The following is a 72,089-nucleotide window of genomic DNA, read 5'->3' on the forward strand; positions in this document are numbered from 1 at the left end:
AATCCGAAATTTAAGTTTAAATTATTAATGTTTAATGTTAGAAATGATTATCTAAATCTACCCAAATCTAATTTGATAAGGAAAAGAAATAAATATTTTGAAAACTATGTGATTGAAACTACATTAGTACATTAGCCACGTGTATTTGAAAAAGAAAAAAAAATGAAGTCCGTCACAGTAAAACTAAAAAAAAAAGTACATCAACAACATCGAAGATTCCAATATAGCATCTCAAAGGCTAATAGTAGATTACAGAATTATTGAAAAGTAGAGGAGTAAAATCCAAAATGAGAGAGAAGAGTTTATATACGTAATTAGCAAACAAAATGAACATATTGAACAAGAGGTCGGAGCTAAACAAATAAACGAAGCAAAACAAAACTTATATTCCTAATATAGTTCTTATCTGATCAGGCGGATGCCTTGCCAACGCCCTGGGGTCCGGGTAACCATTTTTGGGATCCATGATAGCCTTATAAATAAGCTCGTAAGCTTCGGCCAACGACCTGGCCACGCCAATAGAAGCTTCAGAACGCAACCTTGGAACCTGCATCTGCTCAAATTCCGGCAGGGAACTTTCACTTCCCAAAACAAGGCCAAACAGAGCTTTCAAACACTCCGAAAGAACGGCTGGACTAGTGTCCTCCCTCTCAGCCAATGGGGTACCCACTTCATTCTCCCCTTCCTTGTGGATTGAATTCCGCAAGTGCGGCATCTTTTCTGATAAATTACATCTTCTTAAGATTGCTTCGGCTTCTTTTTCCACAAGAACACGTAAGTGATTATCTATCATTGCTCCGAGTCTATTTACGTAATCAGCGACAGGCTCGTATCCAGATAGAGGTTGTTGAATGGCACACAAGCAGTTAATGAGAAAGATCTTTGAAGGGGTTTCACTAGTCTGTCAACACATGGCACACGCGTTAAGGCAAAAGTCGCACAGAACCAAAAGATATTCTATTGCATAAAACTTCCACAAGGAATTTAATTTTTTTTATAAAGATTGGATACATTACATATATGTTAAAGTTCTCCCATATTCCTTTCACTTACCTGGAATAATGGGAGTATGAAACTATATTTGTTGGTCCACAAGATTATACATTTACAACATGACATGGAATTTCTCTTAGAAAATTTCCAGTAAAATTACAGATTACTTCAATTTCAGGCTCTAGATTCCAAATAAAGTTTTCATTTAATTGCTGGTGGGACTGATTTTAAAAGGATGTATAGATAGACTCATGCACCAACATGGCAAATGAATAGCACATGCAGACACAAACAACTGCAGATCATTAAGATTTTTATATTGTCTTACTAAAGAAGAGTATACTAAGGACACTGATAAAGAAATATAAATATATTAAGTGTTTCTATTTACTTTCAAAAGTATTACATGACATCTGCATTTTCAATACGAAACTTTCTTTCTTTTCCATTGAATACTTTCCACTTTTGTTTTCTTAATTAGTGCCCAATAGCATTGTCTCTCTCTCTCTCTCTCATTATATATATATATATATATATATATATATATATATATATATATATATATTATAAAATGGGAATAAAAAATTATTAAAATGCAGAGGAATAAAGTTATAGCAAAACCAGAAGTTTGTTAAAGGAAAAAAAACACTGAAATCCTACAAGCAGCAAATATCTGCAAAACTCAAAAGAGAAGGGAAAATTTAGTTAAATGTAAAAAAAAGAGGAGCAAGGACGGACCAGTGAGGATGAAGCAGAGCTACTATTTGACAAGATTGCGTCCACTGATGATTTAGTATGTTGATTAGAATCAGAACTCGTCCTACTCCTCCTTGATGAGTGACCAACTCCTTTTGACTTGTGTGCCTCCGCTGCTTGTTCACACATCTGCAACAAATAGGAAGCTAAAGCTCTGATCTCCAATGATTCATTAAAATAACAGCCAATGGAAAATGAATAACCATAATCTAGATCTCTGTTGAAATTGGAATGTTTTACTATGGGGAACAAAGGGAAAACAAGTACTCCTATGATACAATATCAAATACTCTTCAAATAAAAAGTTGATTATTATCACTCTAAAGCCAAATAGTTCAAGGGTCTACAGCAAGGGCCGATTGATAGACAGTTGCTAAATATAAAAATGCCAACTTGCCTCAACTTTCAAAGACAATTGCTTATTTTTGCCAACTTTGTACGATAATTTTTTTAAAAATAGGCGTGACCCTTTCTCCCAAAATTAAGCTTTATCTGACACTGATACACTTACATTTAAAATATGTACTGTAGAGTATCAGTCAGTAACTAAAAATAGAAGAGTGCTTAATATACGTTGAAAGAATGCTTGTAAGTTAGAACTGTTGCTTTTTGGTACAACTAATAGTCCTGTATTATGAATTCTCATAGTCCTTTGGTTAAACCTTAATCAAATAAAAGACTTAATCAGCGAGGGTCTGCCACTTATTTATTACCCATGTGAAATAAGACAACACGCACCAAAGATCCCATAACCCAACCCCTTTCTCCTAAAATAGCCTCATATATAACATTCCACTAGTATATATAACTATCATGGTTTTCATTTGTATATACTTCCAGACATTAAAGATACATAAAATATATAATCTTTGTGATTTATTCCATGAAATCATTTTCAGGAATTGATATTTGAGTACCATGGCACTTAATTAAAAAAACAAGTATTGTGATAACAAATGTTGATAGAAGCATCTCTTACTCTCACCATTTGTTCGTAGTAAACTATAATTGGTATGTACATTTGAGTTTCATAAGTTTGACTTGGATAACATTTAATAATGATTTTCAATTTTAATATGATTTCTTAAAAAGAAATACAATAACATCAATTTTATTTTGTGAATTTTATATACGAATAAGTACATACTTTTTAATATGAGACGAATCGACATGTCTACATGCAGTAGTCAATACACGTATCGTATTCGGGCATCAAAGGTGTCATATAAAGCTAAAATCTCAAGCACAACTATTATCAAATGATTATCTAAGTGACCATATTATATTACCAAGATCAAATTTTATAATAATATTTACAAATTCACATCATTTTCTTTCATGACTACACAGAATGATTATGCTATCAATTATCAAATGCAGGTAACAGATTGAGAAGCATACCTGAATTATTGGATCCAGTATAGCAGATACAACTGGACCAAAAGCAGGTTTCTGACCAGAAGCAGGAACCATTGCACTGTTGTAGGTGTCAATTATTTCAAGAAGTACAGATACCCCTTCCCTCACAGCTGGTGGCGGGGAAAGATCAACAGCAACAAGTGGGGGATACCGCAAAAGCTTTTCCCCTCGAACTTTCAAAATATCAAAACATGTTTTCTGAGCAGCATCTTTCAGTGCCCATAGTGTATTACAAAGTGCAGTTTCTCGCCCAAGTAAATCTGAGATCTATAAGATCATCAGAAGTCACAAAAATAAATAAACATATGGGATAACTAAAATCAAGAAAAAAGGACGAAGATGAGAACACTCACAGTGTAGCAGTAAAATTCAAGTGTATTACTGAGTTTGTAGGATACTATAAGACTTGGTTGAGACTGCAAAACTTGTTCAACTCTCAATTTAAACGGTCTACATACTCCTTCAAAAATTCTATCAAGAACAAACATCAAGTCAGATTCTGTCTTCCCAGAGCCATTCTCAGTGTTGTTGGTGAATTGCTTTGGTCCAGAATCAACAATAGCATCTGGATCAAGCAACACAGCTACAAGTTCACGTTCAGATGCTAAGGCCTGCATACATACAAAAAAAACATATGATGAACAAACAAGACATGGCAGAATAATAACATTCAGAAGAGGCTCCAAGCATTCATCCACAAGCTTTTCATGTCATACCTGATGTAACCAGCCTAGCATGTCACCGACATAACGCAGTGGGTCATGAGCATGAACTTCAATTGGTCGAGGCAATCCACCAGGTCCTCCACGTGTAAGAGCACTTATAAATCTTCTAAATAGTGCATTGTGTCTCATATTGGCAACCTGCAAAATTAGTAAATCAGTAATTTCTGATGCACAAGCTAAGGAATCCAAGTTTCCATAATTTGAGAATAAGAATATTCTTTATATGTTATTATGATGTGAAGTCCACTAGCAATTTTTTATAATCGACACTAATAGATGATGCAACATAACATGCTTCATAATACAAAATCTCTCCATACTAACATGGAAGATGGCAAATTTGAAATCCCAATAAAAACAAGAATTATCAATTTTAGAGCCAGTTCATTAAATCCATGACAGAATTACCTCTTCTGCACAATACTTGAAAAGGACAGATCTTTCCCTGAGGTAACGCACAGCTGTTTTCAGAAGCTCGCTAACTTCCGGATTGTCAGTGTCCCCCAATTTTCTACATTCAGCCTGAACCCACCTAGAAATGAAAATTATAAGTAGTTATATATATGATAAATCTAGTTGATCTTAGTACAAAGAAACAAATATCTATTCTTGACATCTATATCAACAATACAGAAATTAAAATTCACACTTCATACTTGTAGTAACTCACAGATAAAATACAATTCATGTTCTAGCCATATGAGCTGAACTAGATGAATCTTCACCTGCATAGACGTTCATAAGCTCCTTCTTGATAAACAGCCATCATATCCATCAACTCTAAACCAGCACGCTGCAATGAAATTCCTTAATTTAATAAAATTGTAATTTTATTTTGAACGAATAAAGTAGCAGCTAAGTTTGGGGCAAACCTGCCTGAAAAAAATAATATAGAGTGCAAATTGTCACAGAAAAGTAAACAGCGCGCAACAAAACAATTATTAACATGAAGAAATAGAAAGACTTAGTTGCTTTGGTCATTTATAGCTCATATAAAAATATAAAGGATTTAAGTGAATAATATTTATCTAATTCTATTTAATTATAGAACATCTTACTATGCATTTTGAGTTGTCAATAATATTTTTCACATTCATCTTTGTAACGCTATTACCAACTTTGCAGCATAGTGAGCTAGCATAACTATAATCATTTAGTCAACGAGAGAAAATATTGCCTCGGAGAATGACTAGTATTCCAAATTAAACCCGTAATTATATACGCAATTTGGATTCAGAATTCAGATTGCTAACAGCAGGTTTAGTATTGCACAACACATAAAATAGGGCGATAAAGATGACAAGAAGATTACCTGATGATGTGTCCTTAGCAATACTTTGCAATTGGCATGAATCTCTTGGACATGAGATAATGCCTTGAAAAAGTTTTCATTCAGCTCCTCTTCCCTAAGTGCGTTTATCTACAGATAATCAACAACTAATTGTAAGAAGATTACAATACATCTATTTCACTTAATTCACAAAGCCATAGTTAAAGTCAAGTCATAAAACAATGGTTTAAACCTCTTCAGGGGAGAGCTGATAATCCCGTAAGAAACATGCTACAATCTCTTGTCTTTGTGTGGTAGTTTCAAGCTCCTGTTTGAGCCTCTCGGTGGTACTGATAATGTCAGTAGTGCTAGCACTACAACTATTCAAAGCCTTTGCTATCCTGTAAAAGTATAAAACCTCAAATTTTATCAGTACCAGAATAAAGAATTTATTCTCTTCGAAAGAACAATGAGACAGTTTCAATTTTCAAAGGTAAAATTAACAAGCTATGAGGAAAACTTTAAAATCCTAACCCCAACAGAGTGCTGTAGTACCAAACAGACGTGACTCACAAACTGGTTATTATGGAGCTGTGCTGCTAAACCAAAATTGAGAATCACAAGCTAAATTCCGTAACAAATATAAAAATTAAATCTTTTGATCACAAATCATACGCAGCTCTAATATGCTTGCTAGCGTGGAACTGCCTTCCTTGTACAATAATTTAGCAAATTTTTCACCCAAACCATCCACTTATCCCAAGAACTTCGTATCAAGTGATAGGAAACATTCTAAACCAAACCAGAACTCCAGACACACGAAGTACAGCATTGAGCAACCTAATTATAGCTTTTTTATTATTATTATTTTCTGCATGTGAAGCATAAAATGCATCCGAGTTATAAAACTATAGAAACAAGTGATTAATAATAAGTGTTCTAAATAAAACGTTGAATATCAGGACACAACGAAACTATCTCCTCCTAACTGCATTATTCTCACTTACAATATACAAGCCTAAGATCATTTTTTAGTGAATATGCTTATCATGTAGGGATGACAAATAAACTCACACAAACACGTCTTTATTATGACGGAGAATCCCCACATTAACCAACCACGGGTACAGGTTTAGATCAGGTAAGGAGCGGAGATAAGTATGTACAATCTGCCCTGTCCTGTTCCCATTTCAAATTACTAAAACACTCTTAGTTTATTAGGTAACCTAAAAAACTTATTTTCATTATTCTATTTGCTCATTTGTTTTGGTTCATTTGAAGAATCATTCTTTAGCTATACAATTTTCTATTCTCTCACAATAATTCAACTCATTTTATATCCACCAAGTTCACTTGAATCCCAAACACTTCAAGTCATTTTATATCCACCAAGTTCACCTGAACCCTCGAGATACTTTTCCCTCTCAACATTTGCAAAAGTAACCTTGTAATGAAAATTCAATTATGTGTAATTGTTTACTATTTTATATAACTATTTGACATTTATACAATTGTTATTTGCTACTCTATTTTAATATCTATGCAATTATAATTTCTTCTTTGAAATTTGACATTAAAGAAAAAAAAATGTATATCACTTTTGACATTGAAGAAAATAAAGTGCATATCCTTTTGACATTGAAGAAAATAAAGTATATGTCCTTTTTACATTAAATCCTTTATAATATCATTTTTCCTTAAGAAATAAGGATTGGAATGGGACACAAATTTCAAAACCAACGGGAATAGGTATAGAGATAAGGATAGGGATAGAGATGGGTATGAACTTAATTTCGGAAACTAGTATAGTCAAATCCGCACCCGTTGCCTTGCCATACTATTACCATGCTTCTACTGCATATATTCTTTATCAAGATGGAAAATGATCAACGACTAATTAGTCCAGTTTTCCAAAATTGTCTCATTTCGACTTTTGGATACTTATTTCAGCAGTAATATATATTTGAGCCTACTAAGAACTTCCAGCGCAATGTGACAGTTTCATATCTCACAGTCAATTACCAGGACACAAAGCGATAGAAGCGAATGAACTCGATAGCATTCTACTAAGCAACGAAATCCGGCATCAAGCACACTAGCGTCAACTTAATGATAAACACGCAAACAACGAATTGCAACTAAGGAAGCCTTCGAAACAGAAATCTAAACCTGTCGCAGCATTCGGCGAGCGCATCGACCTCGCTCTCCACGCTATCCAAGGCCTAACAAAGAAAATGCAGAAAGAAATGAACCGGATCAGAACAGCGGAAGCAAGCGATGAAACCGCGAGAGAAGATTTGCAAGATCGACGGTGGAATAGTAATTACCAGTTGCGCGGCGTGGGAAGCATCGAGGAATTCTCCGTTAATGGAGAGAGAACGCTTCTCGATGGTGGATCGTAGGTTGCGACGCGCCTGAGGAGTGTTTTCGTCGTAGAAGGAAGAAAGTGTGTTGAGCGAAGACAAGAGATCAGGCGTGTCGATCCTCGATACTAGAACCTTCTTCAGCTTCCGAGAAAGACCCGGCGCTAGACCCGCCACCGTCGTTCCCATTGTCTTTTTCTTCTTATTCATCTTCCTCCTCCTCTCCGATCTCGGTTCAGATCTTTGTTCTAACTAGCTTCTTCGTTTCAAGCAATTTTGTTCGTTAAACCCGGTTCAGGACTCTCACCGGTCGTGTCTCGTGGATTCAAAGTTTGACGGGCTTATTTGGATATAGGCCCGAATTTTATGGGGAATGACTGTTTCTTCCTGCACCCATATCTTCTCCTGTCACCCCATATAAAATATGAAAATATATTTTTATCCTTCTTGTGTTACCTTTCTGATTAGATAATTCAGAAATTAATCTTGAATTTAGAAATAACTTATATACTTTTAAAAAATAGTATTTCGGATTATATAATCTAGAAATTTGAATTTAAGAGTAACTTTTGGATTATATCATCGGACACGTATTTGAAAAAAGGCTTCCAGATTACATAATTTAAAAGTTAATCTCATATTAGAAAAGACTTCTAGATTATGTAATCCAAAAACTAATCATGTATTTAAAAAATAGCTTTCAAATTATGTAATTCAGAAACTAATTACGAATTTAGAAAAAACTTTTGAATTACGTAATCTAAAATATTACATAATTAAAAATATGAGAGTGCAGGAAGAAACTGTCTTTGGGAATTAGTTCCTGCACCCCTCCCCCATTTTTAAGGTCCAAATTGAGGGGCAGGAACCAACACCCACTCTCTTAACTCATAGCGCATGCTAAACAAATTATCTTCTCACTCTCACTCTTCACAGATCCTTCCTTTAAAACACGATTGAGAATTAAATGTGAAAAAATCTTCAGTTAAGATTGGAGTCTCTGCTCATCACACTGTGAGACACTAACATTTTGGTCTCTCACTCTCTTTTAGTCATTTTCTCTTTTTCCTCCACTCACTATCTTCTTCCTCATGAGACAATTTTTTCTTTTGACATTGTTCTTCTCTCCATTGCTCCTTTTCGTTTTCTTTCACTTCTTCCTATTCAATGAAAACAAATTTTTGTTTCATATTAAAAAATAGCAAAACATGAGTTGAGTTTTTTTTTTCTTTAAATTACAAAACAGAAACTTGATTCCGAAGAGTACTTTTATCAAAGAGAAACGGGGGAAAATGAAGGGAGTAAGGAGAATAAGATGGGCCTTAATCCAATGTCCCAGGCCCAATAGGCCCGAAGTTGAGTTCACGTGTTTGCCTTTTAGTACCGTCAGAGGACTGTTTCTTCCTGCACCTCCATACCTTCTTCTCTCACCTTCATAAATTTTTAAATTTTCAAAAATGTCCTTTTATAATATTCCGGATTACATAATCTGAACATTTTTCAAATTTGTAATTAGCTTACAGATTACATAATCCAAAAGTCTTTTTCAGATGCATGATTACTTTCTGAATTACGTAATCCAGAAGTCGTATTTAGCTTTCGGATTATGTAATCCGGAAGTTTTTTTTCAAATGAGTTCCCGGATTACATAATCTAAAAACTATTCTATGGGGGTGACACAAGAAGGATAAAACAGTATTTTCATATTGTGTATGGAGGTGACAGAAGAAGATATGGAGGTGCAGGAAGAAACAGTCCCGTCAGAGTTGTCTAGCCATATTTTATTGAAGGCAATTACTCACCCAATCAATTGCTTCCTGCACCAACGAACTTTTTAAAATCCCATTATGTCTTTGCGTTGCGGATATCATTATCTGGAATTGGATTTTGTATTCTGGATGTACATATTCGAAATTGGGTTTTGAATTCTGGATGTACATATCTGGAATAGTTAACTGTGTTCTGGATGTGGGCATGCAAAAGTATATTTTTTGACTTATGGATTTCTATATCCGGAAACTAAGTGGTATTTTTTTGTTCCAACCTTATCAATGGATACAACTGTCTCAAAAGAGAAATGTGAACGGAAGAATGACAAGACGACGCTGCCCGTTGCGTTCAGTGCGAAAACAAAGGTGGCGGTGGCGGCTGCTGCGCGAAAACGAAGGGGTGTTGTGATTGGGTGCAGATCTCTTCCTTAACCTAATTTCAATTTCATTAAGAACATTTTGATATTTTTCAAACATAATTAGGTGCCAATTCAAATTGATTGGATGCAGGGAGAATAAGTCTTTATTGAATCCAACATTATATAATGAACATTGCATTCTGCACCCGTATGTTCTTAAACCTGCACCCATAAGGGGTGAAATGATAAACTTGTTCCTGAAAAATACATCTCAAATTATACAATTTAGTAATATATTTCAAAATGCATATTTCATTATGTATTTATAATAAAAAAATGTATTAATATATTTCTGAATATGTATCGAAGAAATACATTGTGAATGCGTAATTAGAATACAATATTTAGAAAGATAAATTAGAAATTCAATTTTTATGGGATAGAGAATGGAAGGGCATTACATTAAACGTGGGGCATAGACATTGTCACAGTTAGCTGTAAAGTTAAACAGACCAAGTACTATATTATTTAGATCAATGGTGTAATGTTGTACTCGAACAAATTCTGTCTTTCTTCTTTCTTTTCCTTTTTCCTTATCTTTCTCCCCATACACACATATACATTAGTACTCAACACGTGATAAACCTTTAATTTTTGAGTTGGATTGAACTAGTTTTGTTGATTACTGTGATGGTAAGTATAGACAGTTTTGCATGATTTTGTTGAAGATGGATATAGATAACTTGACTTTGAAGTCTAGAATGGATGAGAATAATGAAGATGAATAGTTTTATGGTGAGAGTGAGGAAAGAAAGAAAAGTGTGCAATGGAGAGTAGTGGTAGGGTGATAAATAATAATTATTCCCTGGCCTACCAAACAAGGGAGCAAGAATTAGTGCTTCTCTAGCTAGTTTGCACAAAATATGGTATCACGTCCTTTAGTTCAAGTTTTTCTACTTTTATATAATATTTTATCATACAAACTTGGTACCGTAAATCATTCTTTAAGCTACCACTTTCTCTCTGTTAATTATTTAATTAGTATTCACAATATTTGATTATTTAGATCATGATATGCATATACTGAAATCAAATTAAAGAGAAAGAATTTTCAGAATGTGAGTTATATGAGTAGGTTTAGCATTGACCTGGTCTAAAGGGAATCCAAAGATAGTGCTTCCATTATTTCACACTCATAATTACATTTAAAAGGGACCTATATATATCAATTCATCTTTTTCTAACTGTATACCATTTTTTTTTGTTTTCAGTACTTCATATCAACACCAAAAAATCCATTTACGACTCAAATATAATACAACTAATCATACTCAAATCAATATTTCATATTCACTTTTACATCAAAATCATATTATAATGTATAAACCTATAAATATATTGATGATAGTGAAAAGTATAGTAAACAAAAAAAAAATCACTTTAAAAAAAGTTAGTATCTGAAGGACGAAAAAACTTTATATAAAATAGCTAGTTTCTTATAAGATTGCAAATACACACACTTTAGTCGTTTCAATCATTTGTGATAACATTTCTAGTCACTGATTTAGATCACTCATGATTTTGTCATGAACTAAATACACAATTCATTATGAGGGACTGATATACATAAAAAGAAGAAAGAAATTACTGAAGAATTTTGCATTTATAATTTTTAAAGGATTACTATTTTTCTTTAGTGGCTAAATTGATTTTGAATAATTTTTTGTTTCGGTGTTTACTCTTAGAATTAGAGTCTTGCATTTGGTAATTTCAAAGCTTAAGATTATTATATATAGGTGAGGTTTGAAAGACATTGGTTAAAGAATAAACAGGCTGAGAAATGTTATTGAGATTACATAATAATCACATAAGAGTGCACTTCAATAAAATATTTTCTATCCTTACACATTTTTTTATCATTTTCTTTATATTTATATAATTTGCATTTTCACTTACAAAAACACGTTACTCCAAATGATAAAAATGTTTATCTCTTCAAATCTTAAACAAGTGTAAAAAAAAATGTTTTATATATGTATTAAGAAAAGCAAAAGCTACTGACAAAAAAATGAATTATTCATGCCAAAAGGTTTGGCATGTACGGGAGAATTTTTCTTTCAGAAAGGATATTTGAAAGAAAAGGAAAGCTGACATGTAAGAGAGTGAAAATAAAATTATCTCTCAAAATCTCTATTGACTGAAAAGTTGATTTATTTTTTTCTGTGCTAAATTTGGATAAGTAATTTCCATTTAAGTTGGATTGTGAAGTTAAAAGATTTGAAGTTTGAAGTGAAATGCATTATGGTAGGTGAAATGCTTACGTGAGAATGAGTGAATGAACAGAGATAGAGAGATAGAGAAGGTGTATTATTTAGGAGATGAGAAATATGTGGAAGTGCAACACTGGGAAAAATATTGCGCATGCTTTTGTAGCGTATCAAGTAGCATTTGCGAAGAGGCTGCAATGGATTTGTCTATATGCATATTCAATACACACAATCATTCCAATTATCATGTGCTTCTCCACTTTGAACAAATCTAACATCTACATTCAATTTTAACTTTTTCATCTCTTTTGACTCACCTCAATATCCATACACTCATCATCACCAAGTTGATCACCATGCCCCGTCTATATCTCTAGATCCCTCAATATATTATTCATCATTTCAGCAATTATGGGTGTGCTCTCAATGCGAAAAAAGAGAAACTAATAATAATAATAATAATAATGGAAGGAACAAGGGAGACACGCGCGTGTTTTATTTGGGTTTTGCTGTCTCAAAATCTTGCAGTGGCACCTGAGATTTGCCGGTTACCCTTTCTGTCATTACCTTATTCCACATCATCCCCACTTCCACCCCTTGTGGGGCTCCATTTCTCACTAGTGCCATACCCATGGACCAATGCTTCATTTGTTTCACATCTCTACTACAATCACACAACTAATCTTATTAATTAACAATCATCAATGGATTATTAGCAAACTTCTTACCAATTCACCAAATATCATCAAGTACAACTCATAACTAAACACCCATCATAACAACCAAAATGCATCTTTTTCAGTAATGCTGCCTCATTAACTTTTCCCCCCTCTTCTAATATGACATGCAAATTAATCACACTCAACTACTCAATTAGTGATCCTCCAAAGTGCTCACAAAGTTCTTAGTCTGATTATCATCATTGTTTAATAATAATTCCATCATCTTTTTGACAACATAGGAATGCAGTTGGGATAAAAGATAATATAATTAATGTGAGTTACAAAGAGAATAGAAAGTGCAGTGCAAGTGCCGCAATCAGTTTCAACCCATTATTAAAGAAAGTGGCCATATATAATACCTTCAACACTCACTCACTCACTCACTTAATCTACCTAATAATTCTTCCCAAATATCAATTTTGTAATCACACATCCTTCTCATATATACCGTTATAGCTAAATCATTTTCTCAATTAAGAAAAAAGATTTAATCAGAGAATAGAGTTTGGGAGAAAATTATCTAGGTACATGTATATATTGTGACTCGGATCTCCACGATATGGATGTAACCCCATAAAAAGATTTTTGTTACATTTTTACCTGTTCTTCATGCGTTAACTTTTAGAGAAACATGGACAATGGGACATGCGTCTCAAATCTAACCGTGGCCTAAAAAGAAACATGCAACTTGCTCTTGTTTTTCGCCAATGTGAGAGCTACTCATCATTGTTATGCTGCATATTGCTTTGAATTATGAGATACACCAATTTAAAAGTTTCCTCAATTTTAACATGAATAAAACAATTCATGGAATGTCCCAGACACAACGGTGCCCAAAATGCATCAATTCACTCAACTATTTATTATATGAACTATTTATATCTTGTTTTGAAGTATACTTTCTGATATTATAAGTTATAGTTCAGTCTAGTTTAAACAAATTTATCTAAGAGAATTTTTTTTTAAAAAAAAACAAATCAACAGAATGAATCGGTCCAATTTCTACTTTGAACAATTCTATTTTTTTATACAATTTAGTATGAATTTGATTCAATTGGAATATTTTTGACAACCCTACTCAGGCTAAAATGATACTTTTTGAATTATCCCTTTCACCAGAAAATTATTCCCTTCCAATTAAACTAATTTATCATCTGCTATAAGTGTCAACTATAATATAATCATATGTGCATGATTTTGATTGAGAAGATACTGGGATCGATTACTTGTAACTATGTCAAATTTTATTTCTTTTCTAATGAGTTGTAAAGTATCACTAATACAAGGAATTTATCCCATGCATAACTCTATTGGTAGAATAAGCAAAGAAAGAACCGAAAGAGCGTGTAAATTAAAAGATAATGGCACTAGGGTTACACCTTTTTTAATTTTTTTTTTCTGTTGAAATGACTTGATATCATTAGGAAGCATCATCATAAAGGTTAAAAATATGCCCTTTAAAAGAAAATTATTCTTTTATATTTGTATATTATTATTTTTTTCATAAAAGTTTACATATGCTGCAGGTATTGTAAGAAAAAAATAAATAAAAAAAATAACATTCACGTCATGAAAATGATATTAAAATAAAAACATCTTGATTCCTATATTGAAAATATCATAAGAAGAGAAATTTTAAGTGAAAATTCATCTTATAAAACTAACTTATAATTTGCACCTACTTATATATTATAAATATAAAAATAATTATTTATAATTGATGTGGTATCTCTTCAACAATTTTTATTATAAATAAAATTTATAAACTAATTTTTAAATTTTTATTTATTTTTTTCTATTAACCTATTATTATCTAACCATGGACAAATTTTTATTATTTTTATTATTATAATTACCAACTTTAATATTTAAAATTTAAAGTAATTAGTAGCTAAATGAAATTTACCGTTATTTTTTTCGTAGTTAGTTACCAACTTTAATTTTAGTATTTAAAATTTAGAATTTAAAGTAATTGGTAGCTAAATAAAATTTACCGTTATTTTCATTGAAATATTATGCTATTTGATAATAGATAAATTTGAATAGTTTCGAATTGAATTTATTTATATATTTTGAATTTATTTATATTAATCCATTCAATTCAACTTTTTGGTTGGGGTGTTTCCAAAATCAATGTGATCAAAATGGAGCTAATAATATTATTAATTGTCCAATATAATATATTGATTTGCAATTCATATGGTTATTGTCTTTTAAATTTCCCCCAAAAGAGAAGAATACTATTTAATGCAATCTACAAAAATTTGAGATGAATACTAGTTTGAAATTTTATAAAGGCTTAAAGATAATGAATAAATGTGTAATTTGTCTGAATTTTCTTATAGATCCCATATGTAGTTAAGTATTGAGGGAAGAAAATTCTGTGGTTTTCTCTTTTTCGTTCTCTCGTTTGTTTACTCCATATTTGAAGTTTAATTTTTTATTTTTTAAATTTACCTAAACTAAACTAAATTTTGGAAATTTTTTACAAAAATATAAAATCAACTTTTAATAAATATCTCAACTTTATATTTTACAAACTCGTCACTTAGTTATTTTTCAAGGTTTAGATTTGTAGTGAACTAGACTGAGAGATTCAAAGGCCAAAAAACCGTTAGCGTATTAAAAGATAAATAAAGTTAAAATGATATAGATAAATAATAAAATAAGATAATATTGTATCAAGGTGTGAAAGTAAAAACTCAATCAAGTTAAAATCCAACAATGAGCACTATAAATAAGTGATCTGTTTAACAAGTAAGTAGAATGTTTTTTTCTTATAAATTAAGCAAACTAATTCTTACTTTAACATCGGAGCACTTTGCAAGTACACACACCCAACCGAGAGTGAATCTGGATCCAGTAGTCGAGAGTTGACCCAGATCCAACAACTGAGAGATAATCCAAATCCAATAACTGAAAACAAGCCCAAGTCCACATAACAAAGAGTCTAAATCAATTAATCCAGTACCAAAAACCAAGTCATTAGTCAAAGATCGCCTTATGGAGGAGAAGAAAAATTAATTGTAGATTGATTCTAATTATATGTATTGTTTAATATTTGAAGTGAGAGATATCCTTCTCTGCAACTAGCTTTCTTATGATTGCCTAGAAATACTTTGAGTATATATATAAACTATTATTACTCCTAATCTAAAAAAAATGTCTTCTTCTTAATAAGCATTAATAATATAAAAGTTACTTTTTTTATACAAATAACTAGATTATTTTATATAAACTATACGATCATTTTTCAAATTAAAAAAAATATCTACACGTAAAAGTAAAATATAATTTTTCAATAATAAATGTTTGTTTATTTTAAAAAAAGTTACATAAATAAAAATTTCAAATATTAATAAAGAAATGGAAATAAATAATTTAAATTAATACATCATTACTATTGCTATGGTGTGCTAAATTATCTTGAAATACAACTTAGTTTGACATTAAAATAAAATATTAAATTATATTTAAACAATAATAATTTTTAAAAGGAATACTTGAAATTAAAAATTAAATTACATCATATTAATAAATAAGATAATAATTTGTGTAACCATGTTCCTTTTAAATAATTTGTAACTAAAAAATAGTTATTTAAAATTTGTTGTTTTTATTTAAGGCTTCAGGTGTTTGACACGACCTTTAATTTATAAAGTCATCATGTTTATATGTGGTTGACTTTTTTTAGTATTTAATTTTTAAAAGTTGAAACTGTGTTTATGTTAATGTAGGCATTGTGATTGTTATTTTTATGTGAAGGGTCCCAAAGCTTTGATTGATAGAGGAAAAAAAAAAACATTAGAGTGTCCTCCTTGTTAAGTAATCATAAACAAAACTTATTTGATTACTTCCAAAATACTTCAAATTTTCATTCCAAACAACACAACACACCAATTGATCATACCTCACACTCCAAAAGAATTCCGAATAACATAATCCATTTTCATCTTCATACCTTAAGGTTTAAGAAGAAAACTTAACGACAATACTATCTAATTCAAAAATCAAATTTAACTCGCAAAAGCATTTTAAATATTCAAATTAACTATCTAAGTAATCTCATGGCTAATGCAATCTTTTTTTTTTTTTGCTGCGAATGAAAATTGGAACCATAAACCAACATTAGAGTGTGAGATTAAGGTGAAAACAAAAAAAAAAGAGAGGGGAAGAAACAAAATTTGAGTCTAACTTACTATGACTCCATCAACTCCACCTCTATCTGTAATAACTTTTGCAAAGGATTTTTTTTTAAAAAAAATTAGATACTTAGTTTACAATACAAAGTTACCTTCACCTAAAAAAACAAAAATTGAAAATGTAGAAGCTTTCAACAATAATAATACAAGAATGATATTTTTTAACAAATCATCAATTTAAATAGTTAAATAAGATTTTAAATATATTTAAATTTTTTATAATTAACTTTTAATTATAATATAAGTAACTATCTCAACCTCAAATCTATTCAGATAATATCGTCAAGATTAATCACGATATATGAAATATTGTTTACATTAGAGTTAAAATATTTATCGTAATTTTTGTCTTTAAGAGATGTTTCTTAAATATAAGGATGAATGTGTATTTAAATTATTATAAGCAATATGAGACTATTAAATATATCGAAACAAGTCTCAAAGTCGAAGTCTAAAGAAAACAAGAATTTATCTTTAGAATCAATTCCCTTTAGTCAAGAAATTAAAAAAATGATGATTTGTCTTTGAAACTGTTTTTTCATTTTTATAAATAAAATTCTAAATTAATTTTAAAACATAATCATTCGAATATGATGATGGATCATAACGATATTATCTTAACTAAAGTAACCTCACACTATAAATATTAAAATTCCAAAATAATGTTTAAATTCTTCCAACTTTATATTATATTTATAAAGTGATTATATATAACTGTAAAACCTAATTTTTAATTTCTCTTTTTCACTCATAAAAATATGGGTCAAAATCAAAACATTTAAAATAATTTGAATATGAAGATATATATATTCAAATCTTACTCCATATATTGTATTCTAAGGAATTTAAACTAAAGGCTAAAGAAACGATTAGTCACTCGTGCACCAACAACTTTAGCATCTCTCTTTCTCTTTTCTTTTGATTTATTGATTTGATTGACAAACATTATATATTGAGAACAATTTAAATTTGATTTCACAGCACAAATATAATGGTTTTAAAAAAAAAATCTGAGTGTTTAAGATACTGGTATATAATTAAGCTACAAAATTAGTTCACAATCACTTGTTGTGTCACATCAGACGGTGATGTAGTATGGCAAAGGATATCGTATAATATACAAACAAGTGAATACAAAGCACTTCATCAAAGAGATGACTACATAACAAAGATGCGTGGGGTATAAAAAAATAATGAAAGATCATCATCCACTTGTTTTGCTTACACTTTCAATTTTCTATACATCAATTTTGTCCTTTGCAATTTTAATTAAAAGCTTATATAAGATATCACCATTATCGTCATTTTTTAAACCCAATGAAAACCATACGTTGATTTTCAAAAAGTTTTTTGTATATGTCCTATGGGTTGAAAGGGGTCAACACTAAAAGCAGCAATTATTGTAATTAAAGATATGTAAAGCTCTTAAACTTAACCACAAAGAAAATGACAACCATTTTATTTATAATGCTAAAAGAAAATGACATGACTTCGTAAGTGATCTCCATTTCTTTATTTTTCTTGTCAAATTACATTTCATTTGTGAAGTTTTTTATACTGTTTGTACAAAAATTAGTTACAAATAAAGATGTTTTTTTAGGTATGTGATTAAGATGTTTTTTTCTTTTTAATGCTTAAAAATAAGAATGCGCACTTTGTTAATGAAGTAAATGACGCTTTTCTCTTGTGAAACAGATTTAAATTACACCAACTTTTGCTTCAGATTTTAGAACTTTATCATCACAAATAGATGAATATATGAAAAATTGTTTTTTATTTTATTTTAAGTGAAATAAATATCTCAATAGTAAAGAACAATTTTTATGGTGATAGTGATCGACACATCGAAATTTTCTAATGTTATTAGATAACTTTTTATGTCACGATTTCTTTTATATAGTTTTAAATGCTTAATTGTTGGTTTTATACTTAAAAATCGAACTAAATTTTAAAATTCATACAATTAGTTTTAAAAAAAATATATTTTTATTATCACAAAATTGGTAATAGAAATCTATAACTAACTTTAGACAAACCGAAATAATAAAATGAAATGAATTTGACTGATACTTATTCCTTTAAATATGATATTAAGTACATTTTATATTTAAGTCTAATATGAAAAAGTAACACCTATCACATATATATTAGATGTTAATTAGACAAGTGACCTTATTTTGTTAGGAAACATTATTTTTATCGCATAAGTTTAATTTTAAACATAATAAATTTTATGTATAAATTATACTCTTGATTCTCTGAGTCATGTACCTCAAAACATGGTTTTTAGGATCTGTATTTTAAAAAAGTTACCGCTCAAACAATTTTCTCCTTCCTAATAAAGAACAATAAGCTATTATTCAGTGAACGTACATTTAGGGTTGAAGTTACGGAAAATGATAAATTCACTAGGGAAACTATTCTTTCTTCACTTTCAAACAATTACATTGAACATTTATTACTTGTGGTATAAGAAAAAATACCATTTTTCTTTAAATTTCTACAAAGATTTTAAAAACTCATCATAATTCAAATCGAATCAATTGAACATCCAACTTAGATCTATACTCCGACTTCGATCTATACTCGAATCTCCATATTAATAAAACCAATTCCAATACTCTAACTTTGTCATATAAATCTAGTTTGATCAATAGATTTTTCAGTAAAATCTTGATAAGTAACAACTTTTATTTTTATCATAATTACTTATAGATGTTATTTTTTTTTACAACAATACTAAATCTATATATATACTAAGTAACTTTAGATTTTAAAGATAATAAAAATTTATGAGATGAATAGTACAAATATATCATAATCACACTATACATACACATAATTTTCTTTTATATTAACTTTTTTTTTCCTTTATGTAATAATAAATACTTCTTATCTCAAATTTTTGATAAAAGGGATAGTTTTTATATTTTATTATAATAAAGTATGTGTGATAAATAAAGTCATGTGAATGTAACATGATTTTAGTTTAAAATGATCACACATAAATCATGTTACAATTTCTCTAATTTTATAGAGTAATTTCATTTTAGTAATAAGAGACAAAATTGTCCCAATTTTATAAAAAATCTCCTTATCTATCAGACACATAAATAAATAAATAATATTATAAATTTTTTATAATATAGCTAAGTTTTAGGAACGTTATAACGAGGATCGAAATTAAAACAAGGTTATAAAATGATATGCGATAATTTCCAATTTAATTAGATCTTATTTCATAATTCCATACAATAAAACCAACAAAATATAAAATTTTCTAATTGAATTCAGTTTTTTTTTAATATGACCCAATAGCAGCTATAACTCCAGCTTGTGCTACATTAAATTATTTTGCATAGCCTGTTTTGTTATTTTTATATTTGAAAATGCTACTCTTGAAAAACATGTTAAAGTGTAGATAAACATTAATTCATCATTCATGGTACACAAATCTCACTAAACATGTAAGATTAATTAATCTTAAAAAAAAGCATAGGCATATTTGAAAAACGTCAGGAAAGTGCGTGGAAAATATTTAATTTGAATTACATAAGATATGACTTAGCAATGACCAAAAAGAAGTTAAAAAATCCAACAGTTTTGTTCTTCTTTTTTGTTTATTACTAAATCCTACCGTTTCCTATGTCGTCTTTCTGTGCTCATATATAGTCATAGCTTTTTTCTGCAGTCATAGGTTTTGTCTGCTAAGAATCCACTTCTAACTTTTTTATTTCACTTGCAAACGATATAAGATTCGAGTATCACAGTGATTACATCTTCAATCTACTTAACAATATTATCACTCACTAAAATGGATTAATTAACTAATAATAAGGTCGAAAAAAAAAGATAATTATGAAAATGAGTGGAGGGGCAGGAGTGGATCCCACGCGCCACCAAATGATTTGTGGGGGAAGATGCGCGTGAGAGTGTCGAGACCTAATCAGCATTAGCGAGAAAACGACAAGAAGCTTTGATCCACTATAAAGTGGGAGTGGGTGCCACGTGTCAGCTTCCTAACTCCATTTTTCTAACTTCCTAAACGACACCTTCTCCTTCGCAGATGCACCCATTACCCGGCCCCTACTCGTCGTTTCGTTCTCCAGCTTCCATCACACAATAATTATTTATTTATTTTTGTTGATAACGTAGCAAAATAAAATACCAATTTTTTTTTTTTAATATACTTAGTTTGCAAAAGGTTTTGTTTCTTTAAAGAGATGAAAAGGGGCAAGCCCTTATTGCTGAAAGATACGTGTGTCCAAAGATGGAAAATAATGCAGCACAAGTGACCACTATATAAAAGTGGCAAATTATGGTCTATAGTCTACACAAAATAGCAGCACAACACACTTCTATTCAGCTTTTCAATTTCAACAGTACCATTTTAAACTTATTTTTCCCATCTAAATAACCATGACACTGACAACATTTTGCCCCTTCATTATCATAATTACTATGTCATTTCCTTTTTAAATATATATGTGTGCATATTAAATATTTTAAAACACAAACTTTGTTATCTATAGAAAATCCCAACTCAATTTAAATAAAATTAGTATATATATATTAAATAAAAATAAAAAGTCTTTAAATGTTTTAGATTTATACTTTTCTATTATTTATGTTTCTTTCACTTTTAGGTTATTTTCTTTATATTGTCTAAAAACTAAACTTCAAAAGTTGTTTTATCAATATTTTTTTAAAAAAAAAATACAGACAATCAAATGAGAGAAGTTTCTTTAACACCATCTACAATAAATAATATACACTTAACAAATACTTATAATAATATTTTTAATTAAAAAAAATAAAAAAAATATTAATTTATTGAAGTGTTTGTTAAGTAAAAATGTATGTTTTTACTGTTTATCGACTCAACATATCATAATCTAATCAAATTCACCCTAAATCACCTTGTTTAATTGTTGGAAATAAATATATTTTTTTTTAAATCATGTTATCTTTAATGTATGAAGCCAACAACAACTTTATTCGGGTTTCAAAACCACATATATATATATATATATATTAATTACAAATTTTAATGTGTATTTCTTATTTTATATTTCTTTTATTTGTAATAAAAAATAATAAATAGAACCTGGATGTTCTAACCCCTTTATAATTCAATATATCATCTAAAAATTCATAATTGTAATAACAATTATTATGTATAAATACATCCTACCAGTTAATTATTGTTGAAGATCCCACATCAATTAGAGATTAGGAGATTTCATAGTATACAATTGGGTGCAAACCTCACCTCATAAATTGGTTTTATGAGTTTGAGTTAACCTTAAAGTCCACTTCTTAATATGGTATCAGAGTCATTTTGAGCATATTCTGACGAGTGTTTGTTGGCCTTATCAGGTCACCTGCTATCGAGCCGTTACCGGATCACCCATAATATGTTATCTCACATCCGCTATCGAGCCGTTATCGGATCACCCATAATATATTATCTCACACACAAACTGTCACTCTCAGTATGAGAAGGGTGTGTTAGAGATCTCACTTAATGATAAGGGAGTACAAACCTCACCTCACTCCGATTTTATGAGATTCACTCAAGCTTAAAGTACACTTCTTAATAATTATATGGAAAAAAGTTGTATTTACTATAACAAATTTGCATCCAAACGAGCAGATAGTATCACCCTTCCAACCCATCTTCATATATAACACCTTTAAAAAACACACAAACCATTACAATCACAAAAACATCAACCCACCCACCACCTATATTACTCCCTAATTATCTTTGTATCCGTACCAAAATTCACAAATGATATGTTTTTCTTTGTATCAAAAGTTGCACATTCTATTATTAATGCAACATAACCCGTGAAAGAACAAGTATCCTCCATCTCCACCTATGTCTATACATAGAAGATTTAAACTTGATATGTGCAGGTAAATTAACTCAATGATGGAGAACTTAATAATATATAAATCTGAATTAAGAGATCCTAACTAGTGAAGATGCAATGAATAAGGGTTGATAATAAGAAGAGGTGGAACATATTATGCCATCCTAAAGACAATGATGAAGGGTAAGAACGACGTATCTAAATCTTTTCACTTAGCTTTTCATTTTAGAAGGATTTTTCAAGGATATGATGCTTAATTTTCCTCCTTTTCTCTAGGAAGATATGTTGCATGCAAAATAGGAATGGTATCATTTGGATATTTAGTACGATACAATATTAAAAAGTTTAAAGTATGGATGCATTAACATTATTTTTTAATATATACAATTAGAATCTTATATAATTAATGTAACATGATAAAATCTTAATAGTGATGCAAAAAGACCCATTAATGTTACAATTTCAAACTTTAAATTCGGACTTTGATATTCTCTCCTTGGGTAACAACATGAAAAGTTTAAAATATATATTGCTCTCTGATTATATACCTAGACTTTATGCATGTAATTCAATATTTTTCTAATAAAAAATAATAATATTCTGTTTGAAGATATATACGGTTCTTTGATTATATTCAAAGCGGATTATAATAAACTTTAACTTGATGTTGACGTGTTAGATACATTGCATTGGTCATATGGAATCGAAGATCTAAAATTAACACATGATGGTAAAATTTAAGAAAATATGAAAGTTTATTTAATTTAGTTAGTCTATGTTAGATCATATTTGTATCGTAAGGTAAAAGAAATAAAGGTGAAAACATTTAAAAATGGACAAGTTGATAAGTTGGTAGACAATGGTTGACTTTTACAAATTGGTGTATTAGTTAATTTTGTATTTTTTTATCAACTTTTTTTTTAGTTTTTTTTCCTAAATAATTTAATAGTAAGTTGTAGAGAAAATTGTACTAGAACGTTAATTACATAAGTGTGGTTGTGTTTATATTTAAAAAATTGTATATGAGATCTGATCACGTAAATATGTTTGCGTCCACGTACTTATAGAAAATTGTATTAGATATTTGCCCACATAGTGTAAGGACACACTCCTTTTAAGAAGAAGAAAAATAAAAAGGACATTGCATTGTGATGAAAGGATGAAAAAAAAATTTATACCTTAAAAGTTTCACAGAAAACATTATAATTGTTCATCTAGCAAACTAGTAGAGAGCTCTTAAACCTTGTAGTCATTATGCAATCCCTCTCTACTAGGAAAAACCAAATGATTTGTTAATCATATCTCAAATAATGTTTTATGTTAGCCAAAAGTGAAACTCAAGATGTTATGCATGGGTAGATACGATCTAAAATAAATTTAAGGAATTAATTAAGAGTGATTACGATGGTCTCTTTTATTGGTTTTACTTTATATGTTTTTATTTGATTATGATGATTTAAGAAAGAGAATAACTGATAAAGCTAATTTTGAAAAAAAAAAAAAAATTGGTTAGAAGTTTCAAGTTGCATATTGAATTTGAAAACAAACCATTAACAAATTATTAGCTATATAAAACAATACCTTAATAACAATAAGTTATTTATAAAAATCTTAAAAACACAAGTCAACCTTCTTTTCTTATTTTTATTTTCTGTTTTTCAAACTTTTAAAATTGATGTTATCATAATTATTATTAATACTAGAAACAAACTGTAATGGACGGTCAAGTCACTTGAGTCACCAAAGAAGCTTTAACAAAAGCACCAAACAAGTTTTTTTGTCATAATATGATTTTTATTATACTTATTATTATCATTATTATTAATATTATAAATATTAATAATAATATAATATTAATAATATTAATAATAATATAATATTAATAATAATATAATATTAATAATAATATAATATTAATAATAATATAATATTAATAATAATATTATCGTTAATATCAATACTATTATTATTACAATTTTTAAAAATATTTTGTATGTAATACTTTATATACGGATATAATTCATATGTAATTATTTCCAATTCATGGTGCCAAAATTACATACTGATTAAATTCGTATGTAATTACTTTTGTTTTACATATGAGAAAATCTATATGTAACATCTATTTACATACTGAATTAAATCCGTATGTAACGTCTATTTACATACTGAATTAAATCTGTATGTAAATATCCGTATGTAATCCACTTTTGGCTTAAATACGGAAAAATCCGTATGTAATCACTTTTATTCTGATATACAAAAAATTCGTATGTAATCACTTTTATTCTTACATACGGAAAAATCTGTATGTAATGTCTATTTACATACTGAATTAAATTTGTATGTAAATATCCATATGTAATGCTCACTTTACATATGGATTCGGATCCGTATGTAATAATCGATATGTAAATGGACAATTTCTTGTAGTGTAAGCTATTAAATAAATGGATAAAATTAAGAACTGATTTTTTATATAATAATTGAAAAATAGAGTAATATAAAAAAATATTAGTTTTGTCACGCTTTGGTTTTCACCCTTCGTTTCTCGGTTGAATTAGTACTATTCTCCATTCAGCTATGCTTTCTATCATAATAAATGGCAGTTTGGTAGATTTTTTTCCTTGTAGTAGAGGTGTTAGATAAGGTGATTCTTTGTCTCCTCTACTTTTCTGTCTTGCATAGGAAATTCTTAGTAGAGGTCTCTCAAAACTTGTGAATGATAAGAAGATACTACATATGGCTAGTCCGCAAGGTTTTCTCACCCTCTCTCATATTTTATATGCATATGACATTTTTGTTTTCTGTAGGATAGATAATAAGTCTCTTAGAAATTTGAGTATTTTTCTTAAAACATATGGTGATTTCTTGGGTCAATATGTTAATAATTCTAAGAGTAGTTTTTTTACCATGAATAATTTTGCAAGATTTGTCACCAAAATTTAGCGTATTCTTTCTTGTTGTCATGGTTGTTTGTCTTTCACTTATTTAGGAGTGTTTAACTTTGTTGGTGCTCTAAGGGGTCGTTTTCTTCAACCTTTGGCTGATAAAGTCAAATTGAAGTTTGCTTCTTGGAAAGGTAAATCTCTTAGCATGATGGGTTAGGTTCAGTTGGTCAATACGGTGATTATGGGTCTTCTAGCTTATAGTTTTAATTTGTATAAATGGCATGTTTCTCTTCTTAAGCAAGTTGAGCAGTGATTATTTGGACTGGTGATATTCTAAAAAAATGTATAACTACTATTAATTGGGTTACGATTTGTTCTCCCCTTGAGAATGGAGGTTTGAAGATTATTAACCTTCACTATGAAAATAATGCATATCTTCTTAAGCTTACTTGGAACTTTGCTTATAGCAACAAGCCTTGGTCTTTGCTATTGAAAGTCAGGTTTCTTAAATCAAAATACGAGTTTTGTATGGTTTATAGATCCTCATTTCTTTGGCCTGGAATTAAGCAGTTTTATTCTACTATAATTTATTATACTTCTTGGACTGTTGATACAAGTTTTTTATTAAATTCTAGAATGATAAATAGTATGGTACTACTTCTTTAGCGAATATTGTAGGATTATCTGATGGTGCTAGCATTTCGGATATAGTCTCTCAGTTTTGGACAGGTGGTGATTGGAATATTCCTTTGTCTTTACAACAGATGCCTCATCTTTTTAGTCATATCATGGTTAGGGCGGGACAAGATATTCCTAATTGGATTCTAGATGAGTTTGGTCGTTTCACTCTTAAAACGGTTAAGACTTTTTTCTTGGATCCAGGAGTTTCCTGTGGTTGGGGTAAATTTATTTGGTCTTCATATCTTTCGCCTTCCAGAACTCTTGTCCTTTGGAAGTTTTTCATGGGCGGCTTCCTACATATCAACATATTCAAAATAAAGGTTTGCATATTTGTTATATGTGTACGCTTTGTGAAAAGCACGAGGAATCTATTCAACATTTATTTTTTTAATGTTCTAATGCTTTGCTTATTTGGAGTTGGGTTCAACAGATTTTTCCTACTTCTCATTTATCTAATAGGGATAATCTTCTCTCTTTTATTAAGAGGGATGGTAGTCCTTTGGTTAAATTGATTAAGTTTGTTGTGATAACTTTTTCTATTTGGATAATATGGCGTATGAGGAATTATGCTCGTTTTCAGAATAAGATTGAGGTTTCTAGGACTATTTCGTTTATTAAAGATTTAACTCGTCTAGTGAGAAATTCGTCTAAAGCTTCAATGAAGAATGATATGTTGGATTTCAATGTAATCAAGTTTTTTGGTATTAATACTCGTACTGGTAAAGTTCTTCGTTATCTTCCTGTTAGATGGGAGTTTCCTTCACCAGACTGACTTGAAATTAACACTGATGGGGCTGCTAGGGGATATCCTGGTCTTGCTACTTGTGGAGGTATTTTTCGTAAGAATATGTGGGAATTTATTGGAGCTTTCTCTGCGTTTCTTAAAGTTAAGAATGCTCTGGTTGCTGAGTTTTATGGGATTATACATGCTATGGAGGAAGCTCAAAAGATGGGGCTTACTAATGTCTGGCTGGAATGTGATTCTGCTTTGGTTTGTGTCGCGTTTACTACTATGACTAATGTTCTTTGGATGCTTCGTAATCGATGAAATACTTATCTTAATTACGGTGGAAAAATCAGGTTTAGGGTTACTCATATATTTCGTGAAGGAAATGCGTGTGCTAATAAGTTGGCTAATTTAGGATTTATTCATAGATAATCTTTTCATTGGTATAATAGGTTACCATCTAGTCTGTTCTTAGAATTCTTTATGAATAGATATAGTTTGTATTGTTTTTGTTAATATGGATTTTTGTCTAATCCTCCTATATTTTTGTTTTTTCTTTCTTTTTTCTCTTTTTTAATAATTTTTTTTCATGTAATGTCAAATGATTGTTGTTACTTGAGGTGTCACCGTGAGATGTCAAGTTGCATAGTGATATCTAACATGAAAAATTTTATTTTTAAAAAAAAATCAATTTCTTAAAATTTAATGTTAATATAATAAAATAAATATCATAAATAGTATAATAGTTAAAATGAATATAATTGGAAAATAATCTTATTAAAAAACAAAAAAAAAGGTAAACAAAATATTTACTTTTAACTACACAGTCATTATAATCAGGGTAATGATGTTTTTTTGGCTTGTTTGGTAAGTAATTAAAAAATTACGCCGAGAGCTCAAAGATAAAACTATTAATTTCATCCTCGAAGATTTAAAATATGCTCTTATGGAAAACTAAATATTTAAAACAACTAAATATAAGTACTATTTTACTAAATTATAAACTTGAACCTAAAAGTAATACAGGACTCAATAATAGTGGCTCTTTGAAAGTAAGCTTGAGCTTGAATAAGAAAATAGAATCAATCTATCAATAAATTGAACTTCTGATAAGGCTAACTTAACTTGTTGTAAAAAAAAAAAAAGAGCTTAATATGATATTTCTAACAAGTGAATTTATACTTTAATCTTTATCAAAAATATTTCTTTTTTTAAACATTAAAAATTAATATTTTTAGTTATCGTAAAATAAACTAATTTTGGTAATGGTTTTTATAAAATATTTTTCCAGTCCTCACTTAAATTTTTTAAATTATTCTATTTTATCTTTAACGTTCACAACGCGAAATAGTCGCTAGATATATTTGTTAAAGACTTAAGCAACTAATAAATATCACACAAAAGTAGGAAAGTAAATCCATATCCTCAAAGCTTACATATTTATGAAAAATAAAAAATATGTTTAACTCAATAAATTATAATATTAAAAAGTAAAATGAGTACATTTAGCAGGAAAGGAAATGAATTTTTTTTAAAATTTTATATCGACTTCATATTACAATATTTAATAATATATAAATAGTTATAAATTTTATTTTATAAATCGATTTTATAAAATTGAGGTAAATTTACATTTCATTTAGATTTATCATTTTATCTTAAAATATTTTAATGCATTTTGTTAAGACATTTTATAAGCAGTTTAGTAATCATATTGGTATATTAGTGTATGTGGGTATGGTTATTATTCATTGAACTTAAACTCTGAGAACTTTTCATATCCTATGTGATTAATCATACGTCAACGGCATTCATTGCATTATGGAGCATTGAGTTAGTGAGAATGATTATTGTGTTGATGCATACATTTCTGTGATCTTCAGAATAGCCATTCATGATGAAAAACAACATAACACAAACATTAATTATAAAGTTACACATTATGCAAACAATTTCAACTCTTTCCCTGTCTATCATGGAATCTTCCCCGACACTGAAATGTGAGGCATGCTACACGATTAATTCACTGTGCATTATGCATTTTGTTTACATGTTAAAACAGATAATCGTGTGGCCAAATATGTGTTAAATTTGATATCTGTTCCCCATAAAAATCTGTGGGAAATATGTACACGAGAGTAGTGTTCCATGGATATGATTCCCCAGCGGAAGTCTCAATCAAAGTTATGGAATAAGCATAGTCAAATGGCACAGTAGTGAACCAATTTATTATCTGTTATGAAACAAGATAATGGAATATGTATTTTTTTACATGAGAATAGAATGGACTTTACATAAATAATGAAACGCAATCCTGTTTCACCTTCCAGACAAAGGTACTAACACAAGACACTTATCTTATGAATCTTATCATAATAATATAATCCCTTAGTCCCTTGATGTAAAAGGAGGACATTCCAAATGGAAATTCATAAATATTCCAAGTTATGTATGGTTCTTGAAATTGGGGTTCAAGAAGGTTCAAATTGATGGGTTGTGTGGTTTATGCTAAGGGGAGATATACCAGAAAAAAATAAACAAGGGAATCCATGCAGTGGAGAGGGCTAAGTGTAAGAAGTTATAATTATGCAGAAGATATGTGAATATGAAAGGAGAATATGTGAAAAAGGAAGGGGTCCAAGTGGAAAAAAAATGGGGTTAATTAATTATGCATATCTATAGACATAAATTAATACACAAGTTGACGACAGAAAACACATATATATGCGCACTTAGTGTGAAGAAGCCAATGCTCTAAGTGTTCCACACTGAAAAGGTACCCTCCCACCGGACCCATTATAGATACCATTTATCTGAGTGCTCTACCAAAAGAAAAAATAAATTAATTTTATGGACAGAAATTGGAATCTGATTGATGGGTTCAACCTTTAATCATTCCTCTCATTCAGATTAAATAGAAAGTATTAGATTAAAAGGGTAAACACCTTGCTTAGCATCTCACTTCACTTCCTTTGCCTTTTAACTCAACACCACTGATATGAATGATAACACAGAATGATATAATAAAAACAGTCATATCGAATTTCGGTGATACGAATGTTGAAAATAACAGTGATATATAATCAATACCATGTTGCTAGAGGGAATATATATTCATATAGGAATCACTTAGCTTTGCAAACCATTAATTTCACCTTTACATTTACTTACTATCATCCAAAATAAAGTAGTATACTATACAAACATAGCTAGACAAGTTTAATGATCTTGGTAAAATCTTCACGTACCCTTTTCCTGTTCTTCATTCTTTTGAATTTATTCTTGCTTCTTCTGCTTCCAGGAATGTAAAGTTTTCACTGTGAGGCATCCAACTTTATTATCAACTGCTATTGCATCAGACACATCACAACTGTTCAACCAAAACTTGCAAGGCAAAGATAGTTGTCATGGGAATGAGGAATTATAAAGTTTTGAAAAAAATTGTATGATTTTCTTCTCTCTCTCTATATCTTTTTTTTTCCGATGGATGGCTATCACATGCAGAGTAAAGAGGCAAGAGAATATAACGCACTTTTGGTTTCATTTTGGAGGGTTCTTTTACTCACTGCTTGACCATAACTAACACCAAGCACATGGGGGAGACAAAATCATGTCGTTGTCCTCCAAACGTACCAAATGATAATAACAATAATAATACCAATGTAAACGAAAAAATTTAAAATGAAAACAACCAAATTTCTCATCCATTCATCTTTTAAAAAGATGTTAAATTCCATGATTATTTGTAAGCGGTTGAGAAAAATGACAGACCAACCACAGATGTCAGGATCCTTAAAAAGATATTTCTTCTCTTTCCCACGTCAATTGGTGATAATGTACCATCTCTTGTGCTTGCTTATGAGCTCTTCCTCAGATACAAATCTTTTAGAGGGTAACAAATAACTGAATAAGAAATAAAAATCCATGCAGACAGAGAGATGTCATTAACTGTAATGTAGTTATAGTTTTTTGTCTTCATATATGTGAGATAGATATGAAGGCTATCAATTGAAATTTCTGATCAATAGTATAGTGGCCTTTGTTCTGGTTTTCACGTTCAGTAATCGGATTCCAGAAAGATATAGCATATTTCAGGTACGAAGAGGCTTAACCAAAACACTTTTTACTTTAGAGAAATTAGATATTGGGTTTGGATCTTACTTCAAAAACTTGTTCAGCCTCATAACAATGTTAAGTTTGCCAATTAGTTTTTTGAGAAGGGGATATGACAGTATCCAGTATTTCCTAAGAAAAAGGAAGGGAAATTGGCAAAAAGATTAGAACTAAGAATGTTAAAAAGACTGCCACGAATGTACAAAGGACTATTCACCATGGTTTACTGCTTGTTCAACTGAATTTGTTTGTCCCTTGTTGAAATGGTGGAAGAGCCATCGTGGTCACACTCTATTGTAGCAGTGTTCAGTGCTTTCTGTTTTCACATGTTCAGAACCTAGTATGCACAGTACAATCCTCTTGAAAAGGAAAAGAATGGTAGCGTAAAATGAACAAAGCATATCCAACAGATTGATAAAAATCTCGAGGGTAATATCACAAAGCATTAAAGAGACCCACTTGCTTAAAAAATTATTAGCAAGTACATAGTTATGAAACAAAAAATACTATCCTTGTCATAACAGGTGTCTGTGGCTTGAATTTTGACCGGCATCACTTCATGGCCTAGTGAAAAATATTGATGTAAAAGTAAAACCCAAAGAGGAAAAAATATTGAACTTATGATGGAAGTGGAAGCCGGTTTTCCATTTTGAGTTATTATTTTTTTTTTGTATGCATGTATTGTTCCTTGGATCAACTAGCTACTGTTGTATAAATGTTGTTTCTACCCGTGTGAGCCAATTCCAATCAGGACGTTTATAATTAGAAAACAGTGAAACTAATAAAGGTAAATCGTGAAAAAAAATGTTTTAGAAATTGAAAAGGCAAGAAAGATCTTAAGCAACGGTTCAGAATTTCTAAGTTTTTTGGTGAGCTTGGTCGTGATAGAATAATTTGAGATAAAAAGGTGGGATTCCACCATCCAAGGGTGGCCTATATACGGGCTTGGCACACAGTGCACATCCTAGTCCTTGCTATATATTTATGCGTTGCTCTTAGCTACACATTGGAACATCAAGTTAAAAGCAACATATTAACTTCTCAGTTCTCAATCCTCACCACTATTTTCACCAAAACACTGAGAATCCCTTACTTCTTTAGCCATGCCACAGAACTGCATAGCACCAAAACCAGAATACTGTAATAGTCATCACTCTGTAGAAGGTCCCCAAGAGATGACTGAGCCCCATAACTCAACTGTCCTTTCTCATCCCATGCAAACCAATGAACAACAACAACCTTTTCCAAAACTCATTATGTACCCAATAACTCTGAAGGTAGTTTACCAGTCCCATAACAAGAGCGCCTATACTACTCATATCCCACACTTGCATTGATTCTATGCATACATTGATGAAAAATACGAAGTTGCTAATCTCTTGTGTGTTGGTTTGCAGTTTGAGGAACTGGTGTACAAAGTTAAACTAGAGCAGAAAGGAGGATGCTGGGGCAGTACATGGACTTGCAAGGAGAAGACCATACTGAATGGAATCACTGGTGTGGTGTGTCCAGGAGAAATACTAGCCATGTTGGGGCCATCAGGCAGTGGCAAAACCACACTTCTCACAGCACTTGGAGGCCGGCTCAGCGGCAAACTATCTGGTAAGATCACGTACAACGGCCAACCTTTCTCTGGTGCCATGAAGAGAAGAACAGGTTTTGTGGCTCAGGATGATGTGCTATACCCTCACCTAACTGTCACTGAAACTCTAGTGTTCACTGCACTTCTAAGGCTTCCCAACAGCTTGACCAGAGATGAAAAAGTTCAACATGTAGAGAGAGTGATCACTGAGCTAGGACTGACTCGTTGCAGGAGCAGCATGATAGGTGGCCCACTTTTTAGGGGAATATCAGGTGGAGAAAAAAAGAGAGTGAGCATAGGCCAAGAAATGCTCATCAACCCAAGCCTTCTGTTGCTGGATGAGCCTACTTCAGGCTTGGATTCCACCACAGCACAAAGAATCCTCAACACAATCAAGCGCCTAGCTAGTGGGGGTAGAACTGTTGTCACCACTATTCACCAGCCCTCTAGTAGGCTCTACTATATGTTTGATAAGGTGGTCTTGCTCTCTGAAGGCTGCCCCATCTATTATGGTGCTGCTTCAACTGCCTTGGACTACTTCTCTTCTGTTGGTTTTTCCACATGTGTGACTGTCAATCCAGCTGATCTCTTGCTTGATCTTGCCAACGGTAATGGACAATAGTCATTTGTTTCACACTTTCAGTTCCTTTTTTTTTTTCCAATGAGAGTTAATAACTATAAAACCAATGGACCTCAAAAGTGGAAACTGGGCAGACACCTTTTTCGTTTTATAATTGCTTAACTGGCTTTAGTATTTTTTTTCTTGTCAACTGGAGGTAGAGCTCCAAATTTTTCTTTACTTAAAATGAGTTATAGTGAGCGAGTAGAACAAATTTGTTATGGTTTTGGTAATTTGGAGAGAGCCATGTATCATAAGTAAATATTTGATATATGCATAGCCAAGGTCTCGGATTCGGTATTATTTTGAAAAAACAACACTAACAATGTTAGGATGCATTGCAGGGATTGCCCCAGACTCCAAGCAAGCAGCTGAACAAAATGAAGGACTGGAACAAGAGAGGAAACAGGTGAGGGAATCTCTCATCTCTGCTTATGAGAAGAATATAGCTACGAGTCTGAAAGCTGAGGTTTGTAGCCTGGAAGTGAACAACCACAATATCACAAAAGATGCTTGTGCAAGTAGGTCTTCTTTTCTATCTTTAAGGGAAAAACAATCATAGCTCTATTATTAGTCCCAGTGGCCTGAAATGTCTCTATTGATGCAGGAAATTCGATAAAGCCAGAACAATGGAGCACGAGCTGGTGGCATCAGTTCAAAGTACTATTACAAAGGGGAGTGAAGGAGCGAAGGTATGAAGCCTTCAACAGGCTGAGAATATTCCAAGTTGTAAGTGTCGCTTTTCTTGGTGGACTATTGTGGTGGCATACTCCGGAGTCACACATTGAAGATCGGGTAAGTAGGAATTGCTTCAATTTATCTTTTCCAGTTGATGATATTGACAGCCAATTAATAACAACTAAAAAAGTTATGGTAACATATATGATTAGGCCTTTAATCTGATCGAGTTCCTTTTCATATTCATGTCAACATCACACCATTTTCAAGTTCAAGTTCTGTGTTTCCCGAACTCCAAGAAGTCAAACTATGATTAATATTGATTGGCTACATTTTTTGTTTTGTAAACTATACCCCTTAAGAGGGACTAATATGGGGTTGTACTGATGTGTAATGCAGGTTGCCTTGCTCTTTTTCTTTTCTGTTTTCTGGGGATTCTACCCTCTCTACAATGCTGTTTTCACATTCCCTCAAGAGAGGAGGATGCTGATCAAGGAACGGTCGTCAGGAATGTACCGCCTTTCTTCCTACTTCCTTGCCAGAACAATAGGAGACTTGCCACTGGAGCTTGCACTTCCAACTGCATTTGTTTTCATAATCTATTGGATGGGAGGGCTTAAACCTGATCCTGTGACTTTTATCCTTTCTCTTCTTGTGGTTCTCTACAGTGTTGTTGTCTCTCAAAGCCTTGGCTTAGCATTTGGTGCTATTTTGATGGAGATTAAACAGGCAACTACTCTAGCTTCTGTGACAACCCTTGTGTTTCTCATTGCTGGAGGGTACTACATACAACAGATTCCTCCATTCATTGTGTGGCTCAAGTACTTGAGCTACAGCTACTACTGTTACAAGCTGCTTTTAGGTGTCCAGTACAATGAAAATGACTACTATGAATGTTCAAAGGGGGAGCTGTGCAAAGTGGCAGATTTTCCTCCTATCAAATCAATGGGCTTGAATCATTTGTGGGTTGATGTGTTCATTATGGCCCTGATGTTGGTGGGTTATCGACTCGTTGCTTATTTTGCACTGCATAGAGTTAGGTAGATCAAAATTATGACTGAGCTCCCATACAAACAGCACGAGAACATGAAGAGTTTTTGTACAAGTCAACTGAGGAATAATGCTAAAATACTAGACTTTCGATGGAACTCATGTAATGAAACTTCATCAACTCTCCCTGACTGAGTTGGATGTACAAGACTTATTTTTAATAGATTAGAGAATACTAACTCTATGTTTCTTCTTCAACATAAATTCAACTACATTAACGCAAGGGATATGTGTTTATGTATGCCACATGATAAGAAGCAAGAGAAATAACACTATGCATTCTAATCAGAATAAAGGTGAAAGATAACGTCCGCACGTTTAAGGCTGAATGCACAGAACCTTTTTCTATCTCTGAAACACCATTTTGGATCATTGTCCGGCATTTGAAACAACAACTTTGTTGTTTCCTTTGTCAACGAAGAATTTGGTCTAATTTATACATACCGTCAGAGTAAACCAAATTTACATTGTCAATCAATAAAAACTCTTAGTATGATTCCAAAGATAGTCACTGTAAAGATCAACAAACTTATCATACATGTCAGTCTGTGAATGAATGACTGTGTAAAAGCTCTTTACACTCAGTGCACACACTATTTATTCACTCTTTTTTTCTACTTTAGTGGAAATTATCAGAGTTTTTGTTGAATTTTTCACTCGTGATTAAGGAGTATGGTGGATTAGAATGCTTAGAAGAATTAGCATACCATTAAAATTGATCCAACCAACCAACTAACCAAGTGTTATTCATCATCCAATGATGAATAAATGATGGCATAATTGAAAAGCAAATGATATATAATCAAGATTAAGCCTACTTAATGGACATCAAAATCAGCTTGATAAAATAATTGAAAGTGGATGGATGGCAGTGTTAAGACTAGTGAGTACCAAGAAGACCATTGAAATCAGGTTGATATACTTCATCTATATAAAAAGGTATACCTAAGATCCGTGAGTCTACTTCTGCATAGTGCATCATCCACTCTAATCACTTTGAGGTTGGACATAGAAAACAACTGTTTATAATTTTGCTTACAAACAGTAACATCTAAAACAAGTAGAATGTTTTAAAACCAATAGACATCAAATGATATTGCCTAACAAATATGTAAGTCGCACTTTAAGAATAGAGGCAAACAATGTGAATTAGCAGATAAATTTGGAGAAGGTTATCCTAGAGTTAATCTGAGTGTGAGATAGGGAGAAGCAGAAGTGGATCATTATTAGACAAAAGTAAGTTAAGATCGAGTCCATAAAACTTGAACATAATTATTTTATCACACTTGACGTTGCTCATTTCCACCAAGTGTTAGGTATTTAGTCATAAACAACAAAAAGGTACTGCACGCATAGCTATAACCTAAGTTATCAAAGTCAGGCTTTCCATGATGGTTTAATAAATCAACAAAGTTAAGAAAGTGAATATTTTGAGGCATAGAAAATGTTATCCCTGTGCTTACGTCCAGAAGCAAAAAAGGATTCATTATTATATGCCATCCACAACCCAAAAAGATATATATATTAATACAAGTCTAGCAATAGAAATAGCAAAAAACATCTGTGAAGTCTTATAATTTTGTGGTCCAATTTGGTCTCCACCTAACTCAATCAATAGAAGTGAAAGGTTCCAATCATACCTACGCATATTCTGATCACCAACCAAGCCCCTTAATGCAGGCATTATGTGTAATTGTCAAGCACCTGTTCTTGAACAGATGCAAGAAATCTCCCTTCTCCAACACTAACTCCAAAAAGAAAGCGCATGAGTATATAATGGAAGCTATATACCTAGGTAAATCACACTCATTTTCCTGTTAGTTAGATGTTACGCCAAATTTACCTTTTCTTTTCCATTATTGTGTTGATATGTATAGATACTTCCAAGACTCACTCATTACATGCCTTTCGTACTTTGTGTAAAAGCATGCCCATATGCAGCATGTGTATCAAAGGAAAATCAGTATACTTAAAGTTTCAGGGTACAACATGTGTTTTAAAACATATCATTATTTTGAACATAGTCCACTGTTTAATTATTATCCAAACAACGGAAGAGTTTTACAGTTCTTGGAAGATGAGATGATGAGTGAAGAATATGCTATTTGTTTTCCTACATTGTAACTAAATTACCTACAAAGAATAAACAAAATTGAGGAATGAAACTTATTCACGGAAGAATCATGATATCGTCAAGAGATGACATTTAACTTGCATTCAGTAAACCATGATACTGAACAAGAATTGGTCAAAAATGAAATAAGATTCGAAGTTTGGCTTAGGTACCAGGTACCATCAAAGTTCTGCAATCTTTCCAATTTGCTGAAGTCCAATTAGAACATGTCCAATTCAACAATTTTACGTGTGAGTGGGACCTCAGAAAGGCTTCAAGCTGAGATAGAGAAGTCAATGTGAGTGATGCTATGCTTAAAGCCTTACAGGACATTGCACATATCCAAAGTGTTGGTAACCATAACCGAAAGTTTCAAGAAGTTATAGCTACAAGGAATAAACAAAATTTGAGGAATGTAACTTTTATCCATAGAAGAATCATGATATCATCAAGAGATGTTAAGTAGCAATCTAGCATTCAGTTAATCGTGAGACTGAGCAAGAAATTGGTCAAAAAAGTAAGAACAAAGATTCGATAGTTAGCTTAGGAACCAGATGCCACCAGAGTCTGCAATCTTTACAAATTGCAGCAATTCAATGAGAAACAATTTAATGCATTTCAAACATTTACATGTGAGTGGGACCTCAAAAGGGCTGCATTTTGAGGAGTCAATTGAGTGATTCCATTTATGTTTACAGCAAATTGCAGATATTCAAAAACAAAACCGAAAGTTAAGGAAATTGACATCTGAGCAGAGATGTGTTTGGGTATAATATGAGATAAACCATAAATTTATATGCATGCACTTATGACATATAAAGTAAAAGGTCTATATGCATTGAATTCGAATCTTATCTGTAGAAAAATTACAATGAAATTACACTGAAGGCAAACTGAACAGAGACGTAGGACAATTAGGCTCCACAAAAGTGCTACCTTAACTAAGAATAAAATGACGAATAACAGATTACATGTTTCTATTTGTTTTCCTCTAAATGGATAGCATAAATCCAGCAAGGTTTCAACTTTCAAATGTCACTCCCCTAAGACATTATTCTTCATCCTCGACAAAAATCAATTATATGCAGACAAATCCAAGTGCTCTTTTGGTTGGCTAATTAATTGTCATGTCAGTTACACAATATAATAAAACTAGTTATGAATTAGTTTAGTATTCACTGTAAATAATCTCTTTACCCAGTTCTCAAATAATCTACAACAAATGTTTTCCTTCATCTTTTACCATCTCATCTTACAGTAAATACATATTTTGAAGAACACTCAAAACTTTAATGACTAAATTAATATCAAACATATTAATGACCATATGGATTTTCTAAACTTAAACATCATCCACCTAGTTATCTCTTTGTTTTCATCAATGCCTCATCTCATTTTCTAAGTAATAATTGAATGAATACAAAGCGTAGGAAAATGAAAATTAGCATGATTAAAAGTAATGAAAACAGTAGCATTTTTTTACAGCATACTAGCATATTTCTTAAGAAATAACACTGGATCAGTAAACTAATCAGCCCAAGTCCACTATTGCTCTTTCTTTCAGCACCCCCTATACTGCCAAAGCTGTGGAAAAAGTCCGAACTAGATCGGAAATATTTTAGATTATACAATAAAAAATACATTCTACATTACGTAATTTGGAAATACATTTTAGAATAAACTTAGAATTCAAAATTAAATGTATTTAAGATCCCAAAATATATTTTAAATTGTAAAATTCATAGTTTTCCAATTATATAATTCGAAAATACATGGATTAAACAATGCATTTACCACGAATGCATTATGGACTGTGTAATTTTTAAGTCTAGAAGCATTTGAGAATCTGAAAATATATCATTGAATTATACAATCTTAAATATATTTTCGAATCCATAAAAATATGTATTATAGATTTTACAATTAATACATTTTCGAATCTAGAAATATTTTGGATTTTGTAATTCAAATTGTAAAATCTTAAAATATGACCCATGGACAATTTAAAATTTTCCATGGAGATGCATGAGAAAATTATTAGGTATATTTGATACTGTAAAATCCAAACTATATTTTTTAAATTGTACAATAAAAAAATCTTATTCATTAACAATTTAGACATTTCAAACATCCATAAAGATGCAAAACAAAACTAGGCTTCTTCTTCTTGCACTCCCACTTTTTTCTTCCTGCACCTCCAAAATTTTGAACATCTCAAAACTGGCCTTAACCTTTTATTTGGAAAAGGGCACCGTGGTGGAGTGTGCTATAGATTCATCAATTCAAAAGTAAATCATGTTATTTTCTGGATGAGGAGGTGTTCTGGAAGCAAATTGTTAATAAATTGTTGATTTCCAAATTGTTGAATCTGGAAGCCTAATTTCTATTATGAATTGATGGATCTGGAAGATTTATGGATTTTCCAATCTGGAAGATTTACAGATTCCCCAATCCAGAAGATTTATGGATTTCCAAATCTGGAATGTGAAAATACAAATGTGGATCCTAATACCGTAAAATTACCAAACTGCATTGTCTGGAATACTAAATATAAATTGCAAAAATGATAATTCGAGACACTACCGACTACCACCAAAAGAAACACCTTCTTGTACTAAGAGATGGAGCAACACCGCTAAGAGAGAAATGGAATTCTTGTGTGCAGCAGTCTGTGGGCAAAGGAAGAAGCAAGAGTAGTGTGGGTGCATTTTGGGGTTTCTAAAAAATAACAGGGTTATTTTTGTCTTTGTATAATATTGTGGGGGTGCAGAAAGAAAAACCTAGGGATGCAGAAAGAAACAGCCACAAAACTATGGGTGAATATAAAGTGTCCTTCCATTTGTATACCGGCCCATTGGACCCAAACCCAATTGCCACCTTGCGTGTCCATTAATTTATAGGGACTGTTTCTTTCTTCATCTTCATATCTTCTTCTGTCATCCCATACAAAACGTGAAAATATCTTTTTATCTTTATTGTGCCACCCTCATAAAGTAGCTTCGGTATTATGTAATATGGATACGCATTTAAAAAAAGACTTTCGAATTACATAATCCAAAAGTTAAAAAAAACTTCCAGATTATGTAATCCAAAAACTAATTATGTATATGAAAAAAAGGTTTCCAGATTATGTAGTTCAGAAAGTAATTACGAATTTGAAATAAAACTTCTCGATTATATAATCCAAAATATTACCGGAGATATTTTTAAAAAAGTAAAAAATTTATGAAGGTAAAATAAGAACATGTGGAGGTGCAGGAATAAACGGTCATTTACAGAATATTACATTCTACACCCACAGTACTTTCAAGCTGCAGTAAATTTTGAAATTCCAAATCTATTATTCTAAAAATAAATTATCGGACTATACTCCAAAACATTAATAATATTTTTGTAATTAAGATTGTAAATCCTGAAGGACAAAGTACACTACAAAATACAATAAATTATACATTTTTATATTTCAGAATATACATAATTCAAACTACAAAATTTATATTCTATATATATAATTCAAAATATATTTTTTATTTTATATTTTGAAGATACATTTTGAAATATAAAATTTATATTCTATAACATACATTCCCATAATACAAAAATTATATTTATATTCCCTAATACAAAACAAAAAATACTGAATTACATATTTTAAAAGATATTTATGAATTCAAAAAATATTGTTCAAGTTAAACAGATCGATAAAATATATTTTAAAGTGTATAATTTTAAAAACAAATTAATGACAACTTTATCATTTCACCCTGATGAAGGTGCAGGTTGAAATTTATGGTGTGGAAAATGCAAAACCTAATTTATACCAGGGTATGCAAAAAACAGTAAAAGCCGAACTGCAGAGGATTATTATTTATTATACTTAATTTCTCTCTTATATAATATAAAATAGTTCAAATTAGATAATATTTTAAAAAATATATTTAGTTATTTATTTGTAAGAAGTATGCTTAAAATATGTACGTATAAATAATAAATAAATTTCAATATTATTATTTTTAAATGTTTTAATTACAATATATAATTTTTAGGAGTAATTTTCCTACCTAGTTATGCATTTAAAAAAAAAAAAGTAAAAGTCAAGGTTCTTAAATCAAAATACGAGTTTTCAATGGTTTATAGATCATCATTTTTTTGGCATGGAATTAAACAGTTTTATTGTACTATACTTGATTATACTTCTTAGACTTTTGGTACAAGGTCTTTAATTAATTTATGGAATGATAAATGGTGTGGTACTACTTCTTTAGCGAATATTGTAGGATTATCTGATGGTGTTAGCATTTTGGATATACTCTCTCAAGTTTTGGACAAGTGGTGATTGAAATATTCCATTGTTTTTAGAGCAGATTGATGGAAAAAAACGCACGCAGAAGCAACACACACAATCACGAATCAACTGTAGAAAAATAAACGACACAAGATTTAATGTGGTTCGGTCGCCAACTGCAACCTACATCCACACGGGCAACTATGAGGTCTGTTGTGTACAAAATTACAAACACAATGATCTCTTTAAATAGAGATAATAAAATGGACACAATGATTAAGCTCACTCACTAAACATGGTGTCTAGTCAGCCCAACCCAATTAGTTATGGCTTCATACCCAACAATCTCCCACTTGAAGCCACGAAACAATGTTCACCTATGCTTCAACTGTGTACATGTACTTCTGTAATCTATCAACGGAACTCAATGTTCCACCATTAGTTCCCACCAGCCTTCTTAATCATTTTGAAGACTTCGTTAAAACTCCCATGAGTTCACAGACCCGTTCTCTGTTCCTACCGGCTCCCACTTACAAGAACTGCTGGATCCTGGAATAGCCTGAGAACAAACATACTCCATAGTCAACAAAAAATTTTCTAGAGATGTTTCAACAGCTGGAATACTGGTTCTCCTAACCCACTATCGTCTAGGAACCTCAGCTGAAGCACGACCCGTGCTCCCACTGCCATAAGTACCTCTGACTAGTCTACCTGATCCTTTCCATGCTTGTTCGTCATGAATCTGACCTGTGGCTCTAGGTTTCTCTCGTAAAGACAACCCTCTTTTGCCCACAAGATTCTGTGAACCGACTTTGTTTATCTTCTAAACTGGGATGGTCACTCCCTCAGACGGTAATCTGACCATATATAACGAATCTCTCTTTCTTCCACAGGATATGATATGTAGCACAAACACTGACACAGACACTGATACAACATGAATACGGATACGGAGATACGTAAAATCTCTAAAATGTAGGACACGGGGACACAAATCTATATATTATATAATTATGAATTATATAAATTGACAATAAAGATTTATGTGCACAAGTATGTTCCAAATTATTTTTTGGAGCAGAAAGATGTTTTTCATGACTGGTTCACAATGATTTCTTTCTTATTTTTATAATCATAATAACAATTTATACAATAAAGTTTGAATTTTGAGAAAATTAATGTAATTTTCCCTTTTAAAATTGTGTTAGAACCGTACTAGAATTGTTAGAAATCTAACAAATACTTTTTGAATTGGACACTTCACGAATACGTGTCCTACAGGTGTCATACGAGTATCAGACACCGACACACCATTTAAGAGGAGTGTCTGAGCTTCATATTCCACTGTTGATTTCCGAAATTCACTTCATGTTCCTGTTCGTCCAACTACCTAACAGAAATCAAACTTTCCGTCAAGCTTTAAACAACTTTGACATCTCTCAAAGTCCAGAAACCAACTAGTGTCTTCAACACTATGTCGCCCATGCCCGTAACTTCAAGAGTTATGTCGTCCGCTAGTCTTACCTTTCAAAAGTCTTCAATAACTAGATTATGCAGTGCTTCACTGCTATGGGTAGCATGAAATGAAGCACCAGAATCCATGACCCAGGAATCCACACTGCTATCCACGCAACAGACTAAAAGGTCCTTGTCCACGAAGTCTTCTGCAATATTGACTTGTTTATCATTTGAGCATTGATTCCTGAAACGCCCCACCTCTTTACAGTTCCAACATGTTACACTTGAGCAATCCTGAGTCTTTGATTGACTCCTTCTTATGATCTTGCTACCATTACCTCTGATATTTCTCTTACCTCTGATGACATTTAGCGATTCACTAGATAATTCCTCAAAACTCCTTCTTCTAACGTCCTTGTCAAGAACGAGATCACGAATCTTCTCAAAAGTGAATCCATCGGGTCCCGCTAAACTGGTAACTGTTGTAACCGTTCCAAACCAACTGTCAGGTAATGACGATATCAGTAGTAAAGCTTGAACTTCATCATCGAACTTAATGCCCATGACGTAAGTCTGGCTAAGATCGAATTCATTTTATTGATGTGCTCAGTAACTGAACTAGCAAATCCTCAATTTGCATTTTCCACCCATGCCCGTAACATCAACAGTTCTGTCGTCCGCTAATCTTAACTTTCCAAAGTCTCTAATAACTAGATTTATGCAATGCTTCACTGCTCTGGGTAGCATGAAATGAAGCACCAGAATCCATGACCAATGAATCCCCACTGCTATCCACGCAACACACTAAAAGGTCCTCGTTCGTGAAGTCTTCTGCAATGTTGACTTGTTTATCATTTCGGCATTGATTCCTGAAATGCCCCACCTCTTTACAGTTCCAACATGTTACTCTTGAGCAATCCTGAGTCTTTGACTAACTCCTTCTTATGATCTTGCTCCTACTACCTCTGATATTTCTCTTACCTCTGATGACATTTAGCGATTCACTAGATAATTCCCTAGAACACCTTCTTCTGACGTCCTCGCCAAGAACGAGATCACAAATCTTCTCAAAAGTGAATCCATCGGGTCCCGCTAAACTGGTAACTGTTGTAACCGTTTCAGACCAACTGTCAGGTAATGACGATATCAGTAGTAAAGTTTGAACTTCATCATCGAACTTAATGCCCATGACGTAAGTCTGGCTAAGATCGAATTCATTTTATTGATGTGCTCAGTAACTGAACTAGCAAATCCTCAATTTGCATTTTCCACCCATGCCCGTAACATCAACAGTTTTGTCGTCCGCTAATCTTAACTTTCCAAAGTATCTAATAACTAGATTTATGCAATGCTTCACTGCTCTGGGTAGCATGAAATGAAGCACCAGAATCCATGACCAATGAATCCCCACTGCTATCCACGCAACACACTAAAAGGTCCTCGTTCGTGAAGTCTTCTGCAATGTTGACTTGTTTATCATTTCGGCATTGATTCATGAAATGCCCCACCTCTTTACAGTTCCAACATGTTACTCTTGAGCAATCCTGAGTCTTTGACTAACTCCTTCTTATGATCTTGCTCTCACTACCTCTGATATTTCTCTTACCTCTGATGACATTTAGCGATTCACTAGATAATTCCTCAGAACTCCTTCTTCTGACGTCCTCGCCAAGAACGAGATCACAAATCTTCTCAAAAGTGAATCCATCAGGTCCCGCTAAACTGGTACCTGTTGCCGTTCCAGACCAACTGTCAGGTAATGACGATATCAATAGTAAAGCTTGAACTTCATCATTGTGTTTAATGCCCAATGACGTAAGTCTGGCTAAGATCGAATTCATTTTATTGATGTGCTCAATAACTGAACTAGCAAGTCCTCAATTTGCATTTTCCACCTATTCCCGTAACATCAAGTTTTCTGTCGTCCGCTAGTCTTACCTTTCCAAAGTCTCTAATAACTGAAATCTGTACCATCAAATTTTTCAATTCGGAACTTCCCGTCGTTTGTTATCTCAAACGACTAGTCGAGATACTCGATACAATTATTTCCAGATCTTGGCAATCTTTTTTTTTTTTTTTTTTAAATCAAGAACACAAAAATTGCACCTCCCAAAATCACTCACCAACAACTGCTAGGACACCGTTGTTCGCACTTCGCACCGCACTAGCGCGCTTCGCACCACCATCGTCGTTGGTCACCACCGTCGCACTGCACTTTGTGTCGTCTCAAACCAGCAGACCTGTAGAACACACATGCAACCCTAGCTTTGGGATTTTGTTGTCGCCCCTGCAAAACCCTAGCATTTGGACACCATTGTCGCCCTTGCGAAACCCTAGCTTTGGGACATTGTTGTCGCCCCTGCGAAACCTTAGCTTTGGGATGTCGTTGCCACCCCTGCGAAACCTTAACTTTGGGATGTCGTTGTCACCCCTACGAAACCCTAACTTTGGGACGTTGTTGTCGCCTCTGCGAAACCCTAGATATGGGACGCTGTTGCAGCCGCTATTTTCACGTCTCAAGTCGATTAATTTCTATTGATCGGATCTCTAGTGTGTAAACGAACCAAGCTCTTATGCCACTTGATGGAAAAAAACGCACGCGGAAGCAGCTTACACAATCACGAATCAACTGTAGAAAAATAAATGACACAAGATTTAACGTGTTTCGATGCCAACTGCAACCTACATCCACACGGGCAACTAATATGTTTTCATTTTTTCTGTTGCGTACAAAATTACAAGCACAATGATCTCTTTAAATAGAGATAATAAAGGGGACACAATGATTAAGCTCACTCATTAAACATGGTGTCTAGTCAGCCCAACCCAATTGGTCCCGACTTCATATCCAACACAAATGCGTCATCTTTTTAGTCATATCATGATTAGGGCGAAACAGGATACTCCTAATTGGATTCTAGATGAGTCTGGTTGTTTCACTCTTATATCGGCTAGGACTATTTTCTTGGATCTAGGAGTTTCCTGTGGTTGAGGGTAAATTTATTTGGTCTTCGTATCTTTCGCCTTCCAAAACTCTTGTCCTTTGTAAAGTTTTTCATGGGCGGCTTCCTAGAGATCAACATATTCAAAATAAAGGTCTGCATATTTGGTCTCTGTGTACGCTTTGTGAAAAACACGAGGAATCTATTCAGCATTTATTTTTTGAATGTTCTAATGTTTTGCGTATTTGGAGTTGGGTTCGACAGATTTTTCCTACTTTTCATGTCTCTAATAAGGATGTTATTCTCTCTTTTATTAAGAGTGATGATAGTTTTTTGGTTAAATTGATTAAACTTGTTGTGATAACTTTTTCTATTTGGATGATATGACGTATGAGGAATTATGCTCGTTTTCAGTATAAGATTGAAGTTTCTAGGACTATTTCGGTTATTAAAGATTTAACTTGTCTAGTGGAAAAATCGCCTAAAGCTTCAATGAAGAATGATATGTTAGATTTCAACGTGATCAAGTTTTTTTGTATTAATATTCATAATGGTAAAGTTCTTTCACCAGGCTGGGTTAAAATTAGCATTGATGGGGTTGCTAGGGGATATACTGATTTTGTAATATGTGGAGGTATTTTCCGTGAGAGTATGGGATAATTTATTTTTGCGTTTGTTGAAGTTCAAACGGCTCTAGTTGCTGAATTTTATGTGGTTATACATGCTATAGAGGAAGCTAAAACGATGGGGCTTACTAATGTTTTGTATGGCTAGAATGTGATTCTACTTTGGTTTGTGTTGTGTTTACTGTTAGGACTAATGTTCATTGGATGTTTCGTAATCAATGAAATATTTGTCTTAATTACTAAGGGAAAAACAGGTTTATGCTCTGGCTAATTTATAATCTATTCATAGAGAATCTTTTCTTTTAGTATAACAGGCTAGATCATCTAGTAGTCTATTTTTAGAATTCTTTATTAATAAATATAATTTACTTATGTATCGTCTTTTATAACACAGTTTTGGTCTAGTTCCATATTTTTGTGTTTTTTTAATAATTTTTTTTATGTGAAAAAAATACATCACAAAAGTGTTATTTTATTTAATAAAAAATTCAGTATAAAACTAATTAAAATATTAATATTTTTTTTTATATCAAATACTCATATTTTTCAATAATGTAAAATGAAGTTATATTGAACTATTTACTTGAAAAACAGTTTAATATCTAATTCATTGACCCTTCTGGATTTAAAAAATTGACGAGAGGTTTTACAGTATTTTTTATTCATCATTCTGTTCTGTTGTTGAAGAAGTGTGAAACATAAACAGTGCTCAAGAGACAGAGGGTGAAGAAGAATCAAGAGTCGATGCGATGGAGGGGGAAGAAGGAGGAGGCATAAGGTTGAGCAAGCGAATCGCGAACGGAGAAGTTGACTACAAGACCAAATCCGGCACTGCCTGGAGCCACTCCTATCTCAACCAGAAGCCATGGCATCCTCTCTCTTATCCCAACCAACGCCGCAAGTGGATCGCCGAACAAACCCACGCCAATCGCCAACGCCGCACCGAAGAGGTTTCTCGCGAGGTAAGTTTTCTTCGATTCATGCCATTCCATAGCAATTCATCTTCCAATTAATTCCTCTCTCTTTCCGGTTCCAGTTCGCGCAGGAGCAGGAGTTCTTTCGCCAAACTAATCTTATCTCCAAGAAGGAGAAGGAAAAGGTTCGCATCGCATTCTCTCTCTTCGTGTTCCATGATTTCATTTTCTTCGTGACTCGTTATTTGAAATTAGGGTTTTGTGTAGGTGGAGCTCATGCAAGCTGTTAGTTTCATGTACGTTCGTCCTCCGGGTTACAACGCCGAAAGCGCCAAAGCTGCGGAAATGAATGATGAGAAGAAACAAGAGGACATGAACAAGGGACCTCAACACGATGATGCTCGTGATGGACCTTCCTCTTCCATGTACCTCCTCCGTCGCTTACTTTTTGTTCAATAGTGATGGAATTATTCTGCCACTGGGTTTTAGCTATTGTATGATTGAATATACTCGTGTTTATTGCTTCCTAGACCACAGAGTACGGATTTGAATGAAGCGAAGAAAAAACCGAGGCCCAAGGATGTTTTTGGGCGGCCTCTTCCGACAGAAGAAGAATTTGAAGTTCTTAAAAATGCACCAAGGTATGTCAATTGCTGTTATTTTGTGTTTGTATTATTGCCTGGCCTGCGTATGCAGTGCTCTTCCTAGGATTGAAACCTCTTGTTTTGAGATGAATGTGTTTTATAATGTTCAAACACTATACGGTGATGTGCTTATTTTAATTTGGTTGGGTTGCTTCGTTTGTTGTGAATCAGAAGTATAATTGAGTCTTAGACTAGGAAATTAGATTTTTTGCTGCTTGTGGAGATCAGGTTATTTTGTTGTTGTCTCAGTTATGGGTTAAAATAAATAGGTCAAACAGTTCTCAGAGTGGAACTTCAATTATTTATCATTGGAATCACTTGGATAACTTGAGTATGACTCAAAACATTTTAACGTTGAAATAAGGATAATTATGAAGTAAATACCAATTTAGACTCTAAAAGATGGATTCTATATTCTGTCCAATGTCGAAACTTGAAAGGATAGAGTAGCCGTATTGGTCTTTCCAAAGGTTTTTATTTTTTATTTTTTTCAGTACAAGCTGATGAAATTAAGGTTTAAAAATTTGCTCATTGCTATACGCCATTCTTTAGTGAACCTAACATTTAGGTTTGAAGTTTAAACTTATCGGAAGTGACAGATTCACTAGAGGAAACTATTCTTTCTTCCTCATTTTGAGAAGTTTGGATGTTAACACCTCAGTTTAAAACAAGTACACTTGAGCATTTCTTACTTGTGGGGGTATAGGGAAAAAATCATCTGTAGTTGTTACATCATGGATGTGTGGTACATGTTAAATCACCATATATGTGTTGAAAGTGTCCGAAATATGTAGTATATCAAGTGCATCCTAGATCAGTTTGTTGGTATTGACAGATTGATAAAACTCTTCACATTTAATTGGTGCTGTTAGACCCCATAAACTTTTGTAAACCTATTTAATTGTGCTTTTAGTAACTGAATGGTTTTTAGACTGGAAACAGGAGTTCCTGCCAGGGTGAAACCTTTTGCAGTTGAAGTACGCAATGTAAAATGTTTAAGATGTGGGAACTACGGTCACCAAAGTGGCGATCGTGAATGTCCCTTGAAGGATATTATAATGCCTAGTGAGGAAAGCAGATTGAAAAGAGACGATCCCTTGAATGCCATCCTTGCTCACACAGATCCTACTGAGGTCAGTTGCTAATTTAAGTGAACCATTGTTTTGAAGATTTTATAATTCAGTCTCTAACTTTGTGAATGGTTTACACTTGTGTCAGTAGAGTTTAGTCTCGTTAAATTTTTCTAATAATTTTTTGTTGACAAATTTATTAATTTCAATTTTGAAAGTAGATGTTCTTTGTGTATTCTTTTATTTCCTCACTCTTTTATTAAAGAAATAATACGTTTGTCTTTTCAATTCAATTTCACTGTTTGAAGCTACTGAATTGCAATGTATCTTATAAAATTAATACAACTTGTGCCATGGTAAAATTAATCACAAACTGGTCGCATATGCTGAAAATTACATGTGCAAAATTGTCATTTCTGCTTATCTTACTTTATTTCAATGCCAATCTCTAATTAGGTTAAGATCATCGGGAACATAAATTCACTTGCAACCAATCGTTGACTATCTGCAATCTCTGATGAGTCTATTTGGGTTAGCTAGTTTTACTTTTATCAAAGATGAAAGTGAAAATGTTCTAGTGAGAGATTATGTGAAATAATCAAAACCAAACATGCATATCTGTATGAAAAAGCTAATTTAGAACATGGAAATGAGAAAAACTCCCTCTTATAGATGAAGGGCAGAAAAATATGATTTCAGGAAGAATTTGAAAACTCAAGATTAGCTGGACAATTTTAGATTTTCTGCAGTCTTTTTAGCATGCCTCCCACCATCCTTTATTGCACTCAATTTGCTTTTGGGAAATGCATTTTTATGTGTTGTGCAAATTGTAACTTGAAGATTGAAGATGTGTACTACTTTTTATCTCCCAAAAGATTATATAACGTTGACATATATTTTATTATGTTTGGCAACTGATGCAGCCCCTAAAATGGGAGCTCAAGCAGAGGCCGGGAATCAGTCCTCCTCGTGGAGGTTTCAAACCAGATGATCCCAACCAGCAGATAGTTGCCGAGGACATATTTGATGAGTATGGAGGTATCTGCTAGCAGCTTACTTTTGAACTTATTTGGTGGATGCCTTTAAGTCTTGGATTTTCGTCTAAAGCAATCATAATTATTACCTATTTTTCAGGTTTTCTTGGTATGGATAGTATACCTGAGTTATTAACCAACTTTTCTAAGAAACCAAAGAAGTCCAAAAGGAGCAAGCACAAAAGGCAGCAACAAATAAATTCAGATAGTGAAGCATCATCTGAGGATGGAGAGAGGAGGCGTAAGAAAAAAAAGGTTAAGGTAAACAAAAAGATGCAAGGTCATGCAAGGTCTAGTTCATCCGAAACTTCAGTCTCTGAAGGTCACAGAAGGAGCAGATACAAGAGTCTGCATTCGTCCGAAGATTCTGACAGTTACAGGAATTGTCAAAGTAAGTCTAAACATGAGCGTTCCTTTTTGTCTAAAGGTTCTGACCGTCCTAGACACAGTAGGAGTAAACATGGCAGAAGAAAGCATCCTTATTCATCTGAAGATTCCGACAATCAGAGGGATGATCAAAGTAGAAAGAATGTACAAAAGCATGAGAGGAAAGATACCAAAAAAAGTAAAGATGACAGAAGAAGGCATCCTTATTCATCTGAAGATTCTGACAGTCAGAGGGCTGATCGAAGTAGAAAGAATGTACCAAAGCATGAGAGGAAAGATACCAAAAGAAGACGTTCATATTCGGATGAGGATTCTGGTCCTGCATGTGATCATGCTGATAACATGAGCAGGGATGTGATTTCTTATTCATCTGATTCTAATCAACAAAGACAATCCAAGTTTAAAAGGAGCAGCCATAAGCACTCATCAACCACCTATTCTGATTCGCAAAAACATCACAATTTTTTTGGTTTTGATCGCTACCAAGGAAATCAGAACAGCGGAGCTGTACATTCTTATTCACCTGAAGATTCTAATGTGGACAGAGACGATCAAAATAGAAGAATCAAACAAAGGTATACTCCTAAGTGTTCTAAACATCCCGAGAATGATATGGATAAACAGAATGGAAAAAAGCAGTATTCTTTGAAGGATTCTAGTGCCGATGGATATCATAGAAGTAAAACAGGTAGATATGAGCGTTCTTATTCATCCGATTATGCTGATCATCGTGAGAAACATCACGAGTCAAGAAGGAGGAACTCCAAGCGATGAATAGCTACCTCATTGCAACTGTCACAAATGATTAGATCAGGCATAGCAGGTCTTCGTAATGGATGCCAAAATAGTCACACCGGTGTCATCGTCTTGTTCACTGCGCCCATATGTCTATTAAAGTTTTTTATGTATTAAAGAGGCAGTGAGTCTTGTACTGTGTGTTTCCTATATTACTTTCGATTAACAGTTGGCCTTCCCTTTATTGATTTCCTTCTTTAAAAAAAGAAGTCTTTTATTTTGCTCATTCAATTTTTTGGATTCCTCTTCTGAAGTAAAAAACACTTAATTTAGAGGATAAAGAAAACAATTCAATTTTGTTGTGAGGGCATCAAGTATATAAATGTGTAACGAGTTTAATATAATGAATTATCAGTGTGAAGTGAATTTATGGCATTTTGTGTTAGTATGATTTTTTAAGATAACTATTGTATGAGTTAAAAGCATTTTGTATATAATTATTTGAGATTAAGGAATAGTAATTGTAATTTTTTTTTTCATTGCCTTTCATTACTTTAAAACAAAATCCATGTTTCCCGGCTCAAACCCCTGATAACGTTGGGACTTTTCATAAGTGAAATTATAATTTCGTCTTTTTGAGTTTCAATTTTCTGTTACTAATTTAATTTTATCCAATCTCATTGTATTAAATTATGACTTATAGTATACAACAGTATAAACCTTTCACAAACTTTTCTCCTTCATAAACAATTAACAATTTTGTATTAAAAAATTATCAAAAACCAAGTTACAAAAAGGGCGTTGAGCCGTTAATTCGCAGGCTTGATAAAATGTGCAAAATGAATAAAATAGCCAAATACAACAAAGAAATAGAATTTGACATTCGGTACCTTTTCCTTTAATAATTTATGTTTTCAATGTCTGATAAACAAATGTCGAAAGTAAAAAACAAAAATTGAATCACTGTAATTTATATGGGTAACATGAATCCACAGTTAATTCGTGAATATCAGTCACCTTGGATTCATGTGATGCAAATTGTTGGCCAGTCCAATGATGTGCTTGTTTGGTTGTGAACATACGTCATCATCTTTGAAGCAAAAAAGTACTTGCTTAGTCATTTTTAAAAATTTTAGGTTTTGGTTTGTTGGAAAACTCAGATCCTTAATTCAAATGCAACCTCGTTATATATAACAAATCATGTGATGTCGATAGCGAATAACTGAATGTAAGATTCTAAAATAACAATGCTGATAACATGTGACTAGGAAAGATCATGCACATATACTAAAACACTATCAATGTGAAAGCAGTCAGTAGACAAAATAACACCACTTTCAAAACCCCCCTAGTCCGATACCACAAATTTCCATGTTTCTTACCGGTTGGTCACAAACCGTGTAATTCCAAACCGAAATAACCTATTTAATATACTGGAAAAAGTTCCCATCACTAAGTGTACCTTCAAAGATGATTATCAGCCTGATTTCACAAAATGATTAGACAGCAATGAAGCAATCTCTGTGAACCCAACCTTATCCTTCCCACCAAAAATGGTCTTCAGCTTTGCATCACAAAAGACCTCCTTCTTATTTGAAGGATTCTGCATAAGAGAAGCTCCGTCGTCATGCATAGTAAAGACAGACAACACTGAAAGGACACAAAATAAATTATCCTACTTCTATGCGTGTGTTTGGATTTCAGCTGCTGGAGTTAACAACAAAACAACTCACTGTAACTTTTAATTCAACTAGAGTTCAAGAATAATCTTGCTTTTAACTGTATGTGAAGAAAATTATCATACATGTTTGTACAATTGTCAACGGAAGATGAAAGTTAGTTTGGGATTCCCAACTGAAATCCAAACACACCCTATAAACAATACCCTGAAAACTTCCAGTTATTTAATAACAGAAAGAAGAAGAAAAATACAAAAAATGAAGGAAAACATACAGCAGAAAGATGCCAGCATAAACGAAGGAAAAAAGCCAACAAGATTAGGATTGCCATTAGTAACTCACAATTGAACTAAAAAAGTATTATCTCAAAAGATAAGGATCAGACAGAAACTCCAGAAACCAGCTGATATATAATCATAAACTATACCCCTTCCAAAACAAATTATCACTAAATAATAACAAACCATCTTAATACAAACAATTAAGGCCCTATTTTGGTCCCTGCCATTATAAGCGTCTTACTTTAGTCCTTCCTTGAATTCACACAATTTTCACTCTAGTTCATCACTGTACAAATCGCCTTCCCTTTGCAAATCCTTTTTGATGCAATACGGGCTGTAAAAATCAAGCTAAAAAGGACTAAAATGAAAGACTTTTTCAAAGTCAGCAACTAAAGCGAAGGCTTTATGAAACCCGAGACCAAAATGACTATTCCATTCAGTTCCAATAACTAGAACAACGGTTTACGCAATACAAAGCACATCAGAGCCACGACACTAAACCCTAAAAGACAAAAAGGCAACACATTTCTAGCCTCACTGGCCGATCAAAAAAATATTCTAGCCTCACTGATGCAACAATGCTAGTAATCTCACTTAACAAGCAAAACACAGTCAAGAGTTATTATACCAAACGAAATAAACAACACTCACTATAACACGTGATAAGCACTAAATTAATCTCTACATCCCAAAAATCTCTACAGTGAAAATAGTCTCTACTGAGAATTTAAAAATGAGCTGAAAAACTAAGATCGCGGAAAGAAATAGCAGCATTGATCGAGAACGGAAACAAGACCTGAAGATTCTGCTGCTTGATGTACTCCCACACTTTCTTAACCGCGACAGTTCGCGACACTTCAGAAGCGCCGACGAAGTTTCCCAGCTCGGAAGAGACCGGAACCGCCTTCTGAATGCCGGTGTTGGCTCTGACCATAGTCGTTTTCTTCACCGCGGATTTTGTGCCAGCTCCGTCGGATGGAGGAGCTTTTACCTTGGCCGCGCTCTTCGCCGCCGCCGCCATGAAGGCCCTGCCGGCGGTCGCACCGAAAACCCTAGTTAGTCCCATATTCGCTCTGCAAAAACCCTTGCTCTGGAATTACGAAACCCTAGAGAGTGAGTTAGAGGGTTTAGGCTTTTGGGTTCCCTCCTCCTCGATGATCCCACGGAACTTTTCGATTGTTACGAGTGCGTGCATTTAGGAGTGACGTGGCGGGTTTTTATTGGGTTATAATCTAAGAGAGCTCGTAGATGATGACGTGTTCCATTATGTATGGAAGCCAATGCGTACCGTTGTGTATTAAACTGAAATATTACAATGCTTTAGTTACTTTCATTTTTGAGTTCTCTCTCCCTTGTTTCCCGCTTACGAGTTTTTTTCTTCTCTCCCAAATATTGCTTTTAAGTTTTCTTTTTATCTGTTTCATTTATGATAAAAAGAAAATTGTAATGTGGGAATATATATAAATATATATATATATATATAAATAGGTCTTAAGCTCTTTTACTTGCTTTAACACGAGGTACTAAAAGGATCCCAATAAAAAAATTTCAATACTCTTCATAAAGCTAATTCGAAAACATTTGCTAAACAAAATGTTAATTAATTGTTTTTCTAAAAAATGTATGTTTTTAAGAATATTTATTGTATATAAAAATTATATTTAATTTTTCTATCTATTTCTCTCTCACGTCTACTTTGTCTGTATAAAAAGTATACGTCATTTCAAAATTACAGTAAAAGATTTTTTCTATTATGTTGAGTTTGTTTGCCTTAAATTATTTTAGCTTTACCACTATGAAATTTGAAAATGAAAAAAACTATACTCTTAACTTTTTTATGTTTCATGTATTTATTTTATTTATCTATGAAAACTGATGTTAATTAAAATTATGATAACATGTTAAAAAAAATATTATATTGACATGCGTTCTATGAAATTTGAAAGCTAAAAAAATTCTTTGTGTTGAACAATATGGATATTTATTTTTTTATATAAGAATCGACGTCAATTAAAATTACAATAATATTTTTTTATTCTTTAACACTCTTTCCAATTAAGATCATTTTAGTCTTGTTACTATGAAATTTGAAAATTAAAAAAAAATATCACTTTTCTATATTATGACATTTATGTGTTTGATAATATAAGTATACCTTTCTATCTTCTTTATTTCTGCTCAACACCAAACTATACATAAATTTAAGCAATTTGAGAATAAAATTTATTAAAACAATAATTTGTAGTTTGGTTTGTTGGCCACAAAATATTTTTTTTCGTTTTTTTATAATTATTAGATTGTAAAAAAAAAATTAAATAATTAATCATGATGAAATTAGATTAAATATTTAGAGTAGTTTTGAAGCAAACTAGTATTACAAAAAATATATACATTTATAGTATTTGTTTTCACATAATAAATAATTATTCACTTTATAAAACCATTTTTTTAAGAATACAATATTTGAAAATGTTAAACTAACATGTATTGTATTAAAATAATTTGATTATAATTTTTCAAAGAAGTATTTCTTACACTAAAAATGTTTATTTGATTACTTCCAAGGTAAGCGGATTATGTTATAACTGTCTAAAAACATCCCAACATGTTTTCACAATTATATTAATTATTTATATTGCATTTATAATCAACTTTTAATTTCTCTGGATAGTTTTATCAATTTTACAATTGTATATAACTATATATTGATTTATTAATTATTTAATTATTAATTTGATATCAACCAATATTAAAAAACATAGGATAGTTAGGATTTTTAAAGTAGATGTATTAAGTAAATCTATGTCTTAATATTCCAAACTAGTTTATTATAGTAGAATATAAACAAATTAAACAAATAACTTAATATTTATGATTATGGAAGTTTTACACCATCATTTTGAATGAATACTATATGAAACATTTTTATTTAATTTATTGGTTATATTATATTTTTACTACCCCATCTTATTTTATTATTATATCATTAAAATATTGGTAAATTGATATTTATTTAACAAAAAGATAGAATATGATTTTGGAAATTATATGATAAAAAAATTAAATTTGATAAAAGTTCAATGGTAAATTTTATAAATTGTAAAAATTAAATAATAAAATTTAATTGGAAATAAAGGGCAGGGAGGGAATCCCTTAATTAATTAGATAGAAATATATAATGTATATAATTTTGATATTTAAATGGTCAATACGGTGATTAATGAATTTTTAGCTTATAGCTTTAATATGTATAAATGACCTATTTCATTTTTTAGTTAAGTTGAGGTTTTATTCTACTATATTTTATTACACTTCTTGAACTATTGGTACAAGCGGACTTTAAGTCTAATTCAACCCTATAAAACCGGTTCATAGGGATCTCCAACACACCGGGAGTGACAGCTCGTGCGTGGGACAACATATTATGGGTGGTCCGATAGGCCCAACAAATACTTGTTAGGGTAGACTTTAAATGGTTTTTATACCATATTACAAAGTGGACTTTAAGCCTAAATCAACCCCATAAAACTGGCTCATGAGGTGAGGTTTGCACCCACTTATATACAATGAAATGTCATAATCTCTAGTCGATGTGGGATCTCCAACACTTTAGCAAATATTACAGGGTTATCTGATGGTGCTAGTATTCCAGATACAATCTCTCATTTTTGGACAGGTGGTGATTGAAATATTCTCTTGTCTTTACTACATATGCCTCATTTTTTTTAACCATGTCATGGTTAAGGAGGAACAAGATATTCCTAATTAGATTCTAGATGAGTCTGGTCGTTTCACTCTTAAATCGGCTAAGACTTTCTTTTTAGAACTAGAAGTTCAATGTGGTTGGGGTAAATTCATCTGGTCTTCATCTATTTCACCTTCCAAAACTTTAGTACTCTAGAAAGTTTTTCATGGGCGACTTCCTACAGATCAACATATTCAAAATAAAGGTTTGTATATATGTTTTATGTGTACACTTTGTGAAAACACATGAGGAATCTACTCAACATTTATTTTTTAAATGTTCTAATGCTTTACATATTTGGAATTGGGTTCGACAGATTTTTTCTCACTTCTCATTTCTCTAATAAGGATGATCTTCTTTCTTTTATTAAGAGTGATGATAGTCCTTTGGTTAAATTGATTAATTAAGCTTGTTATGATAACTTTTTCTATTTAGATGATATGGCATATGAGAAATTATGCTAGATTTCAGGATAAGATTAAGGTTTCTAGGGCTATTTCGGTAATTAAAGAGTTAACTTGTTTAGTGAGAAATTTGTTTAAGGCTTCAATGAAGAATGATTTGTTGGATTTCAATGTGAATAAGTTTTTTGGTATTAATACTCGTAGTGGTAAAATTCTTCGTCCTCCTCTTGTTAGATGGAAGTTTCCTTCACTAGGCTGAGTTAATGGCGCTGCTAGGTGTATCCTGGTTTTGCTACTTGTAGAGGTATTTTCTGTGGGAGTATATGGGAAAGTTTATTGGTGTTTTCTTTGTGATTCTTGAAGTTCAGATTGGTATCGTTGCTGAGTTTTATGGAGTTGTACATGATATGGAATAAGCTCAAAAAGATGAGACTTACTAATGTCTGACTTGAATGTGATTCTGCCTTAGTTTGTGTTGCGTTTACTTCTAGGACTAATATTATGTGGATGCTTCGTAATCCATAAAATACTTATATTTGTCTGAATTACTGTGGGAAAATCAGGTGGGTTACTCATATTTTTCGTGAAGAAAATGCATGTGTTGATAAGTTGGCTAATTTATTATTTATTGTGATGATAGATGATTGTTGTTGTTTGAGGTGTCAGCCTAACTGAGATGTCAAGTTGCATAGTAATGTCTAACATAAAAACTTTTATAAAAAAAATTAAAAATTTAATTAAAAAAACTGTAAAATATAAAAGTTCAAATGATAAAATATATATAGAAACTTAATATTTTTAATTTAGTTTTAAACATTACTTTCGCACCAATTGAAATAAGATATACAATTTCAACAAAATAATAGAAAAAATGCAAGCTAATTTAACTTTCTTCATCTATCTATACTATTATTATTATATAAAAAAATATAATAATTCTATAAATGATATTGGGATGAACATTTAAAATATTTTTTAATTATTTTCATATTGTATTTTTTTTTAAATAATTAAAAAAAATACAAGATTTTTTTTTTCTGAAAAATGGTAACAATCTCACACCAAGTAATTTTTTAATTGCTCTGAAGAATTGGGATTTGAATTAGAAGAAGGGAGAGTAGTAGCAGCCGCAACACGTCGTGAAAATGGGGTCGTTGGGTCGAAGGAGCATGTCCACGGTGGCGAAAGCGGTGGCAGAAATCACAGGCACCGGCAACACCAAGATCCGCAAATCTTCCAGTGAACTCTGCACCTTCCTTGGCATCCCTCATCACTCTCGTTCCGAAATTGCCCTCATTCTCTCCAAGTTTATCAAACTCTACAATTTCAGGGTTCACTCCCCTTACCTCACTTATTTATCCCCAATTTAATTTCATACTTGATTATATAACTTTGGTTACTAATTGCTTATGTTTAATTTAAGGTACTGACAATGATATGTTTGGTGTGCAGAGTCCTGGTATTAAGAAGGACAAGATTTGGGAGCAGAATTTGCAATCGCTGTTGCGTGGAAGAAACAGTGTTGGTTTTCCTGAGATTGCTAAGATCTTGTCCTCGGAATTCAGCCAGGGTACCATTAATGTGAAGGACAGTAACATGGATTCTTCAATTGATAGCACAAAGGGGAAAGGTTCTCAAAAGAAAGGAAAGTCTTCTAAGAAGTAGGTCTTCCACATGGTTTGTAGAACCCAACTTAGGTTTTTGAAAAAGTTGAAATTCAGTGTTTGCTCAATCTGCTATTTTGCATGATAATGGCATGAGTGAGTTTCAGTGGCAAACTGTTGAGAAAGGTTGGTTATTGTGTTGTTGTCCTTTGAAATAATTTGATTCCTCGTTTAGCACATTCATAACTGACATGATTTACTTGTTCTTTTGTTCAAGGAGCTGACAAAAACTATTTTTATTTGCACTTTTTATTTGTTAGTTACTGTGGCATATAAAGAATTCATGTATTATGCCCGTCCGTGAATGAAAAAGAATGTTAGCTTCTCAATTTTACAGTTTTGCTGTGCTTGATTTCTTTCTTCAAATCTCTCAACCATAGATTAGCAATTCAGTGTATGAACTACCGTTATGAGGCATGAACAGTAATCAAAGATGTTGCTTTTGCTTCTTCTCCTGTTTGTTAATTGCTAACTTGCTAGTCTCTTTCTTTTCTTAATAATTGATGGTTCTTTCCGAGGGATTCAGGAGGAAGATTCAACAAAAATAAGATATAGATAAGATTGACACCACAACCGATTCAAAACTTTAAGGTAATGGATTCTTAGAACTTTCTCATTTCTATTCAACCCAGAATTTACACTCATTTCTATTCAATATAGATCTTACACTTTCACCTAATGTACCAAAATCCTGTATATTAAGATTAAATTGGTCAAATAAATGATACTTTAATTTGAAGGTACGGAAATTAGTGATTTATTCAGTTTGATGATTAACAAATAGGGAAAGATAGCACAATTCTTGATACAATGGTGAAAACAGCATGGCAAGTCAGGTTCTAAATGTGGAAGTTGCTTGCAGCTCAGGGAAATCAATTCAGTAATTTTTTTGTCTTATTCTGAGATGATACTTTTTATCCAAATAGTTTTTCTCCCACACATTTTAATGTTCTTGATGTAGACTTGGTTAAACTTTATCCTTAGACAGTCATTAACATTAACCTATCAGAATCTTACCTCTTGTTTATTGTTTTCCAAATCCTCTAACGTTAAATGTTAGTAAGGTTTCAGCGTAAGAGAGCTTTTGGGTTTAGAGCTAGCTTAACTTCTCGACGTTAAATATTAGTAATCAGTTTTCAGAGCTCTAACTAGGCTTTGATATGCTCTGTTGTTGTCACCTCTTAAACTTTCTTGGACTGCCAAACACAAACAATGACCAAGCTTTCCCATGTTCATTCATCATAATGTTGCCATAACAGGAAACAAAATATTTATGTAGATAAAAGAGTTACCACTGCAGATTAAGGGAAATTATAAAAAATATTTAAAAAATATATGACCTTCAAAATTAAATTTATATCCGAATTATGACATGCACTTATGATGTTGGTCTTAAGATGATTATCCTTAATTAAATATATAAAATTAATATAATTTTAAAATATATTATTTTGATCCATTGAGTTATGCAAAATTAAATAGTTTGTTAATTATTTTATTTTAAAAATAAAAAATTATTTGTGAAAATATTTGTTTGGGTATAATAAGGGTTGACCTTGTCCCTCCTTATTTTTATTTGTAATGAAAGTAGGGATGTGAAAGTTAGTATTTTTAGTTTTAAAGTTTTAATATATTTTTAGTATTAATGAGATTTTGTATTTTCTATAATTCACTCAAATATAAGAGAGTGTGAGAAATTATACTTGATACAGTTACAAATCATCAAATGAGTAATGTACTGTAAATTATATATCAATATTTTAGATTGTTGCATGAATTTTATTTAAAATAATATGTAATTGAAGTTTTATTATATATGAAAACTTTTTAAATCATTTAAGCATTGAATATAAGATAAGTTTGTAGTCATGCATATTTTACATAATTTATTTTAAAAATTTATTATATTTAAATAATTTTTAAATACTAAATATATATTTAAATAACTATTTTTTCAAAGTTTATTCAATAAAGTGATTTTTAAATAATAAAATGCAAAATCTAAGATAATACATTTAATCATACACATATCTGAAATTTATTTAAGTGTATTTTAGGCTGTATAAAATCAATATCAAAATAAGTTCTCTTTTATTTCTATTATATTTAAATTTATTCAAGTATTTTAATTAATAGACGTCAAATGCAAAAAGTATACATCAACATGCATATATTCAAATGACTTATGAATATATAAAGATGACCTTATGCAATCATATTTTACATTTGTATCCTTATTGACACTTACATGATTATACTCATGCACATATAATTATTCATTTTTAAATAATAGCCACAAAATATGAGATGATGAGATTTAAAAATTAACTCATTAAGTAACAAAACATGCTTAAAGTCGCATATATTTAAGCACATGAATTACAACTCTCGACGGGTTTCACTTCATGACCGTTTGTTTTTTTCTTGGAGATTTGAAAAGGGTGGCCGAAGCAATGAATGTGATGGATCAATGATGGTTCATATAGAGTTATGGGTTCCTTGTAGGTGCATGAAAGGTATGAAGAGTGATTGGTTGGGCCATATCACTTGAAGAAAGGTGGAGGTGAAGATCAAAGTGTCTAACCTAGAGAGACTAGACAAGAGAGTAGAAGCTTGCAATATTTGGCAGCATTTTACTCATAAAATTGATCTTACAAAACATGAGTCAAAACACCCTATTTAAAGGAGATGATGCCTTGGAGAGCAAAGAGCAGGGGTAGGATGAGAAATACACAAAAGATGGGTTGTTAGGGTATTGACTAAAGTCAATGCCGCACCTTAGGAGCAAAGATCTAGAAGTTAGGTTAACTTCCTACCCTAAAAGGCTCTACTCAAACTTCAATGGTTATCACATTTCCCCTATTATGTTAAATGAACCTTATTCTACTTAAATTACAAATAAAAAAACTAGTTGTCATGGTTTGAGCTTTACTTCTTGTGGTCCTCTTTCAACATATAAATAAAAGTTTCCCTGTCATCAGTAGCAGAGTCTCAATCTTCTTGAATCCTCTTTGTCATGTACTTAGTTGTTGGACCTAAATTAGGGCATGAGTTTGGGCAAATGAAAACACTTTCATTTTATTTTTTTATTTTTTAAATAATTTACTTTTAGTGGTAACAATCTAGGTTTAATTTTCATAACTTTTCCTCTAAATATTATTTTGGATTATTCCAACCGCATTGGATTTTATAACTTTGGAGCTCCAACATGTACATATGATTTATTTAATTTAGAATTTTATGCTGTTCTTCTTTTAATGATTGTCTGAAGTTTATGCAAATTTGATAAATTAATATATATGAACCTATTCGAATTCAATGTTTTTTTTTTTAGCTAAAAATGTTGTATTTAAGCTTATGCACCTAATTAAAATTAATAGTTAGACCCATATTTGCATAACAGAATTTTGAACTAATCGTTTTAATATTCCAATTTTGATTTAAAAAATTTAATTAGGAATCAATCGATTTTTTTTATTTTATAATTATATATAAATTATATTAAATAATATTTTGATATGATTATTTTTTTAAAATAACGTTTGTTTGATTGAATTAATTAATTGAATGGTTAAATCTTGAATTTTTTATTTAATTTTTTAAATTTAATAAGAAGAATTGTATAAATATTTGTGGATTGATCTTTAATCTTCTTAAATTTCATTTTCATTTTTGTTGCATTTTATATTAAATTTTTTAAAAGAAAGGTTAGTAACTTTGAGGAAATAATAACATCATCATTCAAAATTATTGTTTAGAATATGGTAGAGAAAGAAAAAGTTGATGGAACTCCCTAAACCCTAAACTCGTTTATCATTTATGCTTTGTTTGGATTGGGAAGTGAGAAGTTGAGGGTGTGGGAGAGTGAAAGTGTGAAGTGTGAAGATTTGAGAAGAAAGTGTAAAGAAAGTTGATGGTGTATTAATGGATAAAATCAATTTGTGATAGAGAGAATAATCAGGATAAAAATAATTTATGATAGAGAAAATAATCAGGATACAATCACTATTAATGGGTAGTATATCTCATGTATATTAACATATTTTGTAATATCAATTTGTCTATAATTAGGAACGTAATTATAGGATGCTAAGTTAGGAAAGAATGTGTAAGATTCTACTGATATGGTGTATATATGTATCTCCGTGGTGGAGGAATAAAACAGGTTGAATAATATATATTCCTTTTTGGTATCAAAGTACAAAACTCTGATACCCGACAACCACAAAACAAAGGCAACGGGGCACAACCAAGGCTGCCAAAGCAGAGCATGAAAAAGGAGGTGCTAAGAAGACCTACTCGCCATATGATCTCAACGCAAGTGACAATCTCGAAAACATAATCACGCAAGTCCAATTGCACGATGAAAATTACGACGAATGGGCAAGAAAAGTGAAGATCTCGCTTCATGCTTGGAGGAAATGGGGGTTCATCGATGGAACACACATCCAGCCAAAGGATGAGGCACCCGATCTTGAAGACTGGTGGACCATGTAGTCCATGATCGTCTTTTGGATTCTAAACACCATTGAACCAAGCTTACGGTCCACAATAGCTTATGTTGAGACTGCACATAACTTGTGGGAAGATATTAAAGAAAGATTCTTGGTTGTGAATGGACCTAAAATTCAACAACTAAGGTCAGACTTGTCAAGATGCAAGCAGGAAGGAATGACAGTGGCAACTTACTTTGGAAAAGTGAAGGTTCTTTGGGATGAGCTTGCTAACAGTGACAAAATTCCATCTTGTACGTGTGGTGGATGCAAGTGTGGGATTGGTGCTTAGTTGGAAAAACGAAGGGAGGAGGAGAAGGTTCATCAACTTATTATGGGGTTGGATGACTCAAGTTACGGGATAGTGAGATCAAACATTCTGGCCTCAGACCCATTGTCGTCTCTGAACCGTGTATATGCAATGTTGATACAAGAAGAAAGAGTGAGAATGATACCCAAATCCATGAAAGAAAGGGGGTTGGTCGTGGGTCTCGTGATGCAGGCCAACTACAAAAAAAAAGGGTGTGGAGATGCGGTAGAAAAATCAATGATGTGCACTTATTACGGTAAAAATGGTCACGCCAACTGATCGGATGTCCCGAATGGTGGGGTGACAGACCAAAAAGTGAAGGAAAATGGAACGACAGATGACGTTAAGGGATGAGGAACAAAGGTAATTTAGCACGTGCAAATGTGACACATGCTAGTGGAAGCAACAACCAAGCCAACAATGAAGACAAGAAACTTGAGATGGCAGGTTTGACCAATGAGCAATGGAAGGTATTGGTTGATATGATCAGCAAGCAAAAATCAAATGAATCAGAGAAAATGTCTGGTAAGAGCATTTGGGATTTGTGGATTATTGACAGTGGGGCATCCAATCATATGACCGGACCTCTGGAAAGTTTGTGTGAAAAGGAAACTATACAAGGGTGCCCCGTGGGGTTGCCTGATGGTGAACGTGTTCTACCTTGCAAGCAAGGAACAATGACTCTTGAAGAAGGACTTGAATTAAAAAATGGCCTTTATGTTCCCAAATTAAAATGCAATTTACTTTTAGTACCTCAATTGGCGGATGAAAAAAACCGTGTTGTAACATTCACTGATAAATTGTGTATTATACCGGACCGCACTTCGATGACGTTGATTGGAGCAGGTGAACAGAAAGATGGGCTCTATTGGTATTGTGGGGTACACAAGGCTCAAGCATGTCATGTTAAGATGGAAAATCAACTAGCACTTTGACACCATAGATTATTTAAAATTGTGCAAATGCTTTGTGACATAAGTGAGAAATGTACTCGTGATGAGTTGAATAAAGTTTGTGAAAAATCGAAACAAACAAGAGACAAGTTTTTCTTGAGTGATCATCAAACTTTGAATATTTTTTATTTAATTCATTGTGACTTATGGGGTCCTTATAAAACTCCTTCATCCTGTGGTGCTTCATATTTTTTTGACAATTGTGGATGATTGCTCACGGGCAGTTTGGATCTATTTGTTAAAGGAAAAAACAGAGGTATCAGTGACTTTGAAAAAAAAATTCACACTTGTTGAGCGACAATACAACAAGTGTGTTAAAATGATTCGCTCTAACAATGGAACCGAATTCATGTGTCTAAAACAATATTTCATTCAGGAAGGTATCCTTCACCAAACTTCCTGCGTTAGGACCCCACAACAAAATGGGTGCGTAGAACGCAAGCATCGAAATATTCTAAATGTTGCTCGATCATTACGGTTTCAAGGCAATCTTCCTATTAAATTTTGGGGGGAATGTGTTTTGACTGCGGGCTACTTAATCAATCTCACGCCATCCTCCATTCTAAAAGGAAAATCTGCCTATGAAGTGATCCATGGATGTGTAACCAGTTACGCGCACTTACGCGTATTTGGCTCATTATGTTATGCTCACAATCAAAATAGACAGCGGGATAAATTTGATAGTCGTAGCCGGAAATGTGTGTTTGTCGGGTATCCATTCGGGCAAAAAGGATGAAAACTATTTGATTTGGAAACATAAAGTTTCTTTGTCTCTCGTGATGTACGTTTTGTAGAAAATGAATTTTCATATTTGGAAGTCCAACCTCCAAAGAAGGTCATTACACCTCTTGACCTACCATTACAATATATAATTGTTGAAGAACCTTTAGAAAATGGACCAGGCCCACACCTTCGTCATGAAGTTGCCTCCTCAAACCCAGATGAATGCATAGTCAACCAACCTATTGCATCTCCCATCCAAGACAGGGGGTATTGCCCTCACAGAAGGCTCCAACCTCACTGTCAGCATCTCCGATTTGCGCGTAGAAGACTTGGCGCTACCCGCAGAACCACCGTCGCGTACGGAGGAAGTGGTGTCGTCTTCTTCTTCACCACCAACGATGGTTGTGGTTCCCCTTAGACGAGGGCACCACGCAAAGACGCCTTTAGTCCGATTGCGCGATTTTGTCCCTGCCACCACGATACCATCGAGTCCTTCTGTCCAATCACCTCCTCCAACAAAATCCTCAGGTGTGTTGTATCCTATACATGATTTTGTGAATTGTGATTCCTTTTCTAACCACCATCACAAGTTTTCTTGCCTCTTTGCACATAGAACAGGAACCCCTATTCTTTTCTCAAGCGGTCTGAGACGCTCGGTGGCGTGAAGCTATGGCACAGGAAATTCATGCTCTATAACTCAATGAAACCTGGAAACTTACCCCTTTCCCTCCAAGAAAGAAGGCACTTTGGTGTAAGTGGATCTACAAAATCAAATACAACTCTGATGGAACAATTAAAATACTCAAGGCTCGATTGGTAATTCTTGGCAATCATCAAGTGGAGGGTTTGGATTACAACGAGACGTTTTCTCATGTCACAAAGATGGTAACCATTCGCACAACTCTAGCCGTGGCAGCCGCCAAAGATTGGGAGCTTCATTAGATGGACGTTCACAATGTGTTTCTCGATGGCGATCTTGAAGATGAGGTTTATATGAAACTCCCTCCTGGCTTCCAAGTATCTCAACTAGGGGTAGTGTGCAAGCTTCAAAAGTCTCTTTATGGCCTCCGACAGGCCCCCGAGTGTTGGTTTGCTAAACTATCTTCTGCTCTAACTCGTTACAGGTTTCAACAATCACAAAAGGATCATTCCCTGTTTTCTCTCAATAATAATGACATACTATTGGTCGTGCTGGTCTATATTGATGATCTTGTGGTTGTAGGGAATAATGACACTGTCATCCAATGTTTTAAAGGCTACTTAAATCAATGCTTTCGTATGAAAGATTTAGGTCGCCTCAAGTACTTTCTGGGGATTGAAGTTGCTCACTCCCCCAACGGAATATTCCTTTGTCAGAGGAAATATGCCTTAGATATAATTATTGAAGTTGAATTGTTGGGTGCGAAGCCCGCCACTACACCATGTGAAGAAAATCACAAATTGGGTTTTGCTACCGGTTCTTTTCTTTCTGACCCTGCTACTTATCGTAGATTTATTGGGAGGTTAATTTATATGTGTTTCACTCGATCTGACCTTGCCTATAGTGTCCAAGTTTTATCTCAATTTATGCAAAATCTATGCTCCGGGCATTGGCAAGCTGCTCTTCGTGTTGTTTGATATTTAAAGGGGCATCCTGGACAAGGAATACTCCTACCTCGAGAGAACAACTTACAACTTTCCGGGTGGTGTGATTCTGATTGGACGAGTTGTCCTCTGATACGAAAATCTCTCACAGGGTGGTTTATTCAACTCGGTACTTCCCCAATCTCTTGGAAAACCCATAAACAACAAACAGTCTCTGCCTCTTCTGTTGAGGTTGAATATCGCTCAATGGTTAAGACCACCCGAGAATTAAAGTGGATTAAAGACATGCTCTCTTCTCTTCACGTTCCTCATCCTTACCTAATTCGTCTTTACTGCAATAGTCAAGCGGCGTTTCACGTTGCTAAAAACCCGATCTTCCACGAACGCACCAAAATCATTGAAGTTGACTGCCACCTTGTTCGAGATGAAATCATTCACAAACACCTTCTTCCATCATATGTGCCCCCACATACGCAACTAGCTAATATCTTCACCAAAGCTCTTGGTGCTAAAAAGTTTGGGGTCATCCTGGTCAAGTTGGGCATTCAAGACTTACATGCTCCAACTTGAAAGGGGGTGGGTATTAACGGATAGAATCAATTTGTGATAGAGAGAATAATCAAGATAAAATCAATTTGTGATAGAGAAGAAAATAATCAGGATACAATCACTATTAATGGGTAGTATATCTCATGTATATTAGCATATTCTGTAATATCAATTTTGCCTATAATTAGCAACGTAATTATAGGATGCTAAGTTAGGAAAGAATGTGTATGATTCTACTAATATGGTGTATATATGTATCTCTGCGATGGAGGAATAAAACAGGTTGAATAATATACTCCTTTTGGGTGTTTGGATTGTTGTATGTTAGAATGGATGTGTGAGGAAAATTTATTGAAATATGTGAGTGATGCGGTGGTTGTAAGGATATTTTGAATTATTTTTAATTGTGTAAATTGTAAGATTACAAATTTATCCTTGTGTATAAAAAAAAGAAGTAAATGATAATTATTTTGTGCACATTTTAGTTAATTAAAATAATTTAAAATTTCAATTATAAATAATAAAATAATGTAGAATTCAAATAAATAAATAAATAAAATATAAAATTTAAATATAATTATATTGTGTTTCAATTTATTATTTTATTTTATTTTTGTTAATTAAAATAATGTATTTAGATAATTTTAATATATTTTTTATTCTTTAAATTATATATATATAAAGTAATGCTCTCGATTCTCCAATAAAGATAATGCAGCCTAAATTTGATTTATGCATAATATAAATTAAATGTTAAAAAAGTTGCATTCAAAACAATATTATTCTCTAAATAAGTACCATGAAAACTATCATGAAAACCTTAATATTAAATAATAATTTCTCAATGTTCAACGTCAAAAATAACAATAACAATTCATCAATGTTCAACATGAAAAATAAAAATAAAAAATAAAAATAACAATAACATAATGATAAGACAATCAATGGTCTTGATGACGTTGAATGTCATTCAAAGTATCCTCAATTCGCTCCATCCTTTACTCAACCTTGTTAAAATGGGTATTCAGGTTCCTCATACTTTCTTGGATGTTTTGCATCCCACCCCAAATTTGGATTAATATTTTGGTTTGATTGGGGATTGCGGGCTCAGGTTGACTGGCTTGAATATCTTCTTTGTCAAATTTAAGGTCTTCTTCATCTGCCTGGTCAAGCCTACCAAGTTGTCATACACCATTGACCTGAAATATATTTATTTTTCTCATACTTTTTTTTCCAAAGTAATGATTTCATCTTAGCATTATTGTTGCATCATTTGACAAGTCCAAACCATACACCTACATGATTCGTGTTACCAAAATATCATATGACAGAGACATATTGTTATCCGGACATTTCATCATGTGTTGCATGATGTAGTGAGGCCAATTAATCAATATATTATTTTAGATGGACCACATCGTAAAAATGTCTTCATTCAATAAATATAAGCAGAATAATTTTTAAATTTGATTGTAATAGACTTTTCAGCTAATAAAATAGGAACAATAATTAAGAATTGTGTTATATTTAAAATGGATTTTATATGACACTTAAAATATCATTTAAATGAATTTTCAATAATAAATATATTTAACTTATGAATTCAATTATCAATAATATAACATAAATTCTATTACTATATTAATATTTTTATTTTAAATAATGCATATAATTATTTTTTATTAATAAAAAAAATAGTTTATATTAATAATAATAAGTCAAATGTTAGGATTCAATTTTAACTTTTAATTAGTATATTAAAAATTGTATACATATATAAATTAATATCTAAAACTGTATATAATATCTTAAACTAATAAAACATATCTAAATTAGTATATATAATAATTATTTTAATACGCATAAATATTGAATGATTGGATAGGGAAACAATTATTAATTTTAAATAAAATAAATATTTTTTTCATAAACAATTAAATAATAAAAAAATACTTTTGTAAACAAAAGAATTAAAAAATAAAGGAATAATATAAAAACAGAAAACAAAATTGAATGTGTTCTGATTAATTCCTACTAATAAATAAAAATCATAACTACATTAATTCATCATAATTACATTAATTCATTGTATATTTAAAATGGATTTTAATTAACACTCACAAAACTCATTTAAATGGATTCTCAATGATAAATATATTTAAATTTTCAGTTTAATTATAAATAATATAACAAATTCCATTAATAATTAATATTTCTATTTTTAAACCACAAATTTAAAACAAAAACAAATTATACATTAAAAAAAAACAAATGTGTGAAAGAACAAAACAAGAACACACAACTGGGACGAAGAAGAATTTGTGTATGAAAACAATACACATTTCATTAAAAAATATTTTAAAAAAATCACGCTAAACAGAAATTTCACATTTTAAAAAATATGAACATAAGCGATTATTCACTACTTTCAAAATACAACATAATCGATTATCCAAAGTTTTAAAAAGCATAATCTACTATGCCTTCAGTTAGAAATCACACATAATCAGTTATGCTACAACATAATCGATTAAGCTCATATTTACACACACTAGATAATCGATTATGCTCCCAAAAATAATACCTAATCGATTATGTTGAATACATAATCGATTATCAACAACATAATCGATTAAGTGTTGTGTGATTTTTCAGTGCTAATCGATTAGGCACGCTACTGAATGCTAACCTGAGATGAAAAATGCAGTACCAAACTCACTCTCGTACCACTCTGCTAATTCACGAACCTCTCCAAGCCCACTCAATCAATGGAAACGTCTTTCGATGAAGATTTTGTTTGAATGCATCGTTAACTTTCCCATAACCATTCTTTTATATACGTCGTGAATGAACATTGTATATTAATGACCTATCTAATATGAATGACTGCATTCATTGCAGTCAACATGTTGATGGTGAGATAAAGTCAGGCATCTCTAAAAATCGTATTGTGCATGACATGCGTGTTCCTTTTCTCGTTGTGCATGCAATGACAGTGTAAATGTGCTACACGTGTAAGATAAATTTCAATTCAAAAAAGTTAACCAAGGGTAGCATGGTATTTCAACGTGTCTGACGTGACTTTCTGCTTTGGGTTCTCTCTTTTATCTTTATTCTTGTGAGAAAACCCTAAACACTCCATTTTCTCCGCCCACGCACCCTCACCCTCAACTATAAGCTAAACCAAACGGAGGTGACACCCTCTCATTTGTCTCACTTGTTAAAAACTTCAAATATAACTTGTAATTTAATTGAGGAACAAAATATTAATGTCATTAAATATATAACTACAAATTTCATATTTATATATAGATACCATTAAATTGTTACGATAAATAATTAATTATGTGGATGAATGAATGCAAGGATTAATTACATGAATAAACTCATAATGTAAAAATATTGATAGAAAAAAAGTATGGATTAAAGCAATGATATATATAGATATAGTATATAATATTTTAAAAATAAATTATAAATACAAAAAATATATAAAGTTTTACTATATCTGAATAAATGACGGACAAATTTGTCAATTCCGAAGATATTTAGATTTACTTTGGAAAAGATCTGATCTGAACACTATACCTGAGAATCGGGCAAAGTCCATATGCCAGTAGATCGGGTCGGGTCGATTCGAGAAAATCCAACCGTCCATTCTGCTTTGCACTATCTCATCAATCTTCTATTCTCTTTTGCCGCTTCCTTCCGATTCCGCAACCGTCCTTCGAATTCCGGCCACCGGAGTTCTCTCGGTTTTCTGTCCGGGCGGTCTTTCTTCAATTCCGTTTTCCCTTTGATCTCTCTCAAATATTCTTTCTGCACCTTCCTAGGGTTTCCTTGACACCATGACTTTCTCCGAGGACGAGGACGAGACTCTGGCACAATTTCTGGAATCAGAGGTTCTCTCGGAGGTCTCTGACAAGGTATTGCGACTTTTCACGATTTTAGATTCTGTTGTGTGTTAGACGATAGATTAGGGTTTTTGATTTGGGGGTTCGCAGAGAAAATGTTTGTTTTGTAATGGCTCTATTGGAAATTGTGGCGTGGTAGCTTTAATTTGAGTTCTGTTGTTGCAGGAAGAGGAAACTGGGGAGGAACGAAAGACAAAGAGAAAGCGGGTAGAGGAGGATGAGAGTACTAAAGAAAAACCAAGTTCTGATTCATCACCTGCACAGAAGAACATTGTTGTCAATAATTCGGTGGTGCTGAGAAGGATTGAGACTGGTTGTTTCAGCAAAATTCCACCCGAGCTTTTCCATCATATCCTTAAATTTCTGTCTTCTGAGGTACCACGTAGCGCAGTTTTCGTTTTCTGTGTACGGAAATGTATCTTTTTAAGTTGTTTTTAATAGAGAACTCACCTTTAATCGTGGCACCTTATGTAGATGAATTTTATTTTCTTGTCTGCCTTGGCATATGAATTAGCTG

At 32.2% G+C, this 72,089-nt stretch overlaps 6 protein-coding genes across 8 annotated transcripts in view; 4 read left to right on the forward strand and 2 right to left on the reverse strand.

Moving 5' to 3' along the window:
* Positions 1-196: 196 nt before the first annotated feature.
* On the reverse strand, positions 197-7,922 carry LOC137811082 (oligomeric golgi complex subunit). 2 transcript variants are annotated; one of them, XM_068612670.2, is made up of 11 exons: positions 7,491-7,922; positions 7,333-7,385; positions 5,417-5,564; positions 5,206-5,313; positions 4,619-4,686; positions 4,302-4,425; positions 3,885-4,031; positions 3,522-3,779; positions 3,151-3,435; positions 1,732-1,878; positions 197-901 (listed from the first exon to the last, which is right to left on the reverse strand). In XM_068612670.2, the coding sequence occupies exons 1-11, from the start codon at positions 7,734-7,736 to the stop codon at positions 383-385; spliced, it is 2,103 nt and encodes a 700-aa protein (XP_068468771.1). In that variant the 5' UTR covers positions 7,737-7,922; the 3' UTR covers positions 197-382. The 2 variants fall into 2 exon arrangements, with proteins under 2 accessions (XP_068468771.1, XP_090154558.1); XM_090298432.1 differs by having other exon boundaries at positions 4,564-4,686; positions 7,491-7,863.
* Positions 7,923-31,885: 23,963 nt separating this feature from the next.
* ABCG14 (ATP-binding cassette 14) lies at positions 31,886-35,288 on the forward strand. The gene is made up of 5 exons (XM_068612671.1): positions 31,886-32,413; positions 32,534-33,326; positions 33,682-33,858; positions 33,945-34,132; positions 34,415-35,288. Exons 1-5 carry the CDS (start codon positions 32,240-32,242, stop codon positions 35,057-35,059), a joined length of 1,977 nt encoding a protein of 658 aa, XP_068468772.1. The 5' UTR covers positions 31,886-32,239; the 3' UTR covers positions 35,060-35,288.
* Positions 35,289-47,076: 11,788 nt separating this feature from the next.
* On the forward strand, positions 47,077-51,559 carry LOC137811085 (zinc knuckle (CCHC-type) family protein). Of its 2 annotated transcripts, none has more exons than XM_068612672.2 (7): positions 47,077-47,451; positions 47,526-47,588; positions 47,671-47,828; positions 47,934-48,044; positions 48,979-49,180; positions 50,041-50,155; positions 50,252-51,559. In XM_068612672.2, the coding sequence occupies exons 1-7, from the start codon at positions 47,239-47,241 to the stop codon at positions 51,310-51,312; spliced, it is 1,923 nt and encodes a 640-aa protein (XP_068468773.1). In that variant the 5' UTR covers positions 47,077-47,238; the 3' UTR covers positions 51,313-51,559. The 2 variants fall into 2 exon arrangements, with proteins under 2 accessions (XP_068468773.1, XP_090154559.1); XM_090298433.1 differs by having other exon boundaries at positions 47,150-47,451; positions 48,990-49,180.
* A 972-nt stretch (positions 51,560-52,531) lies between these two features.
* On the reverse strand, positions 52,532-54,467 carry LOC137811086 (upstream activation factor subunit UAF30). Its single transcript, XM_068612673.2, has 2 exons — positions 54,030-54,467; positions 52,532-52,876 (listed from the first exon to the last, which is right to left on the reverse strand). The coding sequence occupies exons 1-2, from the start codon at positions 54,297-54,299 to the stop codon at positions 52,751-52,753; spliced, it is 396 nt and encodes a 131-aa protein (XP_068468774.1). The 5' UTR covers positions 54,300-54,467; the 3' UTR covers positions 52,532-52,750.
* Positions 54,468-58,458: 3,991 nt separating this feature from the next.
* On the forward strand, positions 58,459-59,375 carry LOC137811087 (uncharacterized). The gene is made up of 2 exons (XM_068612675.1): positions 58,459-58,713; positions 58,835-59,375. Exons 1-2 carry the CDS (start codon positions 58,528-58,530, stop codon positions 59,045-59,047), a joined length of 399 nt encoding a protein of 132 aa, XP_068468776.1. The 5' UTR covers positions 58,459-58,527; the 3' UTR covers positions 59,048-59,375.
* An 11,804-nt stretch (positions 59,376-71,179) lies between these two features.
* LOC137811088 (F-box family protein) overlaps positions 71,180-72,089 on the forward strand; it is a 3,245-nt gene continuing 2,335 nt past the window's right edge. The window contains exons 1-2 of the mRNA XM_068612676.2: positions 71,180-71,584; positions 71,738-71,947. Coding sequence (XP_068468777.1) covers positions 71,507-71,584; positions 71,738-71,947 — 288 coding nt within the window. The 5' untranslated portion in view covers positions 71,180-71,506. The remainder of the gene's footprint in view (positions 71,585-71,737; positions 71,948-72,089) is intronic.

Source organism: Phaseolus vulgaris, chromosome 2 (assembly GCF_051622355.1).
Source record: "Phaseolus vulgaris cultivar YP4 chromosome 2, ASM5162235v1, whole genome shotgun sequence".
In the NCBI taxonomy this organism is placed as follows: domain Eukaryota; kingdom Viridiplantae; phylum Streptophyta; class Magnoliopsida; order Fabales; family Fabaceae; genus Phaseolus; species Phaseolus vulgaris.

What these genes read in the sequence shown, in the direction of transcription:
- LOC137811082 (XM_068612670.2), bottom strand. Translation starts at nt 7,736, where the DNA reads ATGAATAAGAAGAAAAAGACAATGGGAACGACGGTGGCGGGTCTAGCG. An exon ending in TGCTAGGCTGGTTACATCAG is followed by an intron (nt 3,780 to 3,884) that starts GTATGACATGAA and finishes GTATGTATGCAG; the next exon opens with GCCTTAGCATCTGAACGTGA. An exon ending in GCTCTGCTTCATCCTCACTG is followed by an intron (nt 902 to 1,731) that starts GTCCGTCCTTGC and finishes ATGTGTTGACAG; the next exon opens with ACTAGTGAAACCCCTTCAAA.
- ABCG14 (XM_068612671.1), top strand. Translation starts at nt 32,240, where the DNA reads ATGCCACAGAACTGCATAGCACCAAAACCAGAATACTGTAATAGTCAT. An exon ending in TGTACCCAATAACTCTGAAG is followed by an intron (nt 32,414 to 32,533) that starts GTAGTTTACCAG and finishes GTTGGTTTGCAG; the next exon opens with TTTGAGGAACTGGTGTACAA. An exon ending in AGTCACACATTGAAGATCGG is followed by an intron (nt 34,133 to 34,414) that starts GTAAGTAGGAAT and finishes TGTGTAATGCAG; the next exon opens with GTTGCCTTGCTCTTTTTCTT.
- LOC137811085 (XM_068612672.2), top strand. Translation starts at nt 47,239, where the DNA reads ATGGAGGGGGAAGAAGGAGGAGGCATAAGGTTGAGCAAGCGAATCGCG. An exon ending in CCGAAGAGGTTTCTCGCGAG is followed by an intron (nt 47,452 to 47,525) that starts GTAAGTTTTCTT and finishes TTCCGGTTCCAG; the next exon opens with TTCGCGCAGGAGCAGGAGTT. An exon ending in CCAAGAAGGAGAAGGAAAAG is followed by an intron (nt 47,589 to 47,670) that starts GTTCGCATCGCA and finishes GGTTTTGTGTAG; the next exon opens with GTGGAGCTCATGCAAGCTGT.
- LOC137811086 (XM_068612673.2), bottom strand. Translation starts at nt 54,299, where the DNA reads ATGGGACTAACTAGGGTTTTCGGTGCGACCGCCGGCAGGGCCTTCATG. An exon ending in TCAAGCAGCAGAATCTTCAG is followed by an intron (nt 52,877 to 54,029) that starts GTCTTGTTTCCG and finishes TCTCTTATGCAG; the next exon opens with AATCCTTCAAATAAGAAGGA.
- LOC137811087 (XM_068612675.1), top strand. Translation starts at nt 58,528, where the DNA reads ATGGGGTCGTTGGGTCGAAGGAGCATGTCCACGGTGGCGAAAGCGGTG. An exon ending in TCAAACTCTACAATTTCAGG is followed by an intron (nt 58,714 to 58,834) that starts GTTCACTCCCCT and finishes TTTGGTGTGCAG; the next exon opens with AGTCCTGGTATTAAGAAGGA.